The sequence below is a fragment of the Ixodes scapularis genome, unplaced genomic scaffold (genome assembly GCF_016920785.2).
Source record: "Ixodes scapularis isolate PalLabHiFi unplaced genomic scaffold, ASM1692078v2 PGA_scaffold0__279_contigs__length_252992795, whole genome shotgun sequence".
Taxonomy (NCBI): domain Eukaryota; kingdom Metazoa; phylum Arthropoda; class Arachnida; order Ixodida; family Ixodidae; genus Ixodes; species Ixodes scapularis.
Window position 1 is genome coordinate 90,315,733 of NW_024609835.1, and position 72,089 is coordinate 90,387,821.

At 47.9% G+C, this 72,089-nt stretch overlaps 1 protein-coding gene across 1 annotated transcript; it reads left to right on the forward strand.

Annotated features, from left to right (window-relative positions):
• Window positions 1-563: 563 nt before the first annotated feature.
• On the forward strand, window positions 564-43,705 carry LOC121047451 (peptidase inhibitor 16). The gene is made up of 6 exons (XM_040502676.1): window positions 564-743; window positions 14,542-14,626; window positions 29,269-29,423; window positions 30,123-30,217; window positions 42,381-42,526; window positions 43,614-43,705. The coding sequence occupies exons 1-6, from the start codon at window positions 564-566 to the stop codon at window positions 43,703-43,705; spliced, it is 753 nt and encodes a 250-aa protein (XP_040358610.1).
• Window positions 43,706-72,089: the final 28,384 nt, after the last annotated feature.

Sequence of the window (72,089 nt, forward strand, 5' to 3'; positions counted from 1 at the left end):
TCAAAGCGGGTATACGTTGTCGTCGCTTCCCTCGATGCACCCTTTTTACACCCTTTCAACGAAGGAAGGGTTCGCTTAACAACACCCACCTTTTTTTTTAATATTAATTAAAGAATACTGCGGCTCACACTTGTGAGCCATAGCATGGGGTGGTTACAAAAAACAGTGACATATTGCGCCCAAGAAAACTTACTCGTGGCAGAAATAATTGCCTCGACAAAAACGTTCAAAAACGTTTTTGGAAATTATGAAGGAAATGTAATAACCTAAATAGCTGGACTGAAAGAGTGCAGCGATAACGGAAAATGTGCAAGTTTGGTGCACACTCTTAACATTCAAAAGGGTGTCATTTTTTAGTTTGTAGATAGTTACAAAAATGATGTAAGAAAGCGTATAGCCTGCTACCCGTAAATGAACTTTTTTCGGTCTCAAATAGTCATTAGGTGCTCTGGTCAGTCGATGCGATTTGGGCCTACGTCTGAGCACATTCCTGAATTCCCTGATCGTGTGGATAAACCGTTCTCTCTCTTCTCTCTCCTGGTTTGTTTAGGCGTCAAAGTAGGATGTTACCTCGACTGTTCTGCACGCTTCTTCTGACGCAGCTGCGTCTTGAGAGTGCTCGCTCTGCTGTGCTTCTCGAACACGAGCGCAAGATTGTCGTCGACATGCACAACGAGTTCCGAGACACAGTCGCCCGGGGCAAGGCAAGGTCTTGGCCTCCGGCGGCAGATATGCTAGAAATGGTAAAAGAAGAAATCAACCCGTATATACGCACCTTCTAGGGATGCAACGAATCTTGCCATATACGTATATATATATGGTGTCCCAAATAAGTTTCACCAAACTCAAAAAAAAAAAAATAATAACGGTGCGCTTTTTGAGAGTGGGAATGTGCACATTTTTCTAGTCAACATAGTTATTTAGTCAATTAAGACTAATAAAACTATTTTTTTATTATTCGTTTAAGAGCCTAGGTGTGAAATGGAAAGTTCTAGAGCGCATTGAGAAACACACACTCAAGGTGTTTGCTACGTGATGCACTTTGTGCGCTTCAATTTATTAGCCAAAAAAAAAAAACGTAAAATAAAAAAAATAAAAAAGAACACACATGAAAACGCGCCCGTCCGTCGCGCTTGCAGCACTTTCAGGCGTGCTCTGAAGGAACGAAGTCCATTTTATCACTGGCGCGCTGTCCGAGACAGAACCTTGTGAGGTGCTCGCGCATGTCTTCGGGGACTACCGTCCCCGAAGACATGCTCGAATACCTGCTGCTGCAAAGCCCTGCCTCGGAGAGCGCGCCAGGACCCAGGAGCACGTCTGAGAGCGCTGCACGCGCGGGCGCGTCAGAGGGGCGCTTTGTTACGTGCTTTTTTTCTCTTTTTGTCATATTGTGTGGGCTTTTTTCTTTAGCTAATAATAAAAAAAAAAAAGCTCGCAAGTGTATCGTGTAGGAAACAGCTTAATTGGGTGTTTCTGAATGTGCTCTACAACTTTTCAACTCGCACCTCGGCTCTTAAACGAAAAATAACAAAATTAGCTCATTTGTCTTAATTAACTAATTAACTAGGCGCACTAAAAAGAAATTGTGCACTTACCCACAACGCTTCCTAACAACACACACTCTCGCTCACTCTCACTGGTTCCACTCTCGCAGAGCGCTCCACTTTTTTGTAAATTTTAGTGCAAGTTATCCGGGGTATATATAAATGGTGTCCGCAAATGAGCTATGCAGTATTTTGTTTCAAAAAGAAAACTTCCGTGAGGAAGTTTTCGCCCTCGGACGAGTTTGGAGGCCATGACGGCCGCTAGGAAAGACGTTACTCGGGTTAATTCGTCAGCTCATTAGGTTAAACGTTTCAATGCAGAGACCATGTCGTCTGCTCCTTGTGCAGGAGTTGCGGTGACTTCAGAACGACGCTGAGCTTTTACTGACTTTGATTGGTTTTGAATGGAAGGATAGTGGGTAGACCTCAATGCTAGATGCCTTGAGGTCTACCCACTAGTTTTTTTCTTCAATCAGCCAATAAGAGCTCGTCGTTCTGAGATCATCGCAACCCCTGCGCTAGAAGCAGACGGACTTGCGTTCCGCATTAACGTTTTACATTTTAATTGCTGGGGGCATGATGGAGTTGAAAAATTGACAGCGCTTCAGACCATGTATCCTAAGAGTTTAGCCAGTGTATGATCTCACCGCCGTACGCTCCCCTCCCGAGGGGGCCAATCAGCCGGCGGTGCAAAGTGAGAAGCGCGAGCGCATGCGCGTGAACTCCATGGTTATCCCAGCTATGCGGAGAGGGCCGCCATTTTCATTCATTCGCCTGGAGGAATGCGTGCGATCGACATCCGAATGTCGCTTATCTCCTTTTATTTCGCTGGCTCTGGCAAGAAAAGTAACGAATGAAGTTTTTTCGACTTTTGACCGCAAACTTTTATTCAGACGTAAAAGAAGTCGGCCCATAGCAGACGACGCGTAGCCTCAACAGTGCTCTGCGCCGAAAGCGTGTTGCGTCAAAATGGCGGTCGTTTGCTCTATTGCTCCCTCCTCCGCTCCTTCGGCGCTCTCTCTCTCTATCCCTCTCTCTCCCCCCCCCCCCCCCCCCCCCCCCTTCCTTCACTTTCTTCTTTCCAGCGACTTCATATCGCCACGCCTACTGGCCGGACTCATGCGGCTTTGGTCTCGATCAGAGTTTCTGTATGCGCGGTGAGAAGCTCGCTGGGGGGCGCTTTTGTTTTCCCCGCCATGTGTCGTGCACGTGCTACCCATGCGGTTATGTTTTAATTTTCATCGTGCGTAGAAGCTTAGCATTGCACGTGCTTGCAATCGCAGAGGAAGCTGAATTATTCTCTCTGGTTGTGAAAAAAGTTCTACCAGGTGGTGGCCCAACTTCTCGCCGCGAATAGGCTCCCTGCCGGAGCCAGAGTTGCCTGTTCATCCCCGTAGCACGGGCTTTCCTGCACGGCACGCGATTCTGCTCGTCACGTGACTGAATTCGGCGATCTCCTCCCCTCCTTGAAAACAGGAAAGGAGGAAAAGGAACTAATTAAAATCTAAATCATTAATACACTTGGAAAAGCAAGCAAACTGAAGTAACGGCATGTTATTAATCAAATAATTAAGGGAGGAGAGATACCCAATGATTGGAAACTGAGTAAACTGAGACTAATATATAAGGGCAAATGAAACAAAGATTAAGGCATATCACCCAATAACGATAACTTCAGTTATATAGAGATTAGCGATGCAGATAGTAAGACGGAGAATGGAGGAATGGGCAGAAGATGTGCAAATACCGGGTAAGCTTCAAGACGGATTCCAAGGAGATAAAAGACTGGAAGATAACTTATTAGTCGCCACGCAATGTATAGAAATAGCAATGAAGAAACAAACTCCTTTATAGTTAGCTTTTCTTTGGACATCAAGGGAGCGTACGATAATGTGGGCCAGGAAAAACTCTGGGGTCAGCTGAAGGAGGTGCAAATTTGGTTAGGTTTCTTCAGCAGGTGTACACAGACAATAAGGCCGCTAGTTGTAACATGGGAAGCAGAAACCACACAACCCGCAGCAATAAAAAGAGGGCTCAGGCAGGGCTGTTCACTGTCACCTCTGCTCTTCGTGACATATCTCAGTGAAATGGAAAAGAAATCAGAGCAGAGCAACGTTTTGATGTGAGTTATATGGAAAAAGGGAGAAAAGGTAGTACGGTAATACCAGCACTGATGTATGCGGACGTCATAGTACTTATCGCAGATAACCAGGGTAGGTTACAGGAACACGGTGGAACATATGTGGAGAGGAAGGAGACACTTTGAGCATGAGTTTTAGTAGTGACGAGTCTGGAGTAATTGTGTTTAAAGGGGTTCTGCAACCACTTCTTCACTGCTTTTTTAATTTGCACCGAACCTGAGCGCACTAAACGTAGTAACTTAGTGAAACTTTTTTTTCTCGAATTTCGCTTCATTTTAAAAGTTATGTGCAAACAAGAATTACAAAAAAAAAACGATTAAAGATTAAAACAGCGCAAGGACACGGACAAGAACAAGAAGGTAGACAAACAAGGCGCTGACTTACAACTGAAGTTTATTCGTTCTAACAGCGATTATAAATACTGTATTGTCACAACAAACAAACATGAATAAAAAGCGTGACCTGGATGCCACGTGCTCACTAGCCATCGCTATGCACTGTCACTGTGTGTCTAGTGCATAGCGCATAATGATGGCTAGTGAGCAGGTGGCATCCAGGTCACGCTTTTTATTCATGTTTGTTTGTTGTGACAATACAGTATTTATACTCGCTGTTAGAACGAATAAACTTCAGTTGTAAGTCAGCGCCTTGTTTGTCTACCTTCTTGTTTTTGTCCGTGTCCTTGCGCTGTTTTAATCTTTAATCATGAAATACCCAACTAGCCCAAACTTCTACTTTAAAAAACAAGCAAAACATAATTTCCGTCATGACGTCCCTGGTCATGGCTTGGGTGGCCGTGAACTGGAGGTGGGGTAGTGAGCTCAGCGAGCACTCCCGGCTGCCGCTCTCCTTCTCGACGGCTCGAGAGGGCACCACTAAAGCATGTGCTGGATAGGCATGGATGAAGCGGGCGGCGAGGGCGGCTCGCATTGCATTTTCTGCGCGACTAAACGCTAATTCGGCATGACAATTCATTGGCCACAAACGACAGCAAACCCAGGGTAAAGATGAGTTCAGAACGGGAGCCACTTCGCGCTGCCAAACCACCAAATGGCCAAACCGCAAGCCAAACCTCCTCGCTGAAGGCCTTCGGAACGCTCGCAACCGGTCGGATCTAGTCGGATCGTCCAGTCCATATATGGACTGGACGATCCGGTTTGTCCATATATGGACAAACCGGATATATACGCGGCGACGCTGCGGTCGTATACGACCGCAGCGTCGCCGCGTATATATCCGGGACCTTTCTACGCTCGCCACCAAAAAACGCTCCTAGGCCGCCGCCATGTTGCTGATGCTGATGCGGCTGGTGTGACTCTCGTGCCCTCTATCAGCTAGAAAATTTCTGCCAGTCTCTGGGACTGTGAAGACCCGCTCAGCGCGGTTCTCTACCTACGTTTTTGCGGTTTTGCATTCGACGTTTTCTCGCCCCTCTTAAAGGTTTGCACTTAATTTTTTTTTTTTTTTATGCGTGCTGCGTATTTTTTTTGTGTTATCTTCCATTGTGAGAAATAAGGCTGGTAAGTGCCTGCCATTCAAACTTTTCTGCTCGACATTCACGGGAAACCAAGGAGGTGAAGGACGTCGAACGACCACCGACGCGATTTTGCGAACATTGTTCTCCCCCCTCCCAGAGATAATCCGCGTAGAATTCTCAGTCATCTCCAATAATAGTTGTCCAGGTTGGGGTGGGAAACGGGTCAGTCGCGTTCGTTCCTTTGCAAGCTTGGTGCGGTTGTGAAAAAAAGAAGGTCTCCCCAAAACGTGCCCCAAGACGAAGTCATCTCGGATTCCGTCCGATCGTCAAGATGTGACTGTCGTCGACTGTGACTGTGTTATTTGAGATCTTTCTCAAATAAATTATTTTCGGATAACGCTGCATCGTGTGGTACGTACGATATATTGCTCGAGTGTTCCTGTCCATCGGTAAACACGTTATTTGCAAGCGTGAAAAATGCATGCCTTTCGGCCCTCTTCTGTTGCAATTTATTTTTGACAGCAAAGCGCTTTGTCGTTTCACATGCGGCGAATCCTGTGGCGCCGTCAAAACTTATCGTAAGAAAAAAAAAAAAAAAAAAAAAAAAAAACGAGCTATGCATTTTGTCGGAATCGTTCTGTCGCGCGCGTACCTAACAAAATTAGTTTACAGCTTGTTTTTTGTTTGCTTTTTTATTTTTTTTTTCAAATGTGGCACAACGCTTTCTTAATGTCCTCGGGAAAATACAGGTACCACGAAACACAAACTATAGCGGGAAAATACGAGAATTTAGCCGCCAGCAGCGTTTGAAACTGCGCCTACGCAGGCTGCGCCTATTCAAATCACAGCCCACTCGGTTAGGTTTAGGAGGAACGCCGGTTGAGACTCTAGCCTCAAACTCGATGTCTGGGATCTAAAACGGTTTGTTGCCCCTGGGGTCGAGTGTTCTTTCGCCGCCTTTTCCACCGCGTGGAGGAGGGTTTGTCGACAGGTCATTTCTTGTTTCCGTACTTTATAAACTGCATTTGTTTCTTTTCTGATCTAAAATAGTGAACAAAAACTACTTCTATAAATAATTGAAACGGTTCGCGGCTACTTATATTCTGTATTTCGACTAAAACGAAGCTTTTAGCGTCTCTGACTAGGGATGCCGCGAACTTTTTTTCGAATGAAGTTTCGATGATCGGATCAAGCGGTTCGAAAGGTTCGAAAGATTTCGAATTTTCGAATTTTTCATATCGAGAAATCGATGGAAGTCGAATTTTCGACCTTATTAAACTAAGAAATTCGACGCTTTTCGAATTTTCGACCTTATTACGCTGCAGAATTCGATGCTTGTCGAATTTTCGATCTTTATAGACTAAAAATTCGATGATTTTCGAACTTTCGACCTTCTTGCACTAAAAAGTTCGCAGTTTTCGAACTTTCGACCTTCCTACGCTAAGAAATTCGATAATTTTCGAACTTTCGATTTCTTAATCTAAAGAACTCGAAAATTGTCGAACTATCGATTCCAGAAAAGTCAAAAGTTCGACGAACTTCGAACTTTTAGGGCGAAAGTTCGAAGTTCGTCGAACTTCGAAAGACCGGCGGGTGGTTTCATTTGGATTCAAGCAGTGAGGTACATTCGTAATTTTTTTTTTCGCAATTTTACATGGGGTGCCGCATTCCTTGCGAAAGACAATGGCGTTTATTTCAATCATCTGGCATGCTTGTTTTTAGAAAAATAGATCCCCGAAGGAGCGAGGAAGGACGACGGGTTCTGGACAATTGTCGTTTGTGCCATATATTTATGGTAGAGATGTTAAACGTTTTAAGAATTATCTATATATAGCCTAGGTGAGTGTCGTCGTAAGATGTGATTATTGTTCTTCAAGACGAGGTTTGAATAAATATCCAAACATGTACCTACGGACAGTTATGCCCTAAACCTGGTAATTTTTTTCCCCCTACATTGTTTGGGGTATCGCATTTAAATTAACACCAGAGACAGTACATATCATTACCATCTGCAGAATACAAAATAATGCATTTATTGTTTTCTTTACGTTGAGGAATAAATTAACTCATGCGGGAAGATTTCTAAAATTGTTCAAGTTCAGCGCGTCATAAAATTTTTTTTCTCTCATTTTACGTTCTTGGGTCGTGTTCCTTTTCTCCTGTACACATTTTGGTAGGAGAAACTTGTTTCATAGTTCTGGGCCTCTGAATATGCAAGAATACAACACTTCCGGCGGGTTCTTGATAGTTTTTTTTTTCTCTCCAGCTTTTTATTTTTGCATTAATTATTATGTTTATTTATTGATTATTTTTTACCAATGGTACAGTTATTTAGGTCGAAAAGACATAGCTTTGAACTTTCGAGCCACCGAGCATGTGACGAGTAGTGCCTCCTGACAACGAGTTTCTAAAGGCCTGTTCACTCATGCAGCGGGGCGCTACAAGCATAGCGCTGACCTCGTGCTAAGCACGTGCCGACGGGAGCGTTCACCAGCTTTGTATCGCACCGTCAAAACTGTTGCTCATGGCATACGATAACTACCTGACGGCACGTGAGCAGCGTTACATCAGCGCTTCGCTGCATGTGAGAACCGGCCTTTAGTAGATCAAAGTGTAGTATAGTTCGACGTGTAGCATATTTTCGTCTGCAACCCCAAACCGGTCGTCTCTGGCCGGGGTTGCTTCAGGTGCGTCATGCACCCAGCGTCCCCGCCCCAGCCAACGAAGGCTCTGACCTTCGATGTCTCCTGCCCGCCAGGCGCGTCTGTGGATTCTATCTTCGACGCGGCCACGGGCATTGCCGGCACCGCCGAATTGTTTTCTGTGCAACACCTGGCAGCAACCAACTTCCAATTGTCCGTCACGTCGTCGTCGGCCATGAGCCGCATCGTAAACGCCGGCGCCCTGAGCATCGGTGGAACCCTCGTTCCAATCGTCCCCGTCGGACCGCAAGTAACAGCCATTACATGCCTATTCTTGCCGGTATACGTCAAGAGCGAAGCGCTCGCCGCTGCCCTCGCTCCTTACGGGAATGTTCTGGACATCCGTTTTGGAGTGTATCAAGACCACCCGACCCTGCGGATGGGCACGCGCTACATACGCATAGAGATGAAAGAGGCGACGCCTGTCCCGAACTTCCTCCGCGTCTCCGGACATCGGGCAACCTTTGACTACCGCGGCCTCTGACGCGTATGCCGACGGTGCCAGCGAGAGGGCCACATCAAGGCGGCCTGCAATGTGCCCTACTGCACCCGCTGCGCCGCTTTCGGCCACGACTCCGCCGGCTGCGCGGCTGGTTGTGGACGTTGCGGGGCGGCCCACGCGACGGTGGATTGCACCCAACGTCGCACCTACTCCTCCGTGGCCGGCCAGAGCCCGGACGAGTTCCCGGCCCTGACATCGACCCATCGGGATGGACCCCCTGCTACCCCTGCACCTGCAGCGTCGAACGCACCCGCCCCGACACCCGCCGTCGGCCCCACCGAGTCTACCGTGCCCTCCCCGTCCGAGCCCACCGAGACAACCTCGCCTGAGCTTGATGCGGCGACACTGCACAACCCACGCCGGCTACCTCCATGGCCACAGGTGAAGATTCGAACGCGCCGGCAACCGCATTTCTGAGCGACGCTAAGCCTAGCGTTCCACTCCTTTCGAATGCCAGCTCCGATGAAGCGCCGATACAACTTGAGTCCCCGACTGCGCCGGAATTTCAGTCCAGTCCGAGCCTCAACTGGAGTGACCTCGGGTCCCTATCATTTCGTCGAAACTCGTTTCGTGGAATTACGTTTCGTGGACAACTTTTTGTGGACACACGTTTCATGGACACACGTTTTGTCGACAGTGTGACGTTTCGTCGACAATCGTTTCGTCGACAATCGTTTCGTCGACAATCGTTTCGTCGACAGCACCACCGTAAAACGTTTCGTCGACAAACTTTTTTTTTTTTTTTTGCGGTTCCGAAAGTTACATGCCGTGCAGGCGCAGAGGTCGCGAGGAGGCGCAGCTGGCGGAGCCGTGGAGCCAGGAGCCATACCCATACCAGGAGCTGATAGAGCGAGCTGTCGACGAAACGTCGCAACATCTGTCGATGAAACGAGCGGGTGCTCGTTTCCACGAAACGATCTGTCGATGAAACATCGCAGTGTCCACGAAACGATTTGTCCATGAAACGTCGTTCGACGAACTGATTGCCACCGGCCGGGGACGCCGCGAAAGGAGTGGAAACCCGCTCAAGACCGCGTTACCGAGAACGCCGCTGCAACGCAAGCCTGGAACCGCGGAGACTTCGCAGCCGCAGTCGGAGCCGACACGGTGGTGCTGAGGAAGGGAAGCGTGACCTTTCCAGCAGCGACGAGTTCGTGACCCCGCAAGGCATCCCGGCCGCAGCAGCTCGCCTCAAGCGGTCGCGGAACGACTTCCCTTCGCCCACTGGAAGCCCCAGCAGCCAGCCATCGTCCGGAACGACCCTCGGATTAACGAAGTGCCGTTGACTCATTTTCCTCCTCTTCGCACGGCGACGGGTCCCCACCCTGAATGTCCAGGGGTTCCGCAGTGCGACCAAACAAGTGGAGGTTCTCCAGCTTGCCCGGACTGTCGGTTGCGACCTTCTCTTTCTCCAGGAGACAAATTTTGTTAGGCAACGCGACGTCACCCTCTTCAAGCAACGTTATGCAGTGGATTGTTTCTTCTCCTTTGCTAGTACCCGGAGCTCCGGGGTAGGAATTATTATTTTTAATCGCGCGCTCATGCGGCAAAGCTCGTGCTGCTTTGACCCCGATGGCCGATTCATCACATTCGATTTTTTTCTGGACGCCGCCCGTTTTCGCACCGTGTGTGTTTACGCCCCGGCACAACCCTCGCACTCCACGGCATTCTACAAGAACTTGGATGTTCACCTCCTCGACGCACGGCACTGCCTGGTACTTGAAGATTTCAACTGCGTCGTCGACTCCCGGCGCGTTGCGCTTTTTGGACTCCCAGGGGTGCTATGTTGCGCTTTTTGCACTCCCAGGAGACTTGGAAGAGGGAAGTGACGTCAACGACACAGCAAATGCAGATTGGATGTTGACAGAAGAAAACGAAATCAACACCCAATCTGCGTTTGCTGTGTCGTTGACGTCACTTCCCTCTCCCTAGTCTCCTGGGAGTGCAAAAAGCGCAACATAGCCCCCCAGGAGACTAGGGAGAGGGAAGTGACGTCAACGACACAGCAAACACAGATTGGGTGTTGATTTCGTTTTCTTCTGTCAACATCCAATCTGCATTTGCTGTATCATTGACGTCACTTCCCTCTCCCTAGTCTCCTGGGAGTGCAAAAAGCGCAACATAGCCCCCCAGGGTACGGCCGCACTACATGGAACGCCCGCGAATTGAGACGGCTGATTGGACATTTCGACTTGGTGGACTGCTGGACCCTCCTCCACGGTGCCACTTTCGAGCCCACCTGGCAACGTGGTGGGTCAAGCAGCCGCCTGGACAGGGTCTACGTCACCGAGACCCTGGCCTCAGCCGTTCAAGCTTGTGGGGCTGTGAACTTCCCACCCGCCATCGGTCACATCTCAGACCACCGGCCAGTGCTAGCGGAGCTCTGTCTGGCTCCCTCGGCCGGGCACCAACGCTTCTGGCGCTTGGACTCCCGCGTCCTGCAGGACCCGACGAGCCGCGACCGCCTGAAAGAAGTTTTGCGCCGGTCTCTACTTGGAGTGACGCCAGATCCAGCGAACTGGGACCACCTTCTGGAAACCTGGCGGGTGGCGTGCGTGACGGAGGGCCGTGCCCTGCGCCAGCGGCAAGTTGGAGAGCTCCGCGAAACATCGCTGCGAATCCGTATCGTACGTCGTGGGGGCGCTGGGACTCCCCTTATGAGGGGCTACCTGTCGCAGCTCCTCGATCGGTACCAACGCCTACTACGGGCGTCGTAGGCGTTGATACCGATCGTACATAGCGCGTTTTCGGGTTCCGGTTTTGTTCTGGGCATGACACCACTGTTGTAAATAAAATTTTCTAAACACAATGACCATCTACGCGATCTTTTATGCAGTGAAGAGCGACAATAGCTATACATGTGCATAAATAATTTCAGATTAAAATAAGCTCGACCATGCCCTCTTTCCCCGTATTGTTTTCTTTAACAGTCCGAAATATCTGTGAGGGGGGGGGGGGGTAGAAACTGGAGCTCCCCCCCCCCCCCCCCCCCCGCCCGTTTTTCCTCTTCCGACGCCACTGGTATGGTAGAACGCTCCTCGACCTCAAGTTGCGTCAGCTTCTGTGCTTTTTACGCGGCGTTTCTTCCGCCCCAGAAAATAAACCTCCAAAGCAATTACAAACACAACAATTGTCAAGGTGCAGGCGAGCTGGTGTATGTTGATCATGATGCAAACTCCCGAGACTGGGAATGAAATTCGCAAGAAATAGTGAAGAAAAAAGAAAAAAGGGGACAGGACAACGTCTCAAACTCAGCTGAGTCGAGTTTGAGACGTTGTCCTGAGCTGAGTTTTCAGCTGAGTTGAGTTTGAGACGTTGTCTTGTCCCCTTTTTTCTGTCTTGTTACACTTTTTCTTTCAAATTTCATTCCCAGTCTCAGGATTTTGAATCATGTACAAACTAAACTTACTATATGCCAGCATGACTCGGGCGGCGTTCGATCGGATTACTACCAGCCTGCAAGGGGGTAGGGGGGCAGTTTGCCAGATCACTTCAAGGTTTTTCTGAACCTCAACCACCTGCCTGCCCCTGGCCGTTTCGAACTGGATGAGTATCGTTAAACAGTGCGTTCGTAGGATCACTACTTCGTAATGCACTTTAATAACCACCCCGGGCTGGCGGTCACAATTACTGATCTAACTGCACTGGCAAATATTCCAGCACATCCGGGGCACTCGTCGTCTCATTTAATTGCCTGACCAACTTCGCGCAGTCTAAATATCACACCCGAACTTTTGTAAACCTGATTTCGTGAAAACCAGTGAGGCGTGAAAACGTTATTTAAAACTGGAACTGTGGCGGAACATGAAAACCGGACTTCGAACTTTGCGCACTTGGACTTCAAAGTAATCAAAAACCGAGGTGCTTTTTTTTTCTTTCGAATGTAGCCTTAAAAGAGAATCGAAACCTTCGAACTTTTCGAACTTTATGTAGAAATAAATTCGGAATCTTCGAATTTATCGAACTTTAGGTCTTTAAAAATCAAATCGTTCGAATTTTTCGGATTTTAGATCCAAAGAAACTCGAAACGTTCGAATCTCTCGAATTTTCAAATTAGGGAAGTTCGAAATCTTCGAATTTATCGAACCTCAAGTTACTCTTTCCGTGCCAGCTGGCTTACCCGAACCCCGAGGGACGGGGAAACCGCAAAAACGGTAGACGCTTAAATATGATTGCAGGGCCCCCTTAAAGGGACAATGAAGACGATTTTATTTAATTTTTTTTTTTTTAACGGTGTTTTAGGCTTCTTGGAAACCTAGCATGCTGCCCAATTTTTGTAGACATTAGTAACGCGTATTTCTGTGCCTACGATAGAACTAAAGAAACCGAAACTGAACTATCTCCATTCTCATTTCTGGGCCTCCGAAAACGAAACTGACGTACGGCGTGACGTCAAGTGGGAATAGTCGGTATTGGTAATATTCAGGAGATCGAGACTGGCTACCGCGGTGGGTAATAGCACCGGGCGGTGGCGCGGTCGTTTCGTCGGATCTGTTAACATGGGCGAGAATGCCGCTCTCGCGAGCGAGTATGGGGCTTCCGTTCAGTTTTTTAACACCAACGGAACGGGAGTAGGCGTGTGGCGGCCTCCGCCACCACCCGACGGTGACCGCCCAGCCGACAACAAGAGACCCGCAGGCTCCACAGCATCGAAGCAGTGAGCAACATTCGCGCGGGCGAGACGAGACTCGAGAGCGGAGCGTTGCCGAAGGACAGGAACGCGGGGGAGATGCCGAGGGGAAAGCGGCAGCGATCCGTTCTGGGAACCGGTTCCTCCGTGGGGGACGCTCCCCAAGAAGGAAAAATAAACAGCACCATTTTTGGTTTTCACAAAGTCGGACGTCCTCTCTTTTCGTCGTCAAGGAACACGAACAGCAACCCGTACGTGAAAACTACCGTCGCCCGAACGAATACTGGTCTTCAGTCGGCCGTTTGAACAGGGCACAAATTTGGCATGACCATCACTTTGCAGAATTCTTCGAGTACCGTGTCCCCAAAGTTAACATGACACCGACATCTGAAACCAAAACCAAACGTCTTCCGCGTGTTTTTTTCTTTAATTGTATTTGGTTTGCCCATAATTGCTAGTTGCCCGTTTCGTGTCCAGCGTAGCAAAGAGAAAAACAATTATGTAGTTCTATTTACGGTTTAGTAATTATTTCTGGTCTGATTTATACTTTCCATGGTTATTCAAGCGGACATTAGAACAGTATTCCTAAAAATCGCGAACCAAAACGTGACCGAGGGTACTTCTCTCGTTTCGACCAATCGCTGACGCGTCTCGTGTGACCTCGGCTTCACGACCCCGCATCGGTCACGTGAGCTCCGCTTCTCCTGGCTTCTCCCGCAACTCTCGGGGCGTCGCCTCAGTCGATCCCGGTACGATTATTACCGCGACTGTTTAATTGATTTGCGTGGCACACAAGCGCCGGTTTCGGCTGAAACCCAGTTCAATCGCAAAAAAAATATATATATACGAAATTGCCTTCATTGTTCTTTTAAGAACTAGCCTGGGGAACATGTGAAACTCAGTAGCATTGTAGCCACACTCGCGCTGCAGCTTCTTATGCCCATAGCACACGTTCCGCGTTGGTTCCTATGCTTATTAAAGATATTTGTGCACCCGATGACGACAAAATGATAGCCAGACAACCGTAGATTTGCGGACATTGTAACACGGTAAAAACAACACGGTAACACGATCTGTCTCTGAGCTTTTTCGCCCATGCCCTTGGCGGTTGTGTACCCTGTGTCAGCGGGCATTATAAAAATGCACCGGGACGAGGGTACGTCAGTTGCGCGCTGGCGTGAGATTATGCGAAAAAGGTCCATAGGCAAAAAGTTGCGCGGCCTGGTGGCCGAAATGTAAAACAGACGAAATGGGTTTAAATGCACAAAATTGGAGTTGTGATAGGGCTCCTCCTTGCCCACCCGTCAAATGAAAGCTTAAAATTAACATATGTGCGCCGCGCGCCACGTCCGTGAGTGTCGTCATTGTGTTTTCGTAGACCAATCACGTATGCGCAGCAGCATTTCCGATATCGTACACTTTTGAAGTGTGAGCGTTTCTTTTTGTGAGTAAATAGTTGTCCACGCATAAAGCGCCTAGTGTATCAAATACGTATTGCGAGCTGAGGAGCCATCTCGTGACGCAGTCGACGATTTTCCACTGCAGAGATACAATACGCATCTTGAAGAACTCGCTGAAAAGCACGCGTCTCATTGCATCTTCGAGCCCGGATGCCATGGGTGCCGCATAAGTAAGCCACAGTTCGCTCACTCCCTTTGTGAATAATCAGTTATCTGTCTAAATAAACGAATACCGTTTTTTTTTCCTGCGTATAAGTCGTGTCTGTCGGTGTGTCTTACATAATGATGCGAGTTACATCCTTTTTTTTTTATAAGCATGAATTTTAAAGGATACTTCACCAAAATTTGAAATATTCCCGTCGCTTTCAGAAATGGGCTGATTATGATCCACAATATCCGTCAATAACAATCGCACGTTTGTATTTTGAGCCATGGTGGTTGTATTTTTTGTTATAAACGACCCACTATGGTAAGCGCTCGGAGAGCAGCCAGCGGAGACATGTCACATCCGGCCCAATCGTGACGTAGTCTGTCTCGGGATGAACAAAGCTGCGGCGAGGCTGGCGTCGTCAGGATGCCAGAGCCGTTCCAGTTACCGAAGCGATTGAAGCACGCCAGCGATCGGTCCACCGCAACTAACCGTAAAGCTGCTTTTAAGTAAAATTTGAGGGACGGGTTAATCTTCTATTATCTTGTAGAGGGAGAACATGGCGACGTCTCGGACAAACAAAAGAGAGTCCCGTTGAGTGGGGAGTTCCTCCCTCCCCTCTTCTCTTGTGCTGGCTGTAGAGCGGTCGGGATGACGTCAGGTTCAAGGCATGTATAGTTCTAGTACAGTGGCCTAGGGCTCACGGGACGGCTCGGCCTGATGCGTTTGATGTCGACGCGGCGGTGGCGCTGTAAGCGTTTCTTTCTGAATCTTTCCAGCGGGCATTGGCCAGACCAGGTCGTCTAGGCGGCCCTTATCGCTCTTATCAATCGCGGGCAGCGGGCAGACCAATCGCGGGCACCGGGCGGGAGAAGTTTAACGAGGAATCTACTGTTGCGGCTCCGGCGTTTTCGATAGGGCGGTGAGCCCACTACCCAACTTCTAGGGCACTGTAGTTCTAGGCGAGACAGTTGTCGTCACTACCTGTCAAGGTTCCTAGACGGGGATTACAAACGAGGCTTTAGCGACATCCACCAGGTGCTCTTGACTGATCGTTTAATTCGTTTTAAAATTCCTTTTCGTGTCTTTTTCTAACAAGATATTGGTGTGTCCGATGTGATACTGCTCCCTTGAACACATAAGGACCAAAAAATAAGCGCCGAAATTTAGTTGTAGTATCCCTTTAAAGGGGCAGTGGCATGTCAAAGTCTTATTTTGTTTTACTATCCGAAACGACTAAAAACGATGCCTGGACATTAGCCTCAAAAGTCGAAGCTTGGAAACTCAGTATTTGTGAAATAAAAAAAAAAAAAAAAAAAAAAAAAACAATTTCTAGAAGCCGAGTTTGAAATTCCCGCGCGATCCGCGCCATGCAGTTACGTCAAAGATTGAGTCGTCCTGCACCTCGAGTTTCTCTCATACCTCCGAGCCGTCCCGACCCGAAGCGTCGTGTTCGCCCGCGTCCCGTGAACAACAGCTCTTCTCCGTACGTGACACGCCTATCGCTGTGAGCAGACGACGCTTTACTTTCGAGTTCGAAGTAGGCTGCATTCACACTGGTGTTCGAATCGCAACCGCGAAGCGGATCCGCTCGTTTTCATCATCCATTGCACGTGAATTGGTATTGCATTTTTAAGCAACCGCTTTGCGGATGCGGTTGAGTGTCCAGTGTGAATGGGGCGTTAGGGCCCTTTCAGCGATCGTTGGAACGCGCAGCGGGCGTTTGTAAGCGACGTGAGGGGCTACGTCGCGCCGGTTCTGCGTGAAAGGCTGCCCCGGCGTACTCACAACAAAACTACGGTACACTGACACCAAACACAGTTCTCTTGACCGTTTGACGATTTGCTTTTCGAAGTCTGAGGGGTCATCGGGCATCTAAGAAGAGAACTTCGTCCGATTCCCTAAATCACCTATTAAACCTTCGTGCTACATGGGTCTAACGCCGCCATGTTTTCCCGAGGGAGGACAAAAAGCCAGGAGTCGACATCACTCCGGGCTCCGATTTTCAGTATTTCAAAAAGAGGGGCCGTAGTGCGTTCGAAATTATGTAAAAAGAAAAAAAATGTTTTACAAATGCCGGTAATAAATATTATAAAAATGTCGCTTACAAAGCTTCTAAATTTTATAATCAATTACGTTACAAATAAGAAGCGAGGGGATAAAAAGAGAGAGAGAAAAATGCCAATTTTTTTGCGTTTTTTCCTTTCCCTTTTTACCGCCTCGCCAACGGAAAAACGTGGGAACATTTTTTCCCGCGTTGTCGTATTTTTTGCGTGTTTATGACCACAACTTCCGTCGTTAAAAAGAAAAAAAGAAAAAAAAAACGAAAGACAAAAAAGAAAAAAAAAAACTTTAAAAAATAACTTAAATGTAAACATTTCGGCGGAACTCCGCCTGGTTAGGTAAGTAATAAGAAAAAGTACAACGTAGACTCTAACCAATTTCTTCAATGTGCCCGACGTTTCGAAGCCAGCTCGGCTCCTTGTTCACGGGTGACTGTATATGGGCGCAAAGGTAGCAACCTGTCGTCGTTTTCTTCTCTTCTCTCTTAGCTTTGTTTTCTTCTTCTGTTTCTGTGTGTGGCGCATTTTAGTCCGTGTATGTAGCTGCTTGGAAGCGTTCCGGTGGATCGGTTCAGGTTGTTGCTTGTATTTTGTATGTGCCAAGATTCTATTAAGAGCCGCTTCCTCCAGTTTCTTTCTGTGTCGAGGATGGAGGTGCTGTCAAAGCCAATGGCGTGGCCGGTCTTGTGAGCATGTTCCGCCAGCGCGCTGCCTTGGATGTCATTCTTCTTTACGTCATACTTATGTCTACGCAGACGTTCGGGAAAGTTCTTTGTTTCCCCCACATAAGAGGCGTCGCATTCGGCACAAGGAATTTGGTAAATCAGGCCTTGAGCTTTTTCTTTTGGTGGACGATCCTTTGGAAGAGGAAGAAAATGGCCCAGAGTTGAGACAGGTTTATGCGTAACTGCAATGCCGTACGGTCTCAAAACGCGGGCTAGGACCTCGCTCGTGCCATGGAGGTACGGGACGCACATGCGGCTGGAGGTGTTTTTGTTCTTGGATGTAGGAGGGTGACGAAGTTGTTTGTATATTTTGTTGACAAATCTCGTGGGGTAGTTGGTTTTCCGAAGGTCTCGCTTTATAATATCGACTTCCATCTTAAGTGACTTCTTTGTTGAGCAGACCATGAGGGCGCGTCGAAAGAGCGCCGACACTACAGAGGATTTGTGAGTTGCAATGTAGGGTGGTCTGACGAGAAGTTTAGGTAGCGACCGGTGTGCGTTGTTTTCCTGTATACTTGGAAGGATAAATGGTTCCCTGTTTTTTCCACTGCCACATCCAGAAATGGAAGGCACCCGTTAGACTCATGTTCAACCGTGAATTGAATGTCTGGATGGATAGAATTGAAATGTTTGTGAAGGCGGTCGACTTCGCTGGACTTGGCAACACAGAAGCAATCATCCACGTAACGCAGAAACAGAGTCGGTGTGGGAGAAAATGTGCTTAAGGCTTTTTGCTCGATGGCTTCCATTGTGAGGTTGGCTACAGTGACGGACACCGCGGCACCCATGGCTGTGCCACTACTTTGCTTGTAGTAGCGACCAGCAAAAGAAAAGTAGGTGTTTGTCAGGCACAGCTCTAGTAGCCGACATATCTCATTCACCGAGAGGTGTGTTCTTTCAGGTAGAGTCGTGTCGGCCTTGAGTGCCGTTCTGACAACAGACACCGCGAGTCGAATGGGAATACTCGTGAAGAGAGATACCACGTCGAATGAAACAAGTCACTCGTCGTCGTTCAATTGCAGGTCCGAAGCGAGTTCAATGAAGTGGGCAGTGTTCTCGACATGTGTGTTGGTCTTCCCCATGAGTGGAAGAAACAGACGATGGAGATAGTTTGACAGCGCTCGTAATGGCGACGTTGTAAAGTCAACTATGGGACGAAGCGGAATGCTTCGTCCCATAGTTGTTAGAGTCTACGTTGTACTTTTTCTTATTAAAAAATAATTGCAAAGAAAAAACTTTTTTTTTTTAAGCCTAATCTGGGGGACAAAAATGTCAAAAACAATTTTTCCGCGAGAAAAAAAAAAAAAAATAGAGCAATATTTATTGCGAGAGAGTGATTTTAGTTTGCGGCTATTTCGTCCGTTTCAAATCGCGCGCCACAAAGTTGGTGTTTCGTGACGTTTAGCACCAATTGGTTGCTACACTTCTGATTGGCTAAAAGTTTGATTGACAGCTTAGATCTTGGTTGTTAAACCTTTGTTATATGTTGTAATTTCCTTTTGAGCAGCACATTTTTACGTTTAAAGAATAACCCATGTATTGAGTTATTAATTTTCACTTCCGTTTGGATTCCATAGCATAACAAACAAAAGCTTCGCCGCAGTGATGTTCCATGCAGGGAATTTTCCTTTTTTCAGGGAACTTCCGGTCTCAATTTTGGTGAAAAGGTATATTGGAATTTTAACACGTTTGGCAGGGCATTTTAAGAATAAAGGAGGGAATCCGGGAAAAGCTTTAGAGGGAGCTCGACACACTAAAAAGTCGAGTGGTTCAAAAGTTTTAAGAAGAGAAAGAAAGTTGTGGTACAGAAAAAAGGTGTCTAAACGACTCATTTTAAAGTAGGTTTAGGGAACTTCTATTTAACTAGAAGTACATTCTCCGCGTATGTACTTGCACATTATTTGAAGTAATTTTTTCCGGTACTTTCCAAGCAAAAGTACAACTTCCGACTTCAATGCATTCTCCAAATTTGAGAAAAAGAAAAGTGTATTGTTATGTAAAAACACGCTATTGTTTTTCAAGATGTCATTTGGTAATTTCTTTGAGTAAAGTAATGGCGGCTATAAGACCGATGCAAATAAGTGCCTTATAGACGCTTTGCAGCAGCTGTGCATGGACGCCGCCATAACTGACCTGCAGTTTTTGTTTGCTTTTATTTCGTTTATTTCACTTCATCATTACCATAGCAGGCCAGGTTATTGCCACATTAGATTCAACTGTGTCCTTTTCTAAAGCATCGGCCTTTGTAGAGGATCGTCAACTACCGCTTCAGTTGCTCGGCATCTCGGTAAGACAAGAGAAGGTCAGTAATGGCGGCTGTAATTTTGCGCGTGTGCAAAGCGTCTATAGGTTGACGGTGCTAAATATAGTTTGTCAGCGAGAGTGAGATGACTACTCCGTGGCACTTTATTTTGGAAAATAACTGATGCACCCTCGATTACCCCTATAAAAGAATATGTCAGAAAACACGTGTAATTTACTTTGGAAGTACATGATATTTATAGTACTTTACCTGAAGTAAATTGCACTCAATGTACTTACTACTTTACTTGAAGTACATAACCTCTCATCGCTTTGTATTTTACACCAAGTACTTTTTAGATCTACTTTACCAAACACTGCTAAATGTTATATTATTCCTTACCAAAAAGCCAGTATAAAGTTTCACTCATAAAACTGGAAATCTAACTGGAATTGTTTCTGGAAACCTGAAGTCCCAGTTCCGTAACCCATGCACATAGCGAAAAGTTATGCTGGGTTCCTCGGTAGGGCAGTAACATTTACTTCTCTTTAAATATGCGATTTCACGCAGCTTTTGTGGTAAAAGGCGCACATAGTGGCCAGCCTGACCACAGAAATCAGCTGACGCGAAAATAAGGGCATCAAAGGCAGGGAAATATGCGGGGATATTTCAACATTTTGCAGAGAAAAAGTACCTCAAAATGGGAATTTTCGTACCCAAGAAAGGGAATTCTTGGACATGGTATGGAACATCACTGCTTCGCCGTTCTTTCATGGCCGCCGAAGTCTCTGCTGCCGCCCGTCTCGCTTACCTCGACTAGTCGTTTCGCCAAAGTGATCAGTGTTTCGTGTTGACCCTGGTGCTTGAGCGAGACTTCCTGAAGTATTATTCCCCACTCCCCTCTGTAATGCCTTTGTGCCCTGAGGTTAAAATAAATAAATAAAAAAAAAAAAATAAATAAATAAAAAAATATGTGTATACACCAACTCATGTTTACAAACAAACCGGAGCGCCCGGAGCGCCCCTAGCGGACGCCACCGGCGCCGCGCATGCGCGATGGGGGTGTGGGCAAAAAAGCTCGCCGTCGCCCATAAACCAACCATTGAAATGCCACGTTGTCGGCGCCGGTGTGAGCCCCCGCGCTCTTTTTCGCGTTGGAATTGTTGATTCTACGTCCTCCTAACGATGTCTGACTACTTGAGAAACGTCAGCGAAATTAACGAGGCTGGTTACACCGCAAAACTTCGCGTGAATAATCTGATATGCGGCGATTCATTCCGCGTGGACGCCGCAGCATGTACACTAAAGCCTGAATCACATGATGAGATTTCGCTCGCAATTTTCAGTAGCGACGTCGCTCGGACTGCAAAAGCGTGAACCGTAGCTGAGATGGTCGACGTCGATACTGAAAATCGCAAGCAGAATCTAACCAAGTGAATCAGGCATAACAAGCCGGTGATGACCACTGGTAACAATGATCAACATCTCCTTGTATCTACTATTTACGTCGAGCCTGCTTACCAACCTTCAAACTTAAGTCTTTGAAGAGCCTGCACTTAATTCTTATCGGAAGTACCGGGCCCACGTTTGGTCTACGGGCCTCTAAAAGAGCAGACGACAAGCAGAAACGTTTGAAAGAGCAGACGACAGTTCGAACTATCAGGCGACCGTTTGAACTTGAAGACGCACTAAACGTAGTCCGCAGGTGGTCCGTACAACTTGACGGTTTTCCGACGTTCATTTTGGAACCAAACAAATAAGTTTGATGGCCAGTCGTATCCGTGAATTTAACCCAAAATGCTTCCCGTCCAAGCAATCCTGGTCCGACGGCGTCTGGTTTTCCCTTTTCACGGCACATATCCGCGTTCTCGGACGAACCGAGCGCATGAAAACTGGCCTTCAAACCTTTCTCGACTCTCTTGGTACAGCCCCAGTCGCAGCATTTTGACAACAAGGCAGGTTTTTGTCTGGTTCCCTTCAAAACAACGCAGGAATACACGTCTCAAACGGGCACTTCCGCCCACAGCCCCAGACCAGAAGTGCGTCCGACGCGCCACCACCGCGCCGTGACGTAACAGAGATGAGTTCGTGTATAGCAGCTGTCGCTGGTGTTAGTGATAGGAAGCGACGCGGGGTTTTGGCTTTCATAGCGCGGCTTTTAACTTTGGTTTCCGTCTTTGCTTTCTTAGCGTGCTTTTCTTTTTGTGTGTTTGCTTGCACGTGCAAATACCGACTTTTTGGAGATGTCAGCTCCTGTAAAACGCCGCCCTTGCTCTGTGAAGTGCTGCCAGATGAATGATCGCGACAGCAAGTCTTCCAGCAGCCATGTCGCCCCGATAGATCACATTCTGAATGCTATTTGGCTGGAGGCAATCGGGCGTTCGTGTATCGACAAACGTATCTGTGGCGTGAGCCTCTTTTGAACTTCCCGCTTTCTATAAGCGAGGCACGCACGCGCGTGCCTCGCTTATAGAAAGCGGGAAGTTCAGAAGAGGCTCACGCCACAGGCACGTTTGTGCTTCGCAAAACCTGCTTCGAAAAACGTCGGAGTAGATCTGGGGTACCTCACAAGCAGCCGCTCTGCAAGGCATCACTGATCTCCTGTGTTCAGATTGTTGCACGGCTCACTACAATCCGTCGTATCCCACAATACTCTCGGCAGAAGCGTCTTCACACGGATCAAAAGCAGTCTTGCTTCAGGTCCAGTCGGATGGGAGGGAAAGAGCTGTGGCCTTCGCATCAAGGTCCCTTACCCCGACTAAACCCGATACGCTCAAGTGGAAAAAGAAGCATTGCCTTTGATCTGGGGAGCAGAGCGGTTTCAAGACTTTTTGCGGGGCTTAACAGCAACATTCCAGACCGATCATCAACCTTTGCTGACGCTCTTGGGAAAGTCGGCACTGGATGTGCTCCCTCCTCGTATCCAGCGCTTCCGCGTGCGTCTGATGCGGTTCAGCTACATAATGCAGTATGTTCCTGGCAATAGCATCGCGACGGCAAATGCTCTATAAAGGGCTCCGGTGAGTGAGGAAAAGCCAGCAAATGCACTGACCTGCGCTGAGGTTCAGTCATTCACTGTTGGAGCAGTGATGGGACTCCAACGCTGCGCTCTGCATCCAGTTAAAGAAGCCCAGGAGAAAGACAGTTTGCCAGATGCTTCGGGAGTACTGCATAAACGGATGGCCATCAAAGTCAAGACTTCCTCTGGACGTGTCACACTTTTGGCAGTACAGAAGAAGCCTGTCCCACTGCGAAGGCTTTCTGCTCTATAGAACCCGCCTCCTTATTCCTGGTTCCCTCAGGAAGGAGATGCTAAAACGACTCCACGAGGGACATCAGGGAATTGGACGGTGCAGGCAGCGCGCGAAAGAAGCTGTCTGGTGGCCAGGCCTGTCGTCCGAGCTGAGAAGGGTTGTCAATAACTGTGTTGTGTGCACGAAGGTACGTCAACAAAACGCCGAGTCTCTCATGCCAACGGTGACGCCATCTCTGCCATGGCAAATGGTTGGGCTGGACTTGTTTCATCTACGAGGCAAGGAGTATTTGCTCTGCGTTGACTACAGGTCTCGCTTTCCCAAGATCGCCTATCTATCGTCAACGAAAGCTGAGGCTGTCATCGAACGTCTGAAGAGCATATTCGCCCGCCATGGGATACCTGCAACGGTAGTAAGCGACAATGGACCACAGTTCTCCTGTGATGCTTTCGAAGACTTTGCCCGGAACTACGGTTTCCAGCACACGACCAGCAGCCCTCGTCGTCCTCAGGCGAATAAAGAGGCCGAGAGCACCGTGCAGACCATGAAGAATCTGCTTGAGAAAGCAGAGGACCAGTACTTAGCTCTACTTGCGTACCGGGGTACCCCGCGTCCGACAGGGCGGACTCCAGCCGACCTCCTCATGAGGCGACGTCTGCAGGTGCGGATCCCGGTGTACCCAGCTCTTCTGACTTCCGGCCAAGTCTACAACAACGTCGCGACTAGACGCGACCGTCAAGTCAAAGAGCGCCAACGGGCACACTTCGACCACCGACATGCAGCTCGACGGCTACCTAAACTGAGTCCCGGATCGACTGTGTGGTTGAAGGACCTGAAGTGCCCAGGGGAGCTCCTCCGTCAAGCGGACACGCCAAGGTCTTACTGGGTCAGAACCACAAGAGGGGACGTCCGTCGCAACCGAAGAGCCCTCGACCGAATTCCGGCTCATTCTGGCCAACGCGACGAGCTGGTATTGTGGCCAGCCAACACGACCGCTCCTGGTGGACCTGCTTCGCCCGGGGAAGACGTCATGGAGCACCCACCAACATTGCAGCAGGCTTCGCAGTCTCAGTCATCGACGCAAGACTGCAGAGTTCCCGTGGCAGTAACAAGGGCCGGAAGAAAAGTGTTTGCCCCCCAGCGGTTTGGTGAATAACTACAGACTACTCGAAACACTTTTTTATCCCCAGAGGGAGATGTGGCATGAGCCCCTCTTGTGCAGGGCCACGAGGGAATAAACATTCTTTTTGGTTTGCCGTGACACGAAATCAGTCGCGTTTCTTTCGGGTGTCACCGAGCACGGATACAGTGTCCAGATTTCGCTCCAGAGGCCTTCGAGATTTGCACCGGGTGCACCGAACGTCCGCGACTAAAACGCAACTGTTACGTAAAAAACCTGCAAAGCCAGGTTATTACGTAACAGCTGTCCGCAGAAGCCTTCGAACGTCCGAATTCTGCAGATTTTTTTTTCTCGGCTTCCGAACCACCTTACGTAAAGTTGTAAATCTTGGCTTGTTATTTCGCCTTTGTAAATCATCTTATTCGTTTTGTTGGAGAGACGAAAACGACGGGCATAACAGATTTGTTTGCATATTCCGCATACCTTGCGAAAGCACTTCCCCAGTCATTTTGCGAAACACGGAGTCCGCACCGTCCTGACTTCCCCTGTCTTTTACCTGCTTTAGAGCAGTTTGTACGTTCTAGTAGGTATGCCTACTGAAACTGCAACTTGAAACAAGTGGCAGCTAGTGCCAGAGAGGAAATAGACAAAGTTGGGAAAGCTTGGTCGCCCTCCCCGATTTCTGAACTCTCAAGTGATTGTATCATAATAAATGCACCAACGCCTTTTCCCAAAATAAAGAAAAAGCACTATGTTCACTACGTAAAAAATGGTCTCAGTTCATGCATCTGTGGGCAGGTAGAAAATCGTTCCCAAAATTATTCACACCTAAAGGTGAGCGTAACTAACTCAGGAGATTTGCAGGAAAATATCGGTGGTGACTTATGGTGTATTCGCACGACGGAGATTCTTCCCAAGGAGAAAAATAAACGTCATCGAGTTTTGAGGTCAGGTGCTCCGCGTCGCGGATGTTCGCTGATCTCCCGAGCTCGCGGCATGCTCGCGGGGGCCCGAGGAGAATCTGTGGCAGGCCTACAGAATATCCGCCGTTCCGTCCGTATCCTTCGGAGCGATCGGGCCCCCTCTTTTGTCCCCCTGCTTTTGGGGAGGGATCATAATGAATAGCTTTCAAATGTGGGGTGCCTTTTCTTTGTTATTTTTCGCCTGCCTTTTTGTTCAATGAGCCCCCGAAAGTCGCCAACAGGCTTGCGAAAAGAACAACTCCGGCGACTTAACTACATGCGACTCGGTCGTGCCAATGCTCGCTTGGTTTTTGTGCACTGCCTCCTCCTTCTCGTGCGGTTTCCTTCTCTCAGCTCTATGACGTACTCGGTCTTCTCCGGGGATAAAGATCTCTCGTGCGAATACACCATTACGTTTCCCTGAAATTCTGTATAACCGGACGTTTGCAGGACCGAATCATCTACTCGGGCGGTGTGCGTCGTTGTGCAAACACGTCGCTGTGCAAACGCAGTCCAACTACACGAAGCATAGAAACGGCAGATTTAGGACAACAATCAGGAGTCTATTGATAAATTAAAACACGTAATTTTATTGAAAACGCCCCGCAGCTTTTTACTCACGGTTTAGCGTCGGGAATCATCCACATATTGAAATAAAACGAAGGAAGATTTCCTTTTAAAAACGCTCGCTGCCACAGCTTGCGACGTCCTCCCGGACCAGCTGGACCGGATCAGCTGACGACGACGGGACTGAACCCGTTGAACCTCAACCCCACAACAACCAATTTGCCCTCCGTGTTAGTGTGGGTTTCTACTTACAGGCCCGGACCACACAGCACGAACGTTTCAGTTCTTTGTCGCATCGAGGTGTTGCACCAAACAAAACGAGATCGCTGAAGTCAACGCAGCGCTGTTGTGAACGTTGGCTTGTGGTTGCGCACTCGTGGACCCTGCGACTCCCTTCGCTTTCAAAGCACACACGACGATTACGAATGATACTTTCCGTCTTCCGGGAACATCACAGGGGCACTTCTCATGTCACGTCTTCGCTACATGTGCTCGCAAACCTTTTCTCCGGGACTCCGACCAAACAAAAACAGTGAAAGCAAACCAACTCTAGCTTCCTGCGTACATCCCCCCCCCCCCCCCCCCCCCCCGATCTGCTGCGTTCGACAAGACGACAAGACGCGCCGGAAGTCGAGACGTTGCGTACTCCGCAGCCAAGTCAATCCAAGAGCAAATCCAAGAATGAGGACGGGTCGAAGAAGCGGGAGTATCAAATGTGGAGAGGTTGTGACTCCGACTAAATTACGTCCTGTGGTATAAAGATTGCTAAAAAATAGAAATTGTTTTCGCGGAAGATTTGTTTTGAGACATGCTTGTCCCAATTAGGCTGTTTAGAAAAAAAAAAAGAAAACTTTTTTTCTTTGCAGTTACCCTTTAACTGCTCATGAAGTAGGCCGCGATCGTTGGCGCGGCGGGCTTAGTATAAATGTGTTCGTTTGCAACGCCGACCGGGCAACTAAATGTGACTGCTGGACAGTGGCGTACCAACTTGTTTTTGGGTGCGGGTGAAAACCAGCCCCCCCCCCCCCCCCCCCCTCCCCCCCAGGGCCGGGCGCGGTAACCTTGGTGTCCCTGTGGCGCCGCCGGGTAGTGTTTGCCCTGCCCAGTGGCGGCTGTTTCAGGGGGGGGGGGGGGGGGCGAAACAGATGCCTTGCCCCCCCCCCCACTCTGAGAACTGGAGGGGGGGGGTGCAAGCGCCCCCTTTGCCTCCCCCCCCCCCCCCCGGGGTTGGTCCGCTGATGCTCCTGGACCATTCCACTCTTCGCTTTCTGTGCACTGCCATCTTTATCTTCTGGGCTGTTAAACGCGTTCAGCGTACGATAAGTAGCTCTCTTCTATGGAAAATATGAGACGCCACGCATGCACACATATCTCAGTGCGTGTGCAATTTATATACCAACTTCGTGAAAAGCTGCCGTTTATTACCCCCCAATAAGAAAAAATAAAACAAAAAAGACTTTTTTTGGGCGGAGGGGGGGGGGGGGGGGGAAGGGCTGTTCGTTTCTGGTTTGAAGTGAAGTTCCCGGCCCCTCTGTGCACGAGGCCAGCTGTTTGCGGCCGTAAATGTTAAGAATTCGTGACAAGCTAGAAGGGAAGTTTTGAGGGATCTCGCTCGATGTATCTGTGACACAAGCGGTCTCTGAGTAAACCAAGACAAAGAAGGCGCGAAGTTGGCAGGGAATTGTTCCCCCGTGAAAGGACGGAAACGCAGCCGTATGTTTGTCAGCGCGTGCACCTACTGTACTGTGGCCTTCAATCAACTCTATCCCAGAAGCTGACAGTGTGTGAGAGCTACGGGCTCACCGGGTCAATCGAACGCCTCCCTTTTGTCCTCGCTGTCTGCGTGTAGGCATCTGGCGAGAGCGTGATCACGCGGTGAAAGATAAACATGTCCTGCGACCACGTAGCTTCCACCGCGATGCGGGTCGATAGGGGGGAACGGAGTGCGAGTGCGAACCCGCCAAAAAGCAAAAATAAACGCGGGCAAAAAAAAAAAAAAGAAGTGGTATGACGCACGTCTGGCAGTGAAGCTGAGTGTTTGAACTGTGCAGTGTGCGTGACCGCATACAACGGCAACATCTTCGTTTGCTTTACCGACAGGAGAAGTCTGTTGCGACGCGTAAATTTTTAGGACTTAGTAAAACGCGGTCAGTATTCCGCAGCTTTCAGAGGAACGCTATAAAGCCGATAAATCGCACAGATAAAAAAAAATTCAGTTTTTGTTTATGTTTGTTTGTAAAGCTTTTTACAGTGCCCACACACGCGCGCACAAAACAAAAACTTCTTTAACGAATACATGGCGTAAAAGAGGAAGCAACCTGGGGTAAAAAAAAAAAAAAATCCCTAATGTTGTTAGCGGCACAGGACAAAAATAATCGGTCGTGCACATCATGATTGGGGCTTCAGTCTTTAAAACTAAAACGCCGTTTCGCCTATTTCGGTACAGCAACTGTTACAATGGCTGGATGTTCGCTGTTGCATGCGGAGGATTCGCAGTGGCGATGAGAGACGTGACTGTGAAACGGTTACTGGATGTCACTGGCTGCGAGGGAAGCGGTCATGCTACAGCGTTCTAAAGGAAGAAATAACCTCTGTAGAACGCTGTAGTCCTGTCAACACCGCATCATATATACTTTGTCTCATCCTACGATGGACTAAAGGCCAAAGCCACGGGCCGCCAGGTCCAATCACGTTCCGCGCTATATTATGACACGCTTAACATTGATTAGAGGTGGACTAATAATGCTCGAATCCAAAAGCGCCGCATCATTTCTATAGCTTCTACGCTGCTAAGAGCGTATTTGTCGTGGCTTTCTTCGCGATGTAAAATTGTTGAGTCAGTCAGTGCTCTTCGATTCGAAGCACTCTCCACCCGTCCCCTCATCAGTGATCCGAGACGCGGGCACCGATATGGTCATCGAAGCGAAATACCGCACAATGTCTAAGTGGATCGTGATTGGATCTGGCGGTCCGTAGCTTTGGCCTTTAGTCCATCATAGGAAGCACAAAGGCCGAAGGGCAGAATTTAAAACTCGGCCAAAGAGGGAAACGATGGGCGCTGATTGGACAGGACTGATGCGTCAGCATTTGGCGGAGACTCGTGTCCTCTCTGGTTGGAGACAAGTCTGAGCCGAACGCTGAAGCAACGCTCGTCTCCAATCAGCGTCCAGCGTTTGCCTCTCTGGGTGACGTGTTCGGCCCTTCGGCCTCGTTAGTAGTAAAGTTCCTAGATAAGGGTAGCGACATTTTTTGAGGCGCCGACTGCGTGACGGTGCAGGTTTTAGGAAGCGAATGGCGGCGCACAGCAGAAGTCTGAACTGAATGACGCCATTTTGTTCCAGCGGAATGTGCTCTCCATGGGCGTACCAACCCGGGGGAGGGGGGCGGGGCGCAAAGGGCCCCCCCCCCCCCCCCCCAGTTCTCAGAGTGTGGGGGGGGGGGGGGAAGGGGGCACGACATGTGTTTTGCCCCCCCCCCCCCCCCCCCCCCTGATACAGCCGCCACTGGGCAGGGCAAACACTGACCGGCAGCACCCAAGGGAGACCAAGGGCACCGCCCCTGGCCCTGGGGGGGGGGGGTCTGGTTTGCTCCGCCCCCCCACACACACACACTCGAAAACTAGTTGGTACGCCACTGGTGCTTTCATTTGTATTGCTTGTCGTACTTGTAAAAAGACTGTCAAGGGACTTTAGTTAGGAGGTCTTGGTTATGTCCGGCGCGCGATGCTCCAGGTCTGGACGAGAGACCGGGCCAGAACATGTTCGCCCACGCTGGGCCCCGCGACTGGAGCGCGGTGGTGAGGCGGTGGTCCCACGCCCAACCCCAGTTCGGAACCACCGGTCGCTCCAACGGCACGATCCAGCTCAAACCGTCGGTCCTCAGCCAGGTGAGCGTGTGCTCTCATCCCTTCGCACAGCCCGAACCGAAGTACAGCATTGCACGCGCCGAAATTTCGATACTCCTTTCCGCTGTGGTTACCAGAGCAAAATTCACAGTTCGGAGGGTGTTACCTCACCTCTGGTTGGGCGGGAAACTGGAGAGCGATCAACTTCTGTGTTGATCTCTCTCCAATTGCAAGTCAGGAAAATGGCAACAAAATTATTCGAGCGCTTTATTTTTCCGGTGAAAGTAAGTATACAAACGGGCAAGCTTTACTTTGAAACCGATGTCATTGTCACCGGAAAGCCTTACCAGTAAAAAACGTCTCCCTGCATAAAAAAAGTAAAAAAGACTGGTAAAAAAAAAAGAAGAAAAAAAGCTGTTGTGATTGCTTTTAGGTTTCAATCTAGCTCTCAAGTCGTAACGTAACTTACACAAAATTTTGATATTGCTCACACATAAACTCGATCATGGGTTGAGTTGCTGAATCGGGAGGGGCTATGAAAGTGGGGTTAATTTGATCATCTTACAATTCTTAAATTCAAAGCTTGCTTTCAGCGTGAAAAAAAAAAAGTTAAACGTAATCCAGTTGAAATCGGTACCAGAAACGCATTCGACTCACATTCTAACTTTTGTGAAGATCTTACGATGTGTTTGGAGAATTATTTCTGAGACTCCTGATAACTAATTATGGTCCGCCTTGCAGCTTCTCTGGAGCAGATCCAGCTGGCTGGGATGTGCGTGGAAGAACTGCACCAGCGTCATAGGCACAAATATTTATGTCTGCAACTACTTCCCTCGGTACGTATACGCGCATCGACCCGTCGATTACGGAAACGTTTTTTTTTTATCTTTACACATTGCCTTCATGCGCGTTTTCGATTCAATCGGAAGTTATAGACCCGTTTCGAAGGACTGCCCTCTGTTGGAAGCTTTGGAATTCCTGCACAATGGCGGACACAAATCCGTAACACCGCAATCTCACGGTACATTGAATTGATTTCATTGAATTAAAATGCGATAAAAAAAAATAAAAAAAAAACACCCGCAGAAGAGCGATTAACGCACCGAGATTTCGATCCTAACGTTCCCCCTCTTCGCTAGCGTTTTTCCCAAACGGTGTAACACGTGTCCTAAAACAAAGAAAAAAAAAGCACAACGAAAAATTGCACAAAAACATGGTAAAATCGTTTCATACTTTTTTTCATGCCATTTACTACACAATTGAAAATATGATTTCGCCATACGTTTCTGCGAATGTGTGATTTCTGACTAATTAATAGCCAAATAAAATTTGTTTTTAAAAAAGAAAACATTTTTTTTTTTTTTTAATTTTGCGATTTTTCTAATTTTACTTTATTACGAAGAGAACTTTAACGTGAGGAGGAAATGAGAGCGCGCGAGAACGTCAGGACGCCAAGCTCTGATTGGGAAGCTTAGTGGGCATTCGGAGAGGCTACAGCTGCCTTGGTCTCTAAGCGCAGTCTCCCTCCAGTCAGAACAAACAATAACGTCGTCAGCTCCTCGCGCAGTCTCGCGTTCGGATGCGGGCAATCGGCGTTCGAATGCGTTCGAACAGTGACGAGAGACAAAGGTATACCTAGGCTTTGCGTTTACCCACTAATCCTTGCATCAATACTCGGGACTCGGACGTCCCCGGAAGCTCTCATCTCCTCCGCACCTTTAGTTACTCTCCCTATAGTTTTGCGATGTAAAAAAAACCAAAAAAAAACCCCCCCAAAAATTATACAAAATCTTTAAAAATGCAAGAAAAAAAAAAAGACATTATACGCTACGTTTGAACAACGAGCGTATTTATTACACACATATTGGCAACATTTTTACCCATTACGTGAATACCAAACATTTTGCTAAAGTTAAAGTGCGTGCACTGTTTCTGTGGCGTGCTCCGTGACTTACGATGAACAGCCAGCGCGCTCCTGTAGTTTCGAGGACCGCGTCACCTTACCGATGGACCGCAGCGCTCACTACGAACCATCCCAGCCAATCAGGCGCTCAGAACGTATCACGTGACCGCACGCTCCACGCTGCGCCCCTCCGGAAGGTCACATGGGACTCACTCGGCTTTGCATTGGCTCCGGTGATCCTCGTAACCTCCGTTGCGGTCAATCATGAGGTGCAGCGGAGTACATTAAAAATCGAGGACCGTGAACAGCCTTCCTTAATTGAACGTGACGTCATCAACATTTTATGTTATTTAACTTGCACACACTTAATTTTTTATACAGAAATCAAGGTGCAGTGTCACTGTTCATTAAAATGTCAAACTGCTTATCACCGCAGCCATGTTATTTTCGGGCGAGCAACATCTCTTGCTGGTGTTAAAATTCCCTACTATCGTAATTTTCAAGTACCAAACGATTTGCAACATGTCACAATTTACACATTATATTTAAATTTGATGGTGACCACTAAGGCCGGTGAAAGTTCGACCTAATTATCTTCATTAATAAGTTAAACCTTTTTCATTTTTTTTTACGAAGACTAAGGAACCTGGCAAAAATCATTTTCTGTTTTTAAAAAAGAACTGAGGTAGAGTACCTGCCACACCTGTTTGGCCGAAGTACGAAAATCGTTTATGACCTCTTTAATAGCAACGTAATTTTGACCACTGATAAACCAAAATTGCTTTGTTTTGAACGTGCCTCCTCGCGACTATAGGAGAGGATTGTTGAGTGGCTTTCCGTGACCCTCTTGCAATATGATGCGGCAGTTATCGAGTCATTGAACATCTTGACCCAGATTGGACGTCTTGACTCGCGTCTACCGAGAGATTTAACGTGTCAAGATATCTATTATTGGACCTTCTGACTCGTTGGACCTCTTGACTTTCCATGGACCCTCTGACTCGTTGGATCTCTTGGCGCGTTGGACCGCTTGACCCACATTGGATCTCTTGACTCGTGTCTGGCGAATCGGAAAGTCCAACGCGTTAAGAGATTCATTATTGGACCTTTTTACTCGATAGATCTTTTGCCTCGTTGCATCTCTTGACATGGCCATGGACATTTGAAAGCCACAAGCCTCCGGTTTTCATCGGGCAACCTTATCCTTTAAATCATCTGCAGATATGGGCCTAATTGTGGCTTCTTGTTTCTTTAAAGGAAAGCAAAAGGAAATGCAGTACGCTAGAAATTCACTTTTAGCCATAGTATCTTCGTTGCACTATACTTGGCATGTCAAGGCCCAGCTGTATATAGGCATGATGACGCAGAAAGCAACGTAAGGCAGCTCCTGGAACTACGCGCAATTGTCATACTACAGCTGCAACCTTGGCTTTGCTGATCTGGTACAAATGGCTTTCTCCTGAAATTTTTAACCAATTGAAATGATGGCTCACGATATTCTTTGCTCATTGACAAACGAAGTCCGCGAAGCAAGGCGAGCGGATTCCTGAAAGTGTTGTCGAAATTCGGCACATATTTAACACTGAAACTGCTCTTCCTAATATTTTCGCTGTTGGAAACTGAAGAAGGCTCGAGCGCGCAAGGATCAGGCGCGAGCGGCCGAGGCGGCCGAGAGTGAGTCGACCCGCCAGCCACGTGGTTCGGTTGAGAAAAAAGCTCCTGGTTTATTTTGCACATTGTTTAAATACACCATTCCAAAACCCGAAGGTGGCGCCACGATTCATAGTTGTTCTGTCGCTACACTAGCGTCCTCTACATCCCCCCTTCGGGAGCCCTATGCTTACGAAACTTAGAAGCTTAAAGGAAAGCCTTACGATGAAACCTTTGGCAGTCTTTACGCACCCCAGTCCGTAAAGAGAAGCAATGCCTAAATACACAAGAGCAACGAAAATATGCTCAGTCTAGTCCTGCCCTATGCGCAGCAGAACAAAAAGAACATGCCCTACAAGTTCAGTCGTTTAGGGGTAATCACACGCCGTCCATAACGGGAGTAGCGCGGTCGTGAAGTCCCTGGAGAAGCTGGAGGTGCTCGCAGAGATGCAAGAGGTGCTCCTCCGCTGTCGCTGTCCTCGGAAGCCTGCTGCAGAGCTGCCGATTCGTCAGTTGTTTGAGGAGTTGCAGAAGATGGAGGGCTGCTGCAGGGGACGAGGTGTCTGCGGTTTCGCACGAGAACACCGCTGGGCGTCTGGACGACATACGACCGTGGCCTCTGAGCAGGACTCAGAACCGTTGCCGTGGACTGGGCGTCTTGTACCCACACTTCCTCCCCGTCTTGGAGAGGGCGAAGATCCCGCGTACAGTGGCGAGAATTGAAGTCTTTCTGCTGTCTACGACGCTGGGCAGCGTCGCGCTCGTTAAAGTCCTTGACTTGAGGCCAATCCGGAACCAGGCTTGCGTCGGTGACGGGTAGGCGTGTTCGTAGAGAACGTCCCATCAGGAGCTGGGCAGGGCTGTATCCCGACACACCGGGAGTGTTCCGGTACGCTAGCAGTGCCAGAAAGGGGTCCTCCGCTTTCCGGAACAGTTCTTTGATTGTGCGGACCATCCTCTCAGCCTCACCATTCGATTGAGGGTAGCGAGGACTACTCGTGAGGTGTGTGAATCCGTAGGATTTCGCGAAGTCCTGGAACGCTTTGCAGGCAAACTGCGGCCCGTTGTCACTGAAGAAGGTCTGTGGAATGCCGTGCCGCGCGAAAATGCTCTTGATGGCACAGATGACTGCATCCGCAGACGTCGACCGCAGCGTAATGACCTCGGGGTACCTCGAACGGTAGTCCACAACGAGAAGGAAGTCCTGGCCATCTAAGTAGAACAAGTCAGCAGCAACCCGCTCCCATGGCACTGAAGGGGTTTCCGTGGCAAGCATGGGTTCGCAACGCTGAACTCGGGTGCTTGCACACGCAGTACAGTTCTCAACGGCAGTCTTGACCTGGTTCTTGAGGTCCGGCCACCACACGGAGTCTTTGGCCAGGGCCAGACACCGGTTCACACCTTGGTGTCCGTCGTGGAGCAGGCCCACAATGTCCTTGCGCAGCAGCGAAGGCACGACGAGCCGTCCACCCATGAGCAGCAGGTCTTCGCAAATGGAGAAGTCGCCCCGGTGGTCCCAGTAACGGGTCATATTCAAGGGGAGTCTATCTCGTCTTGGCCAACCTCTAGTGCAGTAGACCCTCAGCGCGGAGCACTCGGCATCTGACGCTTGATGCCTTCTGAAGTCGTCGAGGCGCACCGCCAGAGTCGAAGGAAGGGCTGTCACGACTTGCGACACAAAGAGCTCGACACTGTCGGTGGAAGAGGCAGCTAGAGAGGGGCCTTCGGGATCCCGTGACAGCGTGTCAGCAGTGGCCAGGTACTTCCCCGGAACGTACCGTACTGAAAACTGGTACCGCAGAAGTCTGATGCGGAAACGCTGGATGCGGGGAGGCATAAGGTCGAGGTCGGCAGTGCCTAACAACCTGACGAGTGGCTGGTGATCAGTCTCAGCAGTGAAGCTGAGGCCACGCAAAAACTCTTCAAAGCGCTGCACTGCCCACGAGACTCCGAGCGCTTCTTTTTCTATCTGACTGTACCGTTCTTCAGCGGCTGTCAAGGCACGCGATGCAAACGCGACCGCTCGGCGTTCCCCTGACGGTTGCTCCTGTAGGAGTACGGCGCCCAGGCCGTACGAGCTGGCATCAGCAGATACAGTCGTGGGGTACTCGGGGTTGTAGCGGGCGACGCAAGAGCTGGAGGCCACCATCTTCTTCAGCGACTCGAAGGCGGAAGCTTGGGCTGATCCCCAGGTCCATACTGTATCCTTGTTGAGGAGGAGTCTGATCGGAGCAGTCGTGGCCGACACATTCGGCAAGAATCGTCCAACGTGGTTCAGAAGGCCCAGGAGGCGTCGCACCCCATGTACATCCGTCGGAGGTCGCATATTCGTGATGGCGGAAACCTTGTCTGGGTCAGGTGCGATGCCTTTGGCACTGACGATCACCCCCAGGAACTTGACGGACGACACACCAAACTGACACTTGGAGGCATTAAGGGTGACGCCAGACTGCTGGAGTCTCTTGAGGACGGCGTCGAGTCTAGCATCGTGCTCCGGTCTGTCCCTGCCGAAAACGAGGATATCATCCACCATGTTGACGCACCCGTCGAGACCCTCGAGAATGCGCGACATCTGGCGTTGGAACACCTCTGGGGCCGAGGTGATGCCGAAGGGAAGGCGCCTGTAGCAGTAACGCCCAAAGGGCGTGATGAATGTTGTGTATTCCTGGCTGCTTTTGGAGAGACGAACTTGATGAAACCCTGACGACGCATCGAGTTTCGAGAAAACGACAGCGTTTCCCAGTAGTCCCAGGACCTGGTCGATGGTCGGCATCAGGTGTCTCTCCCGTAGAACGACCTGATTAAGCTTGGTCAGGTCAACGCAGAGGCGATAGCCACCAGCAGCCTTGGGTACCACAACAAGTCCGGCGCACCACGCCGTAGGCGTCTCAACACGTCGGATGACGCCTTCTCTCTCCATTCTGTCGAGTTCATCTTTCACCACCCCGCGGAGAGGAATGGGGATCCTTCTGGGTACGCTTAGCGAGAAGGGCACAGCTCCGGGCTTGATGCGAATATGGTACACATCAGGCATTGTACCGAGTCCCGTAAAGAGCGGAGCCGCAGCTGCAAGCGGCGTCGGGGCAGGCGACGACGGGGCGGGCGGCGACGGTGTCGTCTTCGGTAGGTCGGCGTCGGTTATTGAATCGACAAAATTGACGACCCTTAGAACGACGATTGCAGCGTAGCCTAGCAGAGGAGTGTCTACGCCGCCGACAACGTACAGCTTCTGGTGCACTGTCCGACCTCGCCATGCCAGGGTAGCCGGGAACGTACCGAGAAGATTGAGACGGCAGCGTCCCGGACCGACGAGTTGCTCGCCCGTGGGTTGGTCCAACGAGGCAGGACATCCCGGAAAAGAGCCGGGGACAACAGAAACGTCCGCGCCGGAATCCACCTTGAACTGTAGGGGGAGGCCGTTGACGCGTACGACGACGTACCGGCCGGACGCTTGCGACGATTCAACGGAGTGCAGCTGGATAAGGCCGAGGCGCTTCGTTCTGGAGCGGCAAACTGCTGCGAAATGTCCCTTTTTTCGGCAGTGGTTGCATGTAGCCCTCCTGGCTGGACACTCAGAACGTGAGTGCGGTGCGTTGCCGCAGTAGTCACACGACGCTTTCGACCCACGAGGGTAGCTGTCCCGGCCCTTGTCCCGGCCCTGGTCCCGGCTTCGAGAAGGTTCTCGAACTTTGGAGGCAGGCGCCATCTTGGTTGACTTTCGCGACGCAGCGTCAATGTTGAGGGGACTCGGCTGCGAAGTCGTTGCTTGACGTTTCTTCTCGTTTTCAGCGTCCTCATGTTGTCGAGCCAGCAGGAGCGCTTCTTGGAGTGTCAATTTCGGGTTCCGGCAAAGTTGGTCGGACAGACGCGAGTCGTGCAGCCCGACGACGAACCGGTCTCGTACGATGCGGTCTTCCACCTCCGGTGCCGGGTAGTTGCACTTTTTGACGAGGCTACGCAACGCCGTGAAGAACGCGTCGACGGTCTCGCCCGCCAACTGCGTGCGCTTGTGGAAGCGACTTGACTCATACACCTCGTTGACGGGGTGCACGAAGTAGCCCGTGAGCTTGGCTGCGACGTCGGCGTAGGAGCGGTAGGCCTCGTCGTCCGGCATGATGGACGAAAGGACCACGCGAGCTTGGGGACCCATGCAGTATAGGAGGGTGCGCACTTTGGTTTCCTCCGAAGCGACGGACAGGCCCGATGCGAAGGAGTAATCTTCAAATTGCTGGAGCCAGGCGGGCCACAGGCTGGCTTCGTCGAACGTGAACGGCGGCGGGGCCCGTAGCGAGAAGGCAGCAGCTGACGGCAGGAGCGGCGAGACAGCGGAAGTTTCCTGGGTGTCGGGCATCTTGGCACTTCTGACACCATGAAGAAGGCTCGAGCGCGCAAGGATCAGGCGCGAGCGGCCGAGGCGGCCGAGAGTGAGTCGACCCGCCAGCCACGTGGTTCGGTTGAGAAAAAAGCCCCTGGTTTATTCCGCACATTGTTTAAATACACCATTCCAAAACCCGAAGGTGGCGCCACGATTCATAGTTGTTCTGTCGCTACACTAGCGTCCTCTACAGAAACTGTAAATACCACATTGCAGAAGCTGACGCTGAGACCGAACAGAGAAAATGATAACAGTTAGGGAGAGTTTAAAGGGGCACTGACACCCCAAAGGTCGTATTTATTTTTATTGTCTAAAACGATGCAAGTTGCAGTCATAGAAACGCAAAAAAAACCGCATCGCGAAAAAAAATTTTCCCACGCGCGCGCGCGCCTTTTTATTTTTGGCGTTTGATTTTCCCGCCTCTCGCCTCCTCGCTTCTTTTGATCGGTGACGTCAAAAATCAGGAAATTTAGAAGCTTTGTAGGCGACATCTTTATAACATTTAATAACGGCAATCGTAAAACATGTTTTTTAACGCAATTGCGAACGCACTACGGCCCTTCTTTTTGAAATACCAAAAATCGGGAGTTCGTTGTGGTGCCGTCTCCTGGATTTGTATCCTCCAACGGAAAACAGGCGACACCGCTCAAAACCGGTCCGCCGTAACGCCACCGCTCACTCCTTTCCTCCTCGCTTTGGGTCGCCATGGCAACAGCAGGGAGTGGTGAAAGAAAGTCGACTCTCAGGTCTCCGCGATTTTTGACGTCAAGGCACCGGCGCCGATCGCGCGGGAACTTCGAATTCGGCATTTGGAAATTGTTTTTTTACTTCACAAATACTGAATTCCCAAATTTTGAGGGTAATGTCCCGGCATCGTTTTCAATCGTTTCGGATAATAAAAAAAAATATGATTTTGATGTGTCAGTGCCCCTTTAAACGAACTAAGGAAAGGATTTTCTCCGTTTTGAAACGAGACATGTGCAGGGGCAGCTGAGCTTGACGTTGACGAACCATCTGCTCCAACGCAAGGAGAAAGAAAGACTCCGTGCCACTATGATGATGGATCCGCAGGTTATGTACACCCGTCCTTTGACGTGTATTGACAGCGGTTCTACGAGGCAGTTGACGCGGTACACTCCTCTCTAAACGACAGGTATCCGCCTTCGACGTGACAGCACATGACTCACATTGAGCGCTTTGTAACACGTGAAGACAGCAGATACCTCTTTGAGTTTTACGGAACAGTCTGGACACCTTAAGCTGTACCGTGATATGCTCATTGATATTTATAAGCAACGGTATATGCCAACCAGCAGATTTCAGGGTGTTGTAGAGGTATTCTCGGGCGGGCCCTAGCTCTTGCCAGAAATGGCTAGGCGGGTTAAAATTGCATTTACCATTCCTGTCATATCATGCACGTCAGAAAGGTCGTTTTCCTGTCTCCGTCGCATAAAAATGTATGTGAGGTCCACCATAGGGCATGCCCACTTAAATCATGTTGCACGTCTGCGTGGCCACAAAAATCTCACCCGCAGAATAAACCTCAAGGGCATTGCCGATGACTTTAATAAGCGGTCAACTGTACGACGAAGGACTTTTTTTTTTCCACTGAGGGCATAGGTTTGTGCAAAATTGCAGTGTCCGTTTTTTCTTTATTTTGTTTGTATAACATGGGCGCTTACACTCGTATTTTAGTTCCGTTCCGTTACACCATAAGTCGCTCGTTAACCTCTTAATATTGCTTTTCATATAAGAGTTTGTCCGCAGTTGTCTGTCTCCGGCTGTGATTGTTTTTTGTTATTGTATAACTGTTGAAAATAATTTTTTTAGTTGAAATTGGGCGTACTTGCACATTTTCCCTCGATTCTGACGATTAGATCAAATTGCGTTTAATGAAGTGAGTCACGCTCGTTTTGTTTTGTTTGCTCTCGCATTTTCTGAATATGGAACTTCAAACTACTTTGCTATATATATTAGAAAATAAATAGTTTCTGGACAAAAATGTCAGATGTGAATGGACAGCACTGATGACGTATTTGCCTCTTCATGTGAAGAAAAAAAAAAGTAACTGACGATGCCTGAGTGCCTGCATGCTTGTGAAACTACTAGAAAGCAGCGTCTCCTTACGGGGTGGGAGAGGGGGAGGAGGAGGTAAAATCAGAGAGAGAGAGAGGTGAGAGAGGGCAATGGGGGAGGAGGGCAGTGTGGAGACTGAAGGTGGCAACAAATCCCTCCCCCGGAAAATTGAAAACTCTCTTGCAAAGAGTTTTTGTGTCCAAAGTAATACGATTGCTGGGCCGTTTGCGCTAAACTGCGCCATAGTGCTTTCCCTGCTACATTATACCGGAATGTGAGGGATCTGCGCGAACATTGCGCCAAACCTTGATTTCACTTTCATAATTCTGAAGATATATAATTGCTCTAGCGCAGACTTGTACACGTTACTGAAAAATTGTAAGGAATTACATTTACAATTACTCAAGGCTAAATTGTAATTTATTACAATTACAATTACCCTTCCATAAATGTAAGTGACCGTTACTCCCAAAAGTAATCCGTTACTTTCGTGGCGTTACTTTCAACAATATTTTCCTCAATTAAGGAACAAAGGGAAGAAGGTTATTCAATTTCTTATTGTTGCCACCTGTTCCATTTATTGACCTTGCGTATTTTGAGCAATAGCTGACTCTCGAAAGACTCGTCAGACATTTTGTGTTATTTCTTAGTCAATGTGTCGACTGCTACGCTGAACACCATTTGAACTGAGGCACTGGATGGGAGTGCCATATTGTGCCTCACGAATGTTTTATGTTCTTCAATGAGGTTTTTCATCGAATCAATGGAAGTACTATTTACCTCGAAGATAGAGCTAAGCTTCGCCGTTGCAGCCGTTGCCGGATATTTGAGAGTTTTAGAAGAGTTGGTAACAGTAAGGTGATAATTTAATAATAAATAAGGTTTGGCTCGATATCTTTCTTCCTTTGGTTCTGAACAGGTCGAGCCTCGGTTGAGACGTTGGTGAATTACAAAAAAAAGTTTCCAATATTTAAATATAAGTAATCGAGAAGAAAACAACAGGACACTCATAACAACAATTAATTAGAACGTTGGTTAAAACAGGGAAATGTGAACACACGTTTGCCATGTGTACCTTTCTTGGTGCCGCTCAAAAACGCACGGAGCACGGACCGTCTGCAGTTTACTCCGGTGTTCTCCAGATAGACGTCCGCTGATGCCACGGGCAGCGAAGGGCAGAGAACTAAGTAAGCCGCGCAATGGCCCCACTCACGAGTTTCACTCTCTCCTCAAGCCAAGAATATCAAGTCTACGTTAGCCACCATTATGTTTTATTTATAAAACTATCTGCTTGAGAAAAGATCCGTCCTGCTGGGGTAAAAAACAGGAAGAAGAAAAAAGGAAGACTATTACCATTTTCGAAGTGCTCGCAAAAAGCTGACTCACAAAAAGGGTAACTGAGATGCAGATAACCTGGCTGGAATTCACAAATAAAGTGGGCCAAGCCTAAAAGTTGGACTACAAAAAAAGTAAATAGCTTTGAAAACATGGTCAAATAAGGTGAAAGAAGCAGGAAAAAAATACATCCTGTTTTCTAAAAGAAGATGATAAGTGAGCATCGACGAACCAGGATGCTTGTGGCAATAACACCGTCACATATTATCACATCTCTTTTAGTGGATTTTAGGGTAGACGGCGCGTTGCCTCGTGTTGTGACATTATGAAAATAATCGTAGTCACTATAACTGAGAGCGACATTGTTAATTCTTGTCTGTGCACTTAACGCCTTGAACTTCTCGAGGAGGCATACAATTCCTTGGTGTCTTCCTCTCCCCGCCTTCGATCCCGAAGAAAAAACGGATATAACTTCCCTCCCTCTCCCCCCTTTTTTTTGTAGAAATGTTTATTTGGATCTTTTGACATTGTTGTTAGGTTCAGGGGCTTGGTGTTGCAGAAAAAAAAAAGGCTTTGCGGAACTGAAGAGTGCCAAGCCTCCCTTTGCGCTGGTCAATTCGCGTGACAGTGTCACTGCGCTCAACTTTACCAAAATGAAAACGACTTTTTCTTTAGGAAAGGGGGGGGGGGGGGGGGGGCTAGTCCTAAAAAAATGTAACGGATTACAAGGAATCCGTTACGTAAAATATGTAAGGGAATTACTTTAAAATTACTCTAGCAGATATGTAATTATTCCGTTACTAAATTACCGATAAATGTAACGGATTACAAGTAATTTCGTTACTTGTAACGGATTACGTACAAGTCTGCTCTAGCGTCGCTACCACGCCGGATCATTACGATAGGCAATTAATTTCCGGAATTTTCGATTATCACCTCAAATAATCTGATTTTATTTCGTGTCAAACGCTGACAGTATTTGGAAGTTTCGCAATATTTCTCGTGTCCGTGGTCTTCTGACGGGGCGATTAACTTCGTTGAGTGCGCTTCTCACCGCACACTAGTGCAGTGCAGTGAAGCGACAACCGTGGAGTACGCATCGTGATTTTGCGTGTCTTGATTCGCCGCAGCGTAGCCACGTGCTGAGGGGAAAGCATTAATTCAAAGTGGGCCGCTACGCACAATTTCTAAATAACACTGCTGTTAGTATAGATTGCGATATCCTGGCGATATCTTTTTCCAATTCGAGATGTAGCGAGGATACTTTGCATGGAGATTTATATGAATTGTTCTGTTGCTTTGTTCTATACGGTAACTCTTTTGTTTAGTTAGCACTTTTGTATAGGGCTGGCACTCACTTAGTCGAGCTTAGCTCAAACGACGTTTTGGTGAACGCCGCCTTTTCGTCGAAAGACACTTCAGCGATTAGTCGGCCGCCGCGAAGCGCAGTTGAGGGGTGGGCTAGGTGGGTTAATATTTTTGTAATGAGCTGCCGCAGACTGTCGCGGGGGAGGAAAACGAAAGCCAAGCTGCGTCTCCTCTCGATCTCACCGTGGTGACGTCAGAATGCGAGTGCAAGGCTTTGGTTAACCTGCAGCAGGGTGATACAGAGTGGTCCGCTAGCAGAGTGATACGCAGAGGCGCGGGCTTCTTGTCGCAGGGGCAACGAGTTGAGTCAGCACGTGTACCTGGCCGGCGAATCGTGCAGCCAGTGCCCCAAGGGAACCTGCTGCTCCTCCTCCTCCTGCCCTCCCGCGCGGACCAGTGCGACCAACGCCTCGCCGGCAGCCTTCACAGGCCTCTGCAGTGAGTCCATCGGCCCGTCGCTCTATGTAAAAATTCGTCCCCCTCCTCCTAAAAGAAGAAAAAAAAAAAAAAATCCCGTGCGCATAGGCATGTTTTTGATCGAACTCACGGAGCTGCGAGATATTGGACTGCTGTGTCGAAAGGATTTTCTCTCGGTTTGATAGCTATGATCGTATTCTGTGGAAAACTAAGCGCATGCCCCAGTGAAAACCAAACAAAACGAAAAGAGTTTGTCTGTTACGCATTAAAGAGCATATAAGATAGTATAAAACCACTGACGTCGGAACGCGAAAAAGGGGGGGGGGGGGGGGGACAGTTGCTTTTGTTTGCGTTGTAGATGAGAGTCGTTGCGTCTTGTATAAATAAAATACAGCACAGATGAGTAAATTGGCGACTGTCGACATTAACCCTTTCGCGGTCGGTTGTGTTTAAGTTCTCCCAAAGACGTGTCCAAAGTGGTCGGGTTTCTTTCAGAGGCGTAGTACAACGAATAGTTCAATGCTCAGCGCATTTAATTATTTAACGGGAATACGTACAGTGCTTGCACGCTGTAAATATTGAGAAGCATCGGACGTGAAAGCGAAAAGGTGTCTTCTTTCTTCCATTTGGTTTCATTTTGCCACCATCGCTTCCACAACATTTCGGCGGTCCGACTGCATACAGAAAGTGCTTTATAGATCCTTTCCATTGATTGATGAGCTCTCATCCTCTGAATTCAGTTTTATGCGTTGAAAGACTGAGCTGGAAGAGCCGGGCTGCGATTGGCCAGTATGTCGCCATGATCAGCCGACGCGCAAAGCGACCATCTCCTGCGTACCACGTGTACGGAGTGTCGAATTTCAAACAATATAAGTAGCCCCGGCAAGGTGAAATACGGTGCGAATTTGCCACTAACGATCCTTGCAAAGACATAACAAATAGCAGAACCTAGGGAGCGCGCGATTTCACGTTTAGGCAGTACCTTTGAAATATGTAATCGCCGCCGTAAATGTACGCCGTCCATCAAAGGGTGTAAAATAAAAAGACTCCGTCGGGTTTGTAGTGTATACGCCAGCATGAATGAGCTCTCCGAGTTTTACTTCTGCAGCCTGTGAACACGAGAGATTACCGAATATTTTCACCGCTCAGTGTTTTAGCTACAAGTTTTCGCCGCAATTAGTTTATGCGTACATACTCTAACTATACGGTAATACTATTAAAATGAGGGGGAACGGATGGATTTAAATTTGATCTAGATATAAACTAAGAAGCACGTACGCGTCATGCGAATTAATTGTGTACTTTTTAACTTCGCTTGTCTGGGGAGATCAAATGCATATTCACTCGGTGCAGGTGCCAGCGTGAAATACAGAAAACGAAGTGAATCATATTATTAAAAGGGCAGTGCAACAAAATTCGTACTTTGCGCGAATGCCGTTTAGAACGAATTCCTGACTTTCATGACCAATAAAACACGCGTTTGTTTTATCTCCAGGCTATAAATGTCTATACTTCGTTTCAGCTTCGGTCCGAGCGCGGCCAATGTTATGAGCCGAAGGGCCAATCAGACAGCGAAACAGCCACAACGTCATGGCGTGCTCTCTGCAGTTGACAGGACAAGCAGATATTCGCCGTGTCTCTGTGCGTGCTCCTCCGCCGGCTAGTCCTATCAGGCACAGAGAGCACGCCATGACGCTGCGCTTTTTTGCGCTGTTTGATTGGCCCTTCGGCTCATAAAATCGGCCGCGCTCGGACCGAAGCTGAAACAAAGTAAAAAAAAAAAAAAAAAAAAAACAGCAGCATTAATTTTTTTAACTTGCAGCCAGCACAAGCGGGCACGTGATTTGGAGCCGATTATATGCCGCCTATGTTGATCATATCTATACGCGTTGAGTTTGGCAAAGCACACGCGATGAGTTCCAGGCATTGTTATGGTTCGGCTGTTAGGCACTTTTAGTAAGTCGTTACCGTGTTCCGTGTACCGCACTACCGGAGCCTTTGAAGCATGCTTTTAAGCGCGCGCCCCGCAGTCGCGGTGCCACTCGGGCGCGCGCTTAAAAGCATGTCTCAAAGACTCCGGTAGTGCAGTAAGCGGAACCGGGCAACGGTGTGCTGAAAGTCTCTATTGTCGTCATTGCCGCGATTGGACGCGAGCCATTTACCCGAATGCTTTTCGAGCTATTGGCACTCCAGCGAAATCGACGGCACTTGGCGGGTATAACACAAAGCTGTGCTGGTGGCAGGTTCGCCTTTTCGAGCGAATCAAATATTCACAGCGCCTGGCGGTCTAAAGACGAAGTCATGAAAGTGGGTTCAAAAACACGTGGTGAAAATCGCCGATTGGGCAGGAGTTCGAGCGGCTCTTTATCGAGCTTGTTGTCCCCACGGCCCGGTGTTTACTAACACAGCATAACAAAGAAATTGAACCTCGCCTAGCACGTTCTGGGCACGTGCGCTTCGCTCTGACCAGTGCTTTGGTTGCACGAGGAGCGGCCTTCGAATCGTCATCTTCGGTTTCTCACATCAAAAACAAACAAGGAAATTCGGTTTGTTGTCGCTATAGAGTTATTATATTATACGCTAGAGGTACATCTGGCGCTAGTGTGTTGACGCAAATTCATTCCTATGTGAAAAAGTGAGTGCATTTTCTCCTTGCGCTCGATCATAAGAGCAAATATCCCGAATAATTCGTACATACTAGGTAGCTTGGAACATTCTTCAGTCAGGCAGACGAAAAAATAGGCCAATTACGGCGTTTTTCTTTCCAATTCATTGCATCAAAAACGGTGCTAAAACGGCTTCGTACATGCATTTTTGTGAATTGTCGGCAGTGGCGTACCAACTTGTCTTTGAGTGAGGGGGCAAACCAGACCCCCTTCCCAAGTGCCGGGGGCCGGGATCAAAATAAATTGAAGGCCACGTAATATATTCCGATTTCAAATAGGTAGGTACTGTTTATTATTTCTGCTTCGTGTGAAGATGCTTGTTCTACGTTCAAAACATCACCCGCAGGCTCGAATAACAGCTACCCGGCGGAGAAAACAATACGAAGAGACAGCTTTCACAGCCCACGTACTTTATCCCTTACGTTTTGAATGTTTTTATCTGCTCATAAAGATGCACAAAGGGGTCATTTTCATATAGTGACAGGACTGGCATATTAGCAATATATAAGCATCACCGGAATGCTTGCGAACCTTGGACACACTCTACGTTCTTACAATTAATAACGAGCGTGTTGGTTAATATATACAAAACTTGAAAGTATAAAACAGCGATGATGAGGACGGGAACAGGACATCTTTGAAAGATGTCCTGTTCCCGTCCTCGTCCTCGTTGTTTTATGTTTCAAAATTTGTCTCTACGTTCTTTTCTATTGCTATTTTGTTTTGAATCGTCGATTGTTTTTACACAACTTCTGCGGAACACATGTTTGGGACTGAAATGTAGCGAAGTTAAGAATCGTTCACTGATGAAGAAAAATGTGCTAACTAGAGCAATTGCAGTTTTACAATATTAACTAAGGTACATACTAGTTAGTACGATCCAAAACACCAAAGTGTTCCATGTTATTTTTCGGCGAAGAGACAATATGCACGCGCGTTTTGCCAAAGGAATGCACAGGTGCACCGCAAAAGTTGACTTGTTGCTGTACGCGTCAATTTGCGTCATAGAAGTCGCATATACACTAGCACCAGTTGAACCTCTAGCGTACATTATAATAATTTTATGGTTATCCGCACAGCTGAAGGGTACCGCTAGAGTAGTGACTGTTCAATATTATTTTAATCGAATATTGTTGCACCGCCCCTCTAAACAAGTTGGTTGGACGTACTTGCGTGATTTTATATCGTACACGGCCAAAATTTAATTGATTTAAGCCTTTACCGAACGATGTGTATTTCCATCACAAGCTGGGTCAAAAACGTCGCTTTTTTATCGATTCCGAATAAAGCGATTGAGTGTAACCGAGTTAAATACGGGATCTGCTTTTTAAGTTCTCTTCTTGACTTGCGAAATAATGTCCCTTTTAGTGTGTGCCTTGTTCGATGTTCTCAAGGCGTTCCCCTCTTTCGCAAGAGTACCAAATTGAACGCTGCGGACAACGTAAACAAGCTAAGAGCCTGACATCTGTTTGCCGACTGCCCGGCATGTCTTGTCTGAGTCAATATAAGAACGACTACACTCCGTTTCACTTTACGATGGACCGCAGAGAAGGCTACGGAGTCAGCGAAGCCAATACAAGGCCCATGTGAGGTTCACGTAACCTTCGGGAGGGGAATGCGCAGCGACCCGGAAGACGCGTTGTCACGTAATGTCTGCACAGTGCCGGATTGGCTGGGATTGGTCAGAGCATCCGCTGCGGTCAATCGTATACGCTTGGCTGTGCCCAACTGCGGTTTCCTCTCCGATTGCAGAGTAAATATTGCGAAAGGACCTTCTAACATCAGACACGTGCACGTACACCTTCGTTGCTAAGGGGCCCCAACAACCGTCTTCTTGCTTTTGGGTACGGCGAAAGTTTGATGCGATCGAAACTGTGTATCTCCAAGTAGAATAGTCGTCGTCTTGGAGATATAGCTTTACTTTTCTTGTTTGTTTTATATATCGCTTTAAGCACGAGGCAATAGATACGCAGGGGTTCATTAATGGACATCACGTACAGAACAGGGTTCGAGGCTTTGTTGTGTGAACGTTGGTTCCTCCCTGTTTATACTTATTTTGTTACCACTCATCAACTTGCTACATATATTTAGGTTTCAGTCTCGAGGAGTTCCTCGTCTTACGTGTAATCTCTAGAGACTCAGGTCGTGATGCATTTGGAGACATACATTCGATTACCCATTTAGTTAGGCACACGTTACTGTACCATACTTTATGACTGCATAGATATTTCATGCCGGTCAAATACATCGTAATAATTTGACTAGAAATATCGGTTTTATAAGGCTTTGTAAAATCCTACGTAGATGCTGCAGCTGGAACTAATGGTGGATTGTTTGGGAATAGAAAAGAGGAAAAAATACTTTGCCCCAAACCTTAAAAAAAGTATATATATATATATATATATATATATATATATATATGTGTGTGTGTGTGTGTGTTTTCGTTTCTTACGTGTATCGATATTCAGAAACTGCGCGCTTGCTGCGACTATGGCGTTAGTGCTACCTGCGCTAAACATACATTCTTAAAGAAAATTCATACACTCTGAGAAAAAAAAAAGAATGAAATAGGTAGCATTGGCGCGTTTTCCATTCTTCTACTGACCCCCCCCCCCCCCCCCCCCCCCCCCCCTTTAAGCGGACAGAAGAGGAACGAGACGTTTTTGTCCTTCTCCAGACAGACGGAAGGAAAGTCTCGCCCTCCCGCATCATCTTTCAGTTTCGTTTTTCAGACACGTCGCACGCGTTGTTTAGTAAACGATGGACTGATTCACCGTCAGCTGCAGTGAAGGCCGCCTGTAATTCAGTCTCACAATCCAAACGCGCATAGAACTTTGGTTGCATTGACGTTTTTAGCACTAATTTTGTGAAACGAGCAAACGAAGCCGTTAGAAATAGCGAAGTTCCGAAATAGTGCCAGCAGTGCGTTCTAGACAGGCAGGGTTTTCTGCCGTGTGCCTCCGCGTCTGATGATACTACGTTCAGTTCTATTTCCTGTTACCAAATGCCAACCGACGGTCGCCGTGGTTTTGCTTTTCCGCGTGTCACCACTAACATTACCATAGCAGTGTTGTGCGTTATTAATTAACTCCGATGTCACCATGTGCTTCCCGTATTACTGATGTAACAGCAAGATGAGATGACATATACCGTCGCAGGTTGACATTCTGCTTTCCATTAAAAAAAGTTTCGACACGCCAAAAATGAAATATGACAGAACTATACTGCTAGGACGCATTGTATGTTCCTATACTCCTGCTAAATTTGTTTTGCAATTGGCGCTATAGTTTCGTCGATAAATCGATTTATACGCGGGTCCCTCGGATCCGCCCCATTCGAAAAGGCCGCCATGGCTGGGAGGCTGGTGACGTAGCCAGCCTCCCGCGCGGCGTCCCCTTGCACGCACTCGCAGACATGGCTCTCTTGGCGTATCGAGCGGCAGCTTCCTCGTTTACCTCCCGCGTTTCGAGCATGCGGTCCGTGACGATTATGTCTACGGCATCGCTCGCCTTGTCAAAGTGTTCGACAATGATCGCAGCAGCGATGAGAGTGATTGCTATCAAGATATGTTGGAAGCTGTTTATTCGGTTTTATAATGCTTTTATAGTATAAATTTGTACCTCACAAGCGCCCCCTTGGGGCGCTTGTGAGGTAGAAATAAATGAAATGAAATTTCGACTGTGACCCGCTGGCGACCAGCTCCAGCGACGGCGAGTTACGGACGAACTCACCGTGGTCACCGTCGTCCGGGAATGTCTCGCGGGCGCATGCAGGGTGGAAGGTCAACGGGCCGGGGGCCAGAGCGAGAATAGCGTTCGGGTTGCCGAGTTGCGTGAGCGGTTTCGATCGTTCCGCGGCGAGGAGAGCTTGGGCGATCATGGGGGCGCCTAGAATGAGAGAGCGTTCATGATCACGTGGTTTATGGACACCATGGTATGACTAACTCGGGCAGTGTTGCCTGGTCGCCAGATGAAAATGATAAAAATTCGTAAATTGATTATTGAAACTACCAGAGCTCTGAAAACCGCGTAACTTGGTGCATATACTAAGTAGCCTATGAGCATTCAATTTCAAGAATAATCTATCCGTTTAATTTTCGTGTCAACACCTCTTTAAAGGTCGATCAACAAGAATAAAATAGAAAACTCTGCCTCAATCTTCTTTCCATTCGGGAAAGAGCGATACCCTCCTTTCTGCGGGGAGTAGCTCAGAGACCCGCTCCTGTGGGAAGAGGAGGGGAGAAGAGTGCGATTGGGAATGGAGGAATGGAAACTAGAAACCGGTTTTCTGCCCGGCAGAAAAAGATTCAATAGATCGGCCTTTAAAGCGTTAGAAGGGGCAATGCAACGGTTTTTGTACTTTGCTCAAATACCGCTTAAAACAGATCCCTGACGCTAATGAGATGTGAAACACCCGTTTGTATTTCACCAGACGCAGCCGAAATCGCAGAAAAAAAAATTAAGATAGACGAGCAGCGTTCATTTCGCAGCTTGCAGCCAGAAGAAGCGGCCGCGTGATCTGGAACCGATTATATGCCGTTAGTCAGTGGCGTCACAGGGGGAATGCGGGGGGGGGGGGGGGGGGGGGGGGGACCGCCCCGGGTGCCCATACCCTAGTGACGCCACTGCCGCCAGTGTTGATCATAGCCACGCGCTGGAGTTGGCGAGGCAAAGGACACGCGCTGAATCCCAGACATTGTTATGGTTCGGCTATTGTCGTCATTGCAGCGAACGCTGCAACCACTACCCGAATGCTTGTCGAGCTATCGATTATCAGGAGCCCATATCGAGTGCCCACGAACTGCTCGGGTCCAATCTGTGAGCCGCATTCAAATGTCGTCAATGGGTGGTACTGCGACCGCCCAGCTACGCCACCAAGTTTTGCAATGGACAGATTGAATGAAAACGCTCGCTTTTGTCCTTGAAATTACACCGCAACGAAGGAGTTTCTTGGCCAGTGGCATTGCGTGCGAGTATCTTTGAATCCCTCTAGTGCCATTAAGCTCGTGTAAAGTGAAAAACATTCCATTTCAATATCGTTGCACCGCCCCTTTAAAAATACCGCTTAAGTGATTATGGTGCAATCATGATCGACCGGAGGGTAGTCATGTTGGAACGCTGGTCTCAGCCGTAGCTCCAATCACTGTGGCTCCAATCGTACGGGCCAATGTAACCGTCTTCTGCAATGATCCTGTTGACCCCATGGAGGTAGAGAGCTTCTGGAGGCGGCATCACATGACGCCAGGAGAGGTGGAACCGGGGGAGACTTCCGGTTTGGAGGGACACGGCCCCAAGAATGACCAAAACCAAAAGACGCTATTGGTCAAAAAGGAAAGCTGATTTAGCGCCACGACAGCTGTTTTGATCACCCTTGGGGGCGTTCCCACCAACCGCGACCTGAACTTCCGATAGGTTACAATATCGGTGATTGATTGTATATAGAGAATTGTTTCTTAGAGTGTATAATTTAAGGAGTTATGGGAGAGCTGCATCTCACGAAAGCTCTTTCCTTTATTTACTATGCCGCTTTTTGCTGCTTCTCGAAACGATGTCGTGCGCTCGCTGGTTTTCCCGGCCACAAGCCTCGGCTCCTTTATCGACGTCGAGATTTCCCTGTGGACACTGCGCTGTCTACACTATTCGAGATAACAGCTCTTCAGACTCCTGTCGCTGCTTTCTGTCGCCTAGCTAGCCCAGCTTGAGAGGGAAACGCTACAGAAGTATGCATGACATAGTTTCTCATACGGTTTGATCTACAGGGTGTTTCATCTAAAGCTGAAAGCCGCCTCGGTGGCTCCGAGAGAAAGCGCCGTTTAACCCAGATTTCGATTGCCCGTCAAAATGTCCCCATGCGGTCCGCATAAATCCTCAGTACTCCGCTGGGGCCTGCCAAACCCCCTGCTTTGGTTTAGTACATTAAGAACATAAAATTGGACTTAAAGGGATACTTCAACGAAATTTGAAATATTCCCGTCGTGTTAAAAAATAGATTGAATATGATCCACAATATCCGTAAATGACAATCGCACGTTTGTATATTGAGCCTGGTGGCTGTATTTTTCGTTATAAACGGCCCACTCTGGCAAGCGCTCGGAGAAGGCCTAGCGGAGATCACGTGACATTCAACGCAATCGTGACGTAGGTCGTCTCGGGACGAGCATAGCTACGGCGAGGCTGACGTCGAGACGATGGCCTAGTCGTTCCAGCCACCGAAGCGGCTGCTTTTGTACGAATTTTGAGTGACGGGTTGATCTTCTATTCGCAACTCCAGCGCGCTGCTCGCCCTCACGCGGACGAGCAGAGAACTAGAGGAACGGGGACGGCAGCGGCGGCGGCGGCGGCGCGGAAAAGGTGGCAGGGGCTGTCGGCCTTGATGCGTGAAACCGTTGTAACGAAACAAGTGAGCGCGTTAAAACTCTTTTGCTCCAACTCGCAACGGCGTTGCACGAAGGACCGGGATGTCTAATTTCATTAGGGACTTTTCGTAGATCGCATATGCTGCGGATTGCTGGTTTTCATTGTGCATGACCGCCAGCGGGAAGCACTCACTTGTTCGAATGACGTTTAAGCGAACGCCCACGTTTCACCGAATGACACTTTAGCGAATAGTCGGACGCCGCGAAGCAGCGTTTTCGGGTGGGCCAAATAGGTTCACATTTTTGTAATGAGCCGCCGCAGACTGTCGCCGCGAAGCGGCGTAAAGCGCAGCGCGGCGGATGGGTTAACGCGCGCCCCCGTTATTCGCTAAAACGTCGATTCGCTCAAATGTCGCTGTTCGCTAAAACTTCATTCGCTCGTGTGGTCTGGACCCACCGCCAGCTCGATCTGTGCTCGACGTGACGGCAAACACTCCCGCTAATAACGTAGAGCTCTAGCGTTTGGCCTATGAAAAGTCTATTCTTTGCCGTAAGTAGGAGAGAACTGGTCGCGCAACGGATATGTCGGGCAATACAAGTCGGGAAGGGATTTGCATTTTAAGGCCGTAGGAACATGACCATTTATTTTAAGCGCTTCTAAAAGATAAAATACGCGTACTTGCTTTTAGGTAATTACAAAATAAATAAAGAAATGCCCGAAGCATTTTAAGCGCGTCTGTGTTAGCCAACCGTTCGTGACAAGAGCTTAGAACCGGCAGTTTTGGTGAGAAGGGCCACAACGTTGCAAATAACAAGGTACAAAAAAAAAGTACGGTATATTAAAATATGCATTTTTGGTAAAGCAATGAATAAAACACCTACACCCCTAAACACGCCGATTATGGTAATAGGCAGTTTTAGCATAGCGCTAGCGCAGGCTACCGTTGGCTACCGTGATCAAGACAACGCTCCTGGCACGCGCTGAAAATTGTACTTCAAAGGCGCAACGCCAGCCTCCGGCTGTATTGCTGCACCGCACAGTAGCCTGCGGTAACAAACTTCCTATCAATAACCAGAGCAGTTTGATCACGTGTTGCAATACATTAAACCGAGACGATAAACAGCGAGTTGCGAGCCTGTGAAACAAAGGCATCAATGTAAACACTGCACTTCCGAAGCTTGACGGTCACCGTGCGCGGGTCTCCTTTTAGAGCACTAATGGCCAGGCATGGCGCAAACACGATATCTTCACCGTAAAACGCGCTCGCCCATCAAAAAGCTTCGCAAGTCGAGGTTTTTGCAACTTTTAAATATCAGCATGCTCCTTTTGCTAACGCGCATCAACATCTCAGTCACCTGTAATATGATCCTGTCCTAACCACTTCGCGTTTGCAGACAAATAAATCATTTTTAGCGCACTGACCAACGTCAGCGAGCAGGCGCACGGGAAACCGTGGAGAATCTATCCCCGTCTCTTCCACCATCTTAAAACTACCGCCCCGCAGTTGCGAATATAATCTTGTAGGGGGACAATAGAGACTTCTGCGACACACAAAACGGATTCTCGGGAAGACGGGAGTTCCTTCTTCCCCTCTTATCTCGTCGTGGCCGGAGGCGAGACACTCACCTTCACTAGCTGTCAAGGTTCCTAGACGGCAGGGATGGGCAGTATTTCAAATACAAGTATTTAAAATACGTATTTTAAATACTTTATGTATTTTGCATTTGTATTTAATTACAAATTGGGTAATGTATTTGACGTGTGTATTTAAATACTGAAACGTGGGTATTTCAGATACAATTGTAATTAAATACAATTTTGTGGGCGAAAATATTTCCCTCAATATATTGTCACGGCTCATCCTAACACGTGTCCAGAGCCGGAAGAAAACTACGTTCTGCTCCGAATGCAGTGTCTCTCAATCAAGCACAAGCGTTTAGTGACTTTGTGATTACGGTGCTAGTTCAGGGCAAGAATAGTGACGAAATCGACGTTCACAGGCAGACTGGCTAAATAAGTGCCTGTGACAACTTGTGATGCTTTCCAGCCTGATTTCCACCCATATTGTTGCCTGGAATTTTCTAAATGCGCGGGTCGTCCCAATTTTTGTAACTGGTGCGAGTTGCAATAATAAAAAATTCTCTAGCTCTGCGCGTATTGGTCGTCTCGGTTCTTTGTTGGTCTATACCAAGATGTAATCGACAAAAAAAAAAGCTGCTTGAAGCTCTGTACTTTTTTCGCCTATTACGTCCAAGCTGATTACATTTTTTTGTAATTATATTTCTATTACGTTACTAGAGCCTCGCACACTAACTCCCGAGTGTGCGATGCAAAATTAAAGTGAGATACCCAGAAACCCGTTGCAGGTGCCCTGAAGTCGCTGACGCACATTTTGAGGAATGTATTTGGCAAAGTATTTGGTGGAGACCAAATACATTTGGTTGTATTCGTATCTTGTACTTAAATGCTTTTTTGGAAATGTAATTAGATTTGTAATTAAATATTTTTGACGAAGTATTTTGTATTTGTATTTCGATACATATTTGCATGTATTTTGCCCATCCCTGCTAGACGGGCATTACAAGCGAGGCGTTAGCGACATTCACCAGGTGCTCTTTGCTAATCGTTTAATTCGTTTTAAAATTTCTTTTCGAGACTTTTTTAACAAGATATTGGTATATTCGATGTGATACTGCTCCTTTGAACACATATAGACCAAAAAAATGAGCGCCGAAAGTTCGTTGTAGGGTGATTTCAGATAAGATCAACCAAAGGGTGGCTGGTCGACATTTTTAAATCAACTGATGTTTTTATATGACATTGTCTAGTGTCTGGTATAAACGAATACACACTTAGTTTTGACCAGAAAAAAAAAAATTGGAGACAAGAAAAATCGTAAGGCAGGGAGAGGTGGACAGTTGCAATAACGCGCACTGATGGAGGGGGCAAGTTTGAAAGTGAATAATTAAAACAATAAAATTAGGAGAATTTTAAAACGTTTTACAAACAAACTATGGGTACAACTTGCTTGTAATATAGAGTAATAATATTTATTAAAAATTTATTTAGTTTTCTAAAAATTGCCAAACATGCCTGCTCGAACGACAAATGGCAAACTTTGGAAATCTGTATCTCATGAAATAATTTAATCATTATTACATAACTTGCAGACATTATTTTACTAATACATGGCTATTATTGAAAAAATAAATAAGGTATCTGAGTGACACAATAGTTACAATATATTTAGGCAAACATGGGAAAAAAATCAAACAAAGAAAAATTCCAATGCTAATAAAAAAAAACACCACCTTCGATTTTTTTTAAATTTAGGTACCCTGTTATACTCTATTTCGGCATTCATTTCTATTAAAAACGTGTTGCATCATTGCACTGTGAAAGAGGAAACAACTCCCCAAAGTAGGGTCCTTTTTCAAAGCCTACACTTAGCAGTGTCCTATACAAGAAGTGACTCTGAGTTCCAGTTTCATGAAACTTGCACAAATCTTTTATATACATTTATTCAGATGAGGTCATTGATAAAAAGAGCGATCGGTCACACAGTAAAAGGGAGGAGAAACTATATACAGCATTTTACATAAGCGTACAAAGTGGTATCATATTAGAGACTAATGATTTGAGAAAAGATGATGCAGTGTGAAGTTGTACCTTCCGGTATATTTTACATCTAGAGTAAAATAAATAACTTTACTTCCACACACAAAAACAAAGATATAATAGTAAGATATTTAGGTTGGCTGTGTATTTACGATTACAAACAATTTCAGGTGACGGATGCCATAGTGCCTAACTGGAGCAGCTTCGATGCTCTCGGTGTATGTATGAATCGTGGCAAGCCGATATATTTTATCCTGCTCGAGGATAACATTTTGGGATTTTTTTTATGGTGATCAGATAAAAATTATTAGTAACCACCAACAAAAACAGTAGGTTAAATACCCCGTGAAGGAAAATGTGATAAATAAGATGTCCCTGCATTCAAAATGAGCAGTCCTTGGGAAATCAAATTCGGCACTTTACGCTAAGGTTTTCCTCGCTGTACCCATTTAATAAAGTTGCTTCCAAGCAGATCCGACTGTCCGTGCTACATATACGTCACAGGTCCCTTCTGTTGATGACTTGCTGAGCCGCCCCGCGTACCAAGACTGAATGCCAGGGAAGGCGCGCACCGTCAGCCACTCTTCTTTTTTTTGTTCACGATACCGAACAACCTCATTTTCGTCCAGATATACAAGATGCACGCCTTTCAGTTTCTTTGATAGAACGCTCACCATTGTCCTGGCCGTCTGAATTGCGCTTACTGAACGTTCTCTCAGGTTGTTCAGCGTGGCCTGGTGCTTCACGAGTCCGCCAACTCCGTCACATGCATTTTTCCCATGTCCAGATGCAGAAAATAACCACTGGGCTTGTGGGCAATCGTCCTTTGCAAATTGGTGAAGCTGGTAGCGATTCTTGAAATGACTGGCGGCGCCGTCACTTACGTACGTCACGTACGAGTATACCGCAACGTTGTCTTCAACCCACACCTTCACTTTTTCTAGAGCCAAGCAAGCGTGAGCGGCGTCGTGACACAGGTCCTCACTGATGATGGCAAAGCTGTTTGTAGATTTTCTTGTCGTCACTACACATGTAAATATCGAAACTTGTTTTTTTTTCCAGTGATATGCTTGCACTTCGTCAGGAAGCACGATGGTCCAGTTTTCAGCAAAGTCAAAATGAAAGACAATGCTCCCGCGTTGCATGCACTGTTTTTCATCGTAGATCGCTTTACCTTGCGTTTGCCGGATATGGTTGTGAAGTACCCAACTTCCAACCGTCACTTGGATGACTTTTAGGAAAGTCTCAGGTTCCAAAGTTTTTTTCACAAGGTCGCCGGACTCCCATGTTGCAAGCACAATCTCTTCATCCTCCGGGATATCAAGTTCCTGGAGTGTAAGAAACTGGCCTTTTGGGCAGTGATCACAGTCTCCTTGAAGGCACAGTTCTGTTGCTGGGTCGCACAGAAATGCCGAGTTCATTTCACCAGTGTTGAATGTTGAGCCTGTAACGTTCTCTAGAGCGGCAATACAAAGATAATAATTGGCGCAGCGCACACAAACGCACAGTTCCTGGTGGGGAATACATTGGACCCATCTAGGGTGCAACGAATAAAATTTCGTTAGCCCAACGCCGGAATCGGGATGCTTGTCTTTGTATATACGGAAGGCCTCTCGTATTGAGCGTGTCATGAAGCGCTTTGGCACGAACGTTTTCTCTCCGTTGAGCATGACAGAGATGACGTCCTTCTGGTTGGGACTTTGGCGCGAACATTGTAGCTCGTCTTTCGTGAAGTACTCTAGGGCAGCAGACAGGTTCTCAGGGCTCACCTTGCACCTCGTGTAAGGATCCGGCTCATACCACACGCCATGCTTTTCCTTGAGTTTTCGGGATTTACTGATGAGGTACATTGAGGCCTGTGGAATCATCTTTTGAACCTCATTCTTCGTCAGTGTTGACGGCAGGAGTGTAAGCAGTTGACAACGTTCCCGGAGAGAGGTGGCGGTTTCAAAGGCCTGCCGAAAGTTGTCCACCCACTCAGTGCATGTGGAGCCTGTTGGTTCGGACGACCCCGATGGTGCGTCCCTGTCGTACGCAATACGTAGCCTTGAGCGTATATTCTTGACAGCAACCTGCTCCAGTTCTGTCTGCTTTCTCTTGACATAGGCAGGCCTGTCCCGACTTCTTACGACGCTTGGTTGTCTCAGCGGCGACACATCTGTAGGTAGTATGCTGCGATTTAGATCTTCAATTGCTTCTTCAGCTGGCACAAATATGTCAGGGCACTGCTCTGAGCTTCGCATCGAGTTCTCCTTAGTGATGTGCATGAAGCAATGGTAGCACAGGTAGTCCGTCGCACTCACTTTGGTGGAACAGTCAGGCGGAAGAATTTGCTTCAACGAGTTTAGGTCCAACTCGCCAACACTTCGAAAATTCCGCTGCTTTGGTATAGTCTTTTTGTGTTTGCAAAAGTAATCTGCACAAAACACTCGTTCGGAGCTCCAGGACGTCTTCATAATGTATACATAAATAATAGAAATTAAACCCCAACTGATGGCATATAATTGCCAAGTGAAAGAACTACTGGGTGCACAAGTGACAAGTCCGAGGCTGAGGAGCTCACTCACTGCAAACGTACATTTGAAAAGAGAGGTCACAACTGAGGCTGTCGGCAAAGCTTGATCCACGTCAAAGGAAGAAAGAGGGAAAGTCTCCAGACAAAAAATTGTGGTCAGCGGCCTTCGAAAAAGACTTTCCGGAATCGCACTGTCGTCCCTCCACGCGCTGATATGAAAGCACCCGAGCTTCTACCACGTGGTTCATGACACAGCCTGAGCCATGTCGGCGACCGGTTCGCGAGGGGTTGGCGGTGGGGTTACGTTGATGGTCACTCGGATTAGCCCTTGCTGTACTGAGCTACCGCCTGCAGTGCCTTATCTCCGGCTGGTGTCAACAACGAGAACACACACACCCTGTCTACACCAAAACTACAAGCGTTGACCGCACACGCGTCGCCGCCGCTTTTAAGCTTTTGTGAAATTGCTTTCTTTTGCCGCGGAGAACCGCCTTATCTTAACTACGCGCCTGAAATCCTTCCAGGCGGGCGTACACAATATCAAGCGTTTCGAGAAATGCCCGTGGAGTAGAACTATGGAAAAATTCGGAGCCCGCGATGTCGATATCGTCGCCGTTGTGTTAGTACGCCGTCGCGTACTGCAGTCCCCCGTTGGGGGAGGGGGGGGGGGGGGCGGTCTTACTACGATAACATGGCGACAGCGTTTACACTCTATGCATTTACGCGAGGCTCGAGTATTTGGGGATAATGCTGCCGGTTGGTGTGCCCCTTTGTGCCTGATATTATCGCCCGTGACGCCAGCGAGTGAGATGGCGACAGGCATGACTGCTCAGTAAACAGGCGTCGGCGGCCATGTTTTGCTGGTTGAAGCGAACCCCCTTGTCCTTGACAGCGAGCGGGGAAATGCGAAAAAAAGATTGTATCGGCCGTTTTGCCAGAACTAGCGACGAGTGTCGTCTGCGGTTTCCGGCAACTATTTTGCCATAATCGTGAGCTTAGCGAGGAAATGATTTTTGCTAGCCACAGAACACTACCACGCAGAAAGGGAATGCTTGAACATGTTTTGTTCTGGATATATATCAGGGATATATATGAGAGAGAGAGAGAGAGAGAGAGATGAAGGTAGAGCGGAAGAGGGAATAGCATATAGTGTCGCAGGAGAATAAAGTAAACAAAGTTCCCAGTGGCCGATGGCTGCATGATCTTTTCTCGGATCACTAGTCCGTAATATGATACCTCTTTGTACACAGTAGTTTCTCCTTAATTTAAGTGTGTGAACGATTTCTTTGGTTATCATTGGCCTCATCTGAATAAAAATATATAAAAGATGTGTGTTGGTTTCATGAAACTGGAACTCAGAGTCAGTTCTTGTATTAAACACTGCTAAGTGTAGGCTTTGAAAAAGGACCCTGTAATAGAAGGGTTTACATCCGTCTCGTCTCGTGACGTGAAGTCTCTTGTTGTCTTCGGGTCTGTGCTGACGTCGTGGTCGCCGATTGCCAGTCAAGGGTCTCTTCTCTTGGGTTTTAGTGATGTCGGGATCGTAGACAATTTTAGGGTTGAATAACTTGGTTTAATATGCAGGTATTATACACAAAAATTACAACATAGTTAAAGTTCGCTAGTTCTCAAAACTCGATGGCCTCTGCCGTTTAACTCTCTAAGAGAGGTCACAAGAGTGGGCGAGGCAGCTTTTCAACCATGCGGACGTCGTCTAATCCTGTCGTTTTCATACTGCAGATCTTCGCCTTGTTCACGCTGTCAGTGAACTATACCGGCCCGCCTGGATTACAGGGATACAAGCAACACCAGCAAACGCAGATTGTGTCCGCCCCCAGTGAAGTCGGTGGACATTCCGTGCCTCACCAAGAATTTCTTCTGGTTTCGCCTACGTTTCATCGTGCCACCGGATCGACATCGTCATCATCGGAATCTTCACAAACCGCCCCCCTGCTTGGCGCGGAATTCGTCAGTGGGCGAGGCAGCTTTTCAACCATGCGGACGTCGTCTAATCCTGTCGTTTTCATACTGCAGATCTTCGCCTTGTTCACGCTGTCAGTGAACTATACCGGCCCGCCTGGATTACAGGGATACAAGCAACACCAGCAAACGCAGATTGTGTCCGCCCCCAGTGAAGTCGGTGGACATTCCGTGCCTCACCAAGAATTTCTTCTGGTTTCGCCTACGTTTCATCGTGCCACCGGATCGACATCGTCATCATCGGAATCTTCACAAACCGCCCCCCTGCTTGGCGCGGAATTCGTCAGTGGGCGAGGCAGCTTTTCAACCATGCGGACGTCGTCTAATCCTGTCGTTTTCATACTGCAGGTGGGTAGTCGTAATTACTATTCGAAAGTGAAAAGCGACTATTTGTGTCTCGTAGTGCTGCCTCGCCCGGAAGCATTGTGTCTTTGTGTTTCCGACTGTGTTGATGCATTGTGTTCTTTGATTCTTCTTTTGAGCGGGGATATTGAGTCCAACCCGGGACCTAGGACTGAGAGCCAAGGCAAGCAGCTTGACGAAATGCTGAAGCTTCTTCATGAAGTGAATGCTCGTACCCTTAAGTTTGAGGAGGGCCAGAATGGTCTTATGGCATCCGTTAACGAGATAAAAAGCAACCAACAATCGATTGAAAAACAACTCGTTGAAGTAAACAATAGACTAACTGTGGTTGAAAACAAGGCCTTAATGTCCGACGAGTGGCAGAATGAACTGCGGGTAGCACAGCTGATCGCCAATGACACAAAGAAAGAAAATACGCTCCTACGCGCCCGAGTGGATGAAATGGAGGACAGGTCGAGACGGGACAACTTAATTTTCCATGGAATCGTTGACACTCCATCTGAGACATGGGCCCTCTCCCAAGAGAAAGTACGGGAGGTGCTCCATCGGGAAGCTAACATGCAGATTGCTGAAGACGGCATAGCTCGGGCTCATAGACTCGGCGCCTTTGTCGCGGGAAAATGTCGCCCAATAGTCGTTAAGTTTGCGTCTTACAAGCTTCGAGAAAACGTGCTGGTGGGTAGATCAAAATTAAAGGGCAGCAGTGTGTCTGTCAGCGAGGACTTTTCGCCAGCTACGCGTCACGCGCGAAAGGTTTTGATTGAATTTGCGAAGGCGAGAAGCCCGGACAAGTACTTTAGCTTACGGTACAATAAACTTCACCTTGATAAAAAGATTTTTATGTACTGCTCAGACAGTGACAATGTGATTGAAGTTGGTGATCGTTTTGTACCACGCCGCGCAAATCCTGATAATAGCGCGGCTGCTGAGTCAGTGCCTTCTGCTAGCTCCTCGTAGCAACCCATAAATAAGCAAAGTCGGCAAAGGCCTTGTCAATCATTTGCTAATCTTTCAATGTTTTTCGCCAATGTAAGAAGTGTCATGAACAAGCGTGATGAATTGTGTGCGATTATTGACTCTTCATCATCTGATATCGTAGTACTAACAGAAACTTGGCTTTCGTCTCGAATCCGTGACAGTGAAATATTTGCCTGCGAAAAAAAGTTTAATATCTATCGATACGACAGGGAGTATAGATCAGGGGGAGGAGTATTGATTGGAATTAACGAGACAATTGAATCATTTTATGTAAATATTGTAACTGAGCTTGAGTTTATCTGTGTTTGCTTCCACGCGGGAAATAGGCGAATTGTACTTTGTGCTTGTTATAGACCACCTAACTGTTCCACTGGCTTTGTCAATGACTTACATGATGCGCTAAATATGGTTACTGCAAGATTCCCAGATTCTCCGATATTTTTATTAGGCGATTTTAATTATCCGAATATTGATTGGTCAGATACGTGCCCTTCTCTCAGTTGTCATTCCTCTGAGTGTTCCAATTTCTTAAGCTTGTGTGCTGATTTCAATCTTTTACAACTCGTCACTGAACCCACACGAGTCGCAGCTACGTCAGCCAATATCCTTGATCTTGTTTTAACTAATACGCCGGATCTTGTTTCTTTAGTGTCTCATTTACCAGGTGTCAGTGATCATAGTTCATTATACATATCTCTGACGGTTCCTAAGCACAACTCCTCTAAAGTGACTAAATGCATTCGCGACTATAGCAAAGCGAACTTTGAAGCTATTAATGACCACTTAGCCCTTTTTCTAGATGTATTTATAATTAACTTTTCTGAACGCACCATTCAGGAAAACTGGACCCTGTTTAAGAATCAAGTGGCGCTGCTCACGGATAAATTCATTCCTCTCCGTTCGATAAGATCATACACTCATTCACCCTGGTTTAATGTGACACTAAAAAGGCTTTCTAATAAAAAGAAAAGATTGTTTCGCTCTGCAAATGAAACAGGCTGTTCAAAACGTTGGGAGACTTATCAGAACGCGTATGAGGCTTACAAATCTGCTATTCACGATGCGAAGCTTGTGTATTTTAATCAGACTTTGCCGAATATGTTGTCTACTAATCCTAAGCAGTTCTGGAACATTATTGGTGATAACAATTCGAACGAAATCTCAATCAGGGTGGATGATTCTGTTATACCTAGTGAAGACTGTGCTGAAATTTTAAACGCGGCTTTTGTTAAATCTTTTTCCAGTGCATGTAACATGTTACCTTTTTCATTACCTCAGTGCAGCTTCATGCCTATGGAACATTTCGAAATTGATCCCATTGGCATTGTTCGAATAATCGATAATCTTAAACTATCATCCAGTGCTGGTGTCGATAATATTAACTCCAAATTTTTAAAAAACACAAGTGTATATTCTTCCATCATACTGTCAAAAATATTCACCCAATCGCTAGATCTCGGAGTCCTCCCAGACGATTGGAAAGTTGGGAAGGTGGTTCCATTGCACAAAGGAGGTGATAAACATTCCCCTAACAACTATAGACCAATTTCTCTCACTAGCATACCATGTAAGATACTTGAACATGTCATTTATTCTCAGCTTGTTAATTTTTTGGAGTCTAACATGTTTTTCAACGCCTCTCAACATGGATTCCGAAAATCATTTTCCTGCGAGACCCAGCTTTTATTATTTACTAACGACTTGCATTCTGTTCTTGATAGAGGGTCCCAGATCGACTGCGTATTTTTGGATTTCTCGAAGGCGTTCGATAAAGTCTCACACGAGTTGCTTTTGTTGAAACTAAATAACCTTCGCATTGATGCTAACGTTATGGCTTGGGTCCAGTGCTTTCTTACTAACCGATTCCAGTTTGTTACGGCAAATAACCATACATCTCCTCTCGCGTCAGTGACCTCCGGCGTGCCTCAGGGTTCTGTACTAGGCCCACTTCTGTTTTTAATCTTCATTAATGACCTGCCGAATAACATTTCTTCCTCAATCAACCTTTTTGCGGATGATTGTGTCATTCACCGTGAAATTATTGATGATTCAGATGTTATCAAACTCCAGACAGACATTGACGTTATTCTTCATTGGTGTGAAACTTGGCATATGGCGCTTAACACAACTAAGTGCAAAGTAATGAGAGTGTCTCGTAATCATTCTGTTTCTCCCTGCTACTGTCTTAACAATGTTCCTTTACTTTCTGTATCGTCTTACAAGTACCTGGGTGTACACATAACATCTGATCTTTCCTGGAAAATACATATTGGTTACGTTATTAGTAATGCTAATCGCATGCTTGGCTATTTAAGACGTAATTTTTCCTTAGCTCCCTCCTCTCTGAAATTAACTCTTTATAAAACACTTGTGCGCTCAAAGCTTGAATACGCGTCGTCTATCTGGGACCCGAGCCTTTTAAATTTGGTTAACCCCCTAGAAGCTGTTCAAAATCGTTCCGCTCGTTTTATCCTCAGTAATTATCAACGCACTGCAAGTGTCACCTCTATGAAGTCTAACTTATCCTTGCCTAGTCTTGCCTCACGCCGAAAGGTAGCCCGTTTGTCTCTCTTCCATAAAGTATTTCACACTAACTCATTCCTCCGTCAACGTCTCCTCACACCACCTTTCTATGTTTCATCCCGTCTTGATCATCCTCATAAAGTAGGTGTACCACTATGTAGCACAAACACATTTCAACAATCTTTCATTCCCAAAACGTCTTTGGATTGGAACCGCCTTCCCACCTCCATCGCCATAATCCAGGCGGATGATTTGTTTAAAACTGCTATTTCTAACTTGTATTGTTCATAACTAATTTGTGCTTTGCCTTTAAGCTATTCATTGTATAATATTTCTTGTTGAATACAACCCACTCCCCTCTGTAATGCCGTTGGCCCTGAGGGTATTGAAATAAATAAATAAATAAAAGTGACAGCTCTGCACTTTATCTACTTAATTTTCCGCATCGCTCTCGATGGGACTTTTATCTCAACTCCTCCTGCATCGCTCTCGATGCGTCTCCTTTGAAATCTCTTAGTTGACTCCCTCTTCTCAACTCTCCTGCTCCCAACATAGCTACCCCCGTTTCTCTCTCTCTTTCATTCTCTCCCTCTGAAACACATTCTCGTCTTCGTGGTACGGCTACACAAACCCCGACAAGCAGAATAATAAATGAGTGCAGTTGACGCTATCCAAAACGAAACGGCCCTCCACCGCCGACTCTGTAAACATTAAAATCATCGACCCGTACAAAAGCACATTAGCCGATTCCCGGTACAATCCCGGAAGGTCGGCAACACGAAAGGGACGTGTCATCAACGGCATAAATCGCGCACACAAATCAGTACACATTCCGAACGAAGCTGTCAAGAGCAGCTAAAATAACAAAAAGCACCTCCGTACACGGAGAAGACGAGGCACCCGTACACGGGTGTAAGGTTACAACGTTCACGTTTGCGCCTCCACTTGGGGCCCATTAACCCCGGGAGGGGAACCGCGCCGTGCCGTAAAGATGCTGGAACCCCCGAAGAAAGCAAAAACATAGAAAATAACACGACACGCCCCCTCTAACCGAAATGAAAACATATAAAAACAAGATTTGCGAGCCTCTGCTCACGAAACGCCCATTGTTTTCATTACATATGGTGCAACTCCATCCTGTAATACAGCTTTATAAAACTAACCACCTAAAACAGACACGCACAAGTGAAATACTACGAATACAATAAACACTTTTTTTTTTTTTCACATCCTCAACGCTCAGGTTCATAAAAAAAAATACTCTGCGACTACATGTTCAGTGAGGAAGCAGATAGCAAGCCTTGGCGGGTCACTACATTCTGATCCTAGTGCCCTTAAATACGCGACAAGGCGTCCGCATTCGAATGCAAGCGACCCTGTTTGTAGTCTATCTTAATCTGGTAGGCCTGCAGCAACAGGCTCCACCTTTGCAGACGGTCATTGTTCTGCCTGCTGTTGTTTAGCCATCGCAGCGCGTTGTGGTCCGACTGGACTGTGACATTTTGCCCATAAACATACACATGGAAATGTTTCATGGCCCACACAATTGCCAGACACTCCTTCTCAATTGTTGCGTACTTCGTCTCACGAAGAAGTAACTTACGGCTGGCGTACGCAACGGGGTGCTCGACGCCCTCGCTAGTTTGAGCTAGGATTGCCCCGATCGCCCTGTTGCTAGCGTCTACTTGGAGTATATAGGGTCGACTCGGGTCGGGGCTCCGCAGCACTGGACTGCTGCATATTCTCTGCCTCATTGCGCGGAATGCGCTCTCGCATGACGGCGTCCACACTACATGCTTAGGTTCCGCCTTGCGTGTGAGGTCTGTAAGCGGCGCTGCCAGCTCCGCGAAGTTTTCAATGAAATTCCGGTAGAAGTTAACTAGTCCCAAGAAGGAACGGACCTCTGTCTTCGTGTAGGGCCTCTCGATCGCCTGGATGGTCTCGATCTTTTCAGGATCAGGTTGTGCTTGCCCGTTCCCAATCACGTGCCCCAGGTAGTGCACTTCACGCTTCCCAAACTGGCACTTGTTTATTTTTAGAGTTAGGCCTTCCTGACGCAACTTCTCCAGGATGGTGCGCAAATGAAGCAGGTGCTCTTCCCACGTGTTGCTGAACACCGCTATATCATCCAGGTAGGCCCGAGCGAAGTCGCGGTGCTCTCTCAGGAGGTCATCCACCAGCCTTTGGAATGTCGCCGGTGCTCCCTTCAGTCCGAACGGCATGACCGTAAATTCGTACAAGCCGGTGTCCGTTCGGAATGCTGTCTTGGGAATCGCCTCCTCTGATAGACCGATCTGCCAGTAACCTTGGGACATGTCCAGGGTGCTGATTACCCTGGCTCTCCCCACAGTCTCAATCATCTCAGGGAGTGAAGGCATGGGGTAGGCATCATCCCGTGTTGTCGCGTTCAGCTTCCTGAAGTCGACACAGATCCTCATGCTGTTGTCTTTCTTCTTTACGCACACCATGGGGGATGCCCACGGACTTGTCGATGTCCGTATAATGCCCATTTCCAGCATTTCCTTCAGTTGTTCCTGTACCCCAGCCTTGATACTGTCCGGAACTCTGTACGCCTTCGACGCAATCGGGTCGGCGCTCGTTGGGATCTCGTGCAGTATTCTCGTGGTTCTACCAGGCCTATCGTCGAAGACATCACCGTAGGAGCGGATCAACTCGTCCAGTTCTTGAACCTCGTGAGCCTGAACTTCCGCATCCACGTTCAGCCTTCCGCTTGACCCGCTCTCTCGGGTCCGTACATCGAAACACGCCATTTCGTCACCGATTTCGTCGGGTGCTTCCATTACAAAGGACATCTCTTGGGTAACGTTTTCGGTACGTTCAACATACTTCTTTAGTACATTCACGTGGTACCTCTCCTCCTTCTTGCGCTTGCCTCCGACATCGATTAAATAATCCACAGGGGACAGCTTTGCGAGAACTACAAACGGCCCCCTCCATTCCGCGTAGAGCTTCTTCTCTGACGAGGGAAGTAGGACCAGCACCTTGTCCCCGCGTTGAAACTCTCGGTTTCTTGACTTTTCGTCATACCACTTCTTCTGCTTGTGCTGGACCTTTGATGAGGTTGCTTTCGCCACCGCGAAAGCGTCGTCCATTCTTTGACGGAACTTCGTCAGGTACTCTACGATCGATGTCGACTGCGCCCCCGTCACTTTTGCTCCCTCCCAGCTTTCTCTCAGTACGTCTAGTGGTCCCCTTAGATGCCGTCCGTACAATAACTCAAATGGACTGAAGCCAGTGGTCTCGTTGGGTGTCTCCCGGTACGCAAATAGCAAAAACGGGAGAAGATCATCCCAGTCAGTAGGTTGCTTCTGGATGTACTTCGCCAGCATGCCCTTTAGGGTCCCGTTAAATCTTTCCACTTGTCCATTTCCTTGCGGGTGGTAGACGCTTGTAAACTGAGTTTTTACTCCCAACCTTTCCCACAGCTCACGGAGCAATGCTGACGTGAAGTTGGTGCCTTGGTCGCTCCGCACGATTTTCGGGATGCCCACCCGAGCGAAGAACTCGAAAAGCGCTCGTGCAACGCTGGCCGCATCTGCGTTTTTCAAAGGGATAGCCTCTGGGAATCTTGTCGCATTGTCCATTAAAACAAGGACAACCTTATTGCCCCTGTTCGATCTTGGTTCGATGGGGCCTATAAGGTCCATCGAGATCTCTTCGAAAGGTACGCCCAGAACGGGCACGGGGTGAAGCTCGGCTCGATCAGATGTCAGAACCCTCGCGTGGCGCTGACAAACATCGCATGACCGCACGTATTCACGCACGTCACGCGCCAAATTTGGCCACGTGAAACGCACCTCCAGCCTCGCCATCGTTTTCTTCACTCCAAGGTGTCCCGCTGTCGTCGCATCATGGGCAAACTTCAAGGCAATTGGCCGGAAGGCTACCGGAAGTGCCAGCACCTCAACCTCTCGTTCAACATTGGTGTCTTGATTTTTCATAAACCGCTTGTAGAGCAGCCCCTGCGATACAAAGAATCCGCCACTCGCCTTCTTTGCTCGCTCCCACCACTCTCGCAGTTCAGCGTCATTGACTTGCTCTGTCCGAAACGATTCGCTCAACTCCAGACCAGCGATCAGGTCGTTCTGACCGCTGTCCCGAAACCGATCATCCCCGTTTCCTTCAATCACGTCGTCGCTGTCGCTGACGCTGTCTTCCAGCGCGGTAAGCGTTCCTTCTGTCTCTCGTTCTTCGTTCTCGACACGCGCTGCTTGTTCTCGCTTTCTTTCTTGCTCGCGGGTTGTCACCAATGTTGTCTCCGGCTTTCCGTTTTCAATACATTTAACGACTGAGCGCTCTGACGTCGAGGTGCCATGGTCGTTAGCCACCGCTTGACCGTGATCTGATGTGCTGTTCTGCTTCGATCCGCCAGCAGTCATGATCGGGTCGGTAAAACCCCTTCCCTTTGTGAACAGGTCGTTTCCCAGCAGAACGCCTGCTCCGTTGGGCAATCCACCCTTGCACAGTGCCACTACACACTCTTCGGGCGCCTCGTCGGGTCCCCTTCCCAAGGCTTGGCCAGACATATGCACCTTTGCAAGTGGACACTCCGCTGTACCCTCGAGCATGTGGATGCTCGTTCGCGACTCCAGTCTCTGCCCGGCGCATACGAAGCGCTCATCAACAAGCGTAATCGTGCTCCCCGTGTCGCGAAAGCCCATCACTACCGTTCCGTTCACCACAACTGGCCAACAAAACTGCGTGAACGCATCTGTTCCGACGGTGTCATTGCCGGCCTGATGCATTTGCATCGTCCGAGACGGCAGGTTTGCCTTGTTAGAGTGATTCCCTCCCGACGGTCGTGCGTTGCCCGTCGCATCTCTAGGCAATGGAGCAGCCTTACAGTCTTTCTTTTCGTGTCCCTGTCGCCCACAGTTGAAACAGGTCGGCGCGGATCTACAATCCGTCTTCAAGTGGCCGACTCTGCCACAATTGAAACAGCTGACAGCTGACGACCGCGAGGTAGGCTCGGCCCGCCTGTCCGGGGAGGTGCGACTCGATCTAGGCAAAACATTCGGATTGCCCCCCGACTTCCGGTTCTCCTCGTAGCGGTCGACGAGCTTCGCAAACTCTTCGTGAGTTTCTGGTCGCCGGTCTCGGACCCAGGTCACCACCTCCCGCGGCAGAGCTCGCTCCATTTGCTCCATGACGAGCAAGCTCTTCATTCTCGTCATGTTATCAACGTGTTCCGCCTTCATCCAACGATCGAAGAATCGACAGATCTTCGCCGTCCACTCCGTGCACAGGTCTGTGCCTGTTCGCTTGGTGTTTCGGAACTTGTCTCGGTAAGCGTCGGCGTTTAGGTGGTAGCGGGAGAAAAGCGCGGTTTTCACGGACGCGTAGTTTTCCGCCTCTACCACGGACAACTCGGAGTATGCCTCGAGAGCGATCCCCGTCAAAACAGACGCCAAGAGGCTAGCTTGCAGCTCGGTGGGCACCTTGTGGACATGGCAGAGTTTCTCGAAGGCTGTGAGGTACGTCTCTATGTCGGCGTCGTCTCGGAACGGAGGTAGTAGTTTGACATAGTGACGCACATCACCGCGCCCGCTTTGACTTCCGCCACGCCCCAGGTGCCCCTCGGGTCCGCTCTCGTAATGTCTCTGGTCCGCCTTCATCTTAAGGATCTCCAGCTCTAGTTCATGGCATCGGATCCTTAGCTGGAGATCACTATCGTTGGAGCGCCCCTCACTACTGTCAACTCCCCCATGCACGTCAATAGCCTCCCGCGACATATCTCGCACTTCATCTCTCGCGACATTTGAATCTTGACTCATCTCATTCTCCAAAATGCGCTGAATAAGTTCATCTTTTCGAAGCGATGCTACATGTACAATATTGAGCTCGGCACACTTTTCTCTCAGCTGCGCTTTGCTGAGAGCGGACAACGCGGCATGCGAAATTTCGTCCATGGTTGTCGCTCACCCAAAATGCCTTGCGTTGATGAGGTCCACCGGTGTAGTTCGTTCGCACTTTTCGGGCTTTTGTTTGTTCACAAAGGTTCTCACTCGTCTGGCCGGACTTCGATGCTCAGGTCCCGCGTTGTCGGTTGGTCACGCCGCACTGTCCCGAAGCCGCTCTCCTCGTGCAGGGACTTCACGTATCCCACCGCTGCCACCATGTAATAGAAGGGTTTACATCCGTCTCGTCTCGTGACGTGAAGTCTCTTGTTGTCTTCGGGTCTGTGCTGACGTCGTGGTCGCCGATTGCCAGTCAAGGGTCTCTTCTCTTGGGTTTTAGTGATGTCGGGATCGTAGACAATTTTAGGGTTGAATAACTTGGTTTAATATGCAGGTATTATACACAAAAATTACAACATAGTTAAAGTTCGCTAGTTCTCAAAACTCGATGGCCTCTGCCGTTTAACTCTCTAAGTGACAGCTCTGCACTTTATCTACTTAATTTTCCGCATCGCTCTCGATGGGACTTTTATCTCAACTCCTCCTGCATCGCTCTCGATGCGTCTCCTTTGAAATCTCTTAGTTGACTCCCTCTTCTCAACTCTCCTGCTCCCAACATAGCTACCCCCGTTTCTCTCTCTCTTTCATTCTCTCCCTCTGAAACACATTCTCGTCTTCGTGGTACGGCTACACAAACCCCGACAAGCAGAATAATAAATGAGTGCAGTTGACGCTATCCAAAACGAAACGGCCCTCCACCGCCGACTCTGTAAACATTAAAATCATCGACCCGTACAAAAGCACATTAACCGATTCCCGGTACAATCCCGAAAGGTCGGCAACACGAAAGGGACGTGTCATCAACGGCATAAATCGCGCACACAAATCAGTACACATTCCGAACGAAGCTGTCAAGAGCAGCTAAAATAACAAAAAGCACCTCCGTACACGGAGAAGACGAGGCACCCGTACACGGGTGTAAGGTTACAACGTTCACGTTTGCGCCTCCACTTGGGGCCCATTAACCCCGGGAGGGGAACCGCGCCGTGCCGTAAAGATGCTGGAACCCCCGAAGAAAGCAAAAACATAGAAAATAACACGACAGACCCTACTTTGGGGAGTTGTATCTTCTTTCTCAATAAAATGATGCAACATGTTTTTAATGGAAATGAATGCCGAAATAGAGTATAACAGGTTACCTAAATTTAAAAAAAATCGAGGGTGGTGTTTTTTTTTTATTCGCATCGGAATTTTTCTTTGTTTGATTCTTTTTCCATGTTTGACTAAATATATCCTAACTATTGTATCACACAGATACTTTAGTTATTTTTGAAATATTAGCTATATATTAGTAGAATAATATCTGCAAATTATATCATAATGATTAAATTATTTCATGAGATACAGACCTCCAAAGTTTGCCATTTGTCGTTCGAGCAGGCATGTTTGTCAATTTTTAGAAAAATAAATAAATTTTAAATAAATATGATTACTTTATATTACAAGCAAGCTATACCCATAGTTTGTGCCTAAAACGTATTAGAGTTCTCCTAATGTTATCGCTTTAGTTATTCACTCTCAAACGGGCCCCCTCCATCAGTGCGCGTTAATGCAACTGTCCACCACCTCATGCCTTACGATTTTTCCTGTCCCCAAGTATTTTTTCTAGTCAAAACTAAGTTTGGATTCGTTCATACCAGACACCAGACAATAACATATAAAAACATCAGTTGATTTGAAAATGTCGACTAGCCATCCTTTGGTCGATCTTATCTGAAATCACCCTGTATTATATCCCTTTAAGGCTAAAAATAAGTGAAAAAATTGAAAGGCACTTAACGGCACTTGATACGTCATTGACCGCTGCGAATGTCATAAAACGAGTGTTAACGTATAGGATTAGTCAACAGTTACATTAAGCTAATTACCTGTTGAATAACGGCGAAGCAATATGCTGTTTAGAGCATCTGTCAGTTGGCAAGCTCCACAAAAGAGCGGCATTCGAAATCGGTTCGTTTCCCTTCCCCGCATGCGAGCAGTACGTGCAGATATAAAGTCCCTCGATGCGTGTGCGTTTGCCTTTCAAGTGACGTCAAATGTGCCAGTGCACGAGGCCCGTGTCTCAAGCGGCCCTTGGAAGCAAATGGCGGTGCAGCACTGAAAGCGAATGGCGGCGGAACACTCGCTCTTGGCGTGTCTTGCGCGTTTCCACAACAATAGGGAGGCTCTAGTTAGGGTAAGCGCAACCGCTAGACCCCTGAAAAAAAAAATAGTTTTCTTTTTGGAGGCTTTTTAAACTGAGACTGCAGCCAATGCCACAAGCACGAGAGCTCGCGGTCACTGCTCGAATGCACGTCTCGAAGCCAGGAGCGCGGGCTAGCTCGCGCTTGTAGGTTTGTCTGCGGCCTCAGCCTAAATCAGTGAAGAGAGTATAGGAGGTATTCACTGGACGCCATATTTGTGGGTGCTGTTTAGAGCGCATGCTCAGAACGAGCTCACATTAATAGGATGCTAAGACCGTCAATCTTGATGGTTTGGTATGCACGTTACAAAAGAGCTGTGGAAGCTCGCCATCAGCACGCGCTCAGCAGTCGCGCACACAGCTATGGCCGCCAGTGAATACTCCCTATTGAGGAGTTTCAGCGAATATAGGGGGCGCTCCGATTG

What these genes read in the sequence shown, in the direction of transcription:
- LOC121047451 (XM_040502676.1), top strand. Translation starts at nt 564, where the DNA reads ATGTTACCTCGACTGTTCTGCACGCTTCTTCTGACGCAGCTGCGTCTT. An exon ending in CGGCAGATATGCTAGAAATG is followed by an intron (nt 744 to 14,541) that starts GTAAAAGAAGAA and finishes TTTCCACTGCAG; the next exon opens with AGATACAATACGCATCTTGA. An exon ending in AGCCTTCACAGGCCTCTGCA is followed by an intron (nt 42,527 to 43,613) that starts GTGAGTCCATCG and finishes TTACTTCTGCAG; the next exon opens with CCTGTGAACACGAGAGATTA.